Source organism: Centroberyx gerrardi, chromosome 13 (assembly GCF_048128805.1).
Source record: "Centroberyx gerrardi isolate f3 chromosome 13, fCenGer3.hap1.cur.20231027, whole genome shotgun sequence".
NCBI lineage: Eukaryota > Metazoa > Chordata > Actinopteri > Beryciformes > Berycidae > Centroberyx > Centroberyx gerrardi.
This window is the reverse complement of record NC_136009.1, coordinates 7,213,013-7,285,101: the sequence shown is the minus strand read 5'-3', so window position 1 is coordinate 7,285,101 and position 72,089 is coordinate 7,213,013. Positions and strand designations below refer to the sequence as shown.

General features: G+C 41.2%; 3 protein-coding genes across 6 annotated transcripts; all 3 read right to left on the bottom strand.

The window, feature by feature from the left end:
* Nucleotides 1–18,125: 18,125 nt before the first annotated feature.
* urod (uroporphyrinogen decarboxylase) lies at nucleotides 18,126–30,930 on the bottom strand. The gene is made up of 10 exons (XM_078287692.1): nucleotides 30,781–30,930; nucleotides 28,878–28,990; nucleotides 28,092–28,171; nucleotides 26,055–26,117; nucleotides 25,591–25,788; nucleotides 24,760–24,921; nucleotides 22,105–22,239; nucleotides 21,516–21,616; nucleotides 19,933–19,999; nucleotides 18,126–19,496 (listed from the first exon to the last, which is right to left on the bottom strand). Exons 1-10 carry the CDS (start codon nucleotides 30,801–30,803, stop codon nucleotides 19,332–19,334), a joined length of 1,107 nt encoding a protein of 368 aa, XP_078143818.1. The 5' UTR covers nucleotides 30,804–30,930; the 3' UTR covers nucleotides 18,126–19,331.
* Nucleotides 30,931–31,211: 281 nt separating this feature from the next.
* Nucleotides 31,212–50,184, bottom strand: lyn (LYN proto-oncogene, Src family tyrosine kinase). 4 transcript variants are annotated; one of them, XM_071918555.2, is made up of 13 exons: nucleotides 50,023–50,184; nucleotides 44,124–44,260; nucleotides 43,474–43,513; nucleotides 42,293–42,398; nucleotides 41,660–41,758; nucleotides 41,409–41,512; nucleotides 41,095–41,244; nucleotides 40,814–40,966; nucleotides 36,884–37,066; nucleotides 36,672–36,748; nucleotides 35,029–35,182; nucleotides 34,152–34,283; nucleotides 31,212–33,153 (listed from the first exon to the last, which is right to left on the bottom strand). In XM_071918555.2, exons 2-13 carry the CDS (start codon nucleotides 44,253–44,255, stop codon nucleotides 32,951–32,953), a joined length of 1,533 nt encoding a protein of 510 aa, XP_071774656.2. In that variant the 5' UTR covers nucleotides 44,256–44,260; nucleotides 50,023–50,184; the 3' UTR covers nucleotides 31,212–32,950. The 4 variants fall into 4 exon arrangements, with proteins under 4 accessions (XP_071774656.2, XP_071774657.2, XP_078143620.1 ...); XM_071918556.2 differs by having other exon boundaries at nucleotides 42,293–42,395; XM_078287494.1 differs by having other exon boundaries at nucleotides 44,184–44,260.
* A 2,276-nt stretch (nucleotides 50,185–52,460) lies between these two features.
* On the bottom strand, nucleotides 52,461–53,821 carry LOC139926738 (cAMP-dependent protein kinase inhibitor alpha-like). Its single transcript, XM_071918539.2, has 2 exons — nucleotides 53,659–53,821; nucleotides 52,461–52,534 (listed from the first exon to the last, which is right to left on the bottom strand). Exons 1-2 carry the CDS (start codon nucleotides 53,819–53,821, stop codon nucleotides 52,461–52,463), a joined length of 237 nt encoding a protein of 78 aa, XP_071774640.2.
* Nucleotides 53,822–72,089: the final 18,268 nt, after the last annotated feature.

Genomic DNA, 72,089 nt, shown 5'->3' with positions numbered 1-72,089 from the left:
ATGTTATTTGGAGTCGAGGAAAATACGGAAGGCATTCATTTTGTAAACGGATACAAAACCTGACTATGCAGAACCACTTGATGGTCGTGTCACCTCTTAAAGATTCCCCCCTTCCCCCACGCAAACACAGACCTAGAAGGGAGGAACTAAAGAGAGGGGACGGAAACCACTATTTAAGAGGAGGGGGAACAGACGAAGACGAGACGCAAGCATGCTTGTATTCGGACAATGCGCAGTAGCCAGCCTGCATACGCTGCAACATTTAGCGAAAAATTTAGCGAAAAGTTTGTAAACGGTGGAAGATGCCTTTTTTTTTGGACCGATCAATGTACAAAGTTTGTTTTTTGCTTTACTTCTTTCAGTTATTTTTTAAATCAGGACTCAAGCCTTTAGTGTCTTCTCAAAGTCGAGAAAAAGTGTTGCGTCATGTTGCGGCAACGCAAATGACAGAGAACAACAATAAGCAAAAGGTCAGAAAATTGGAAACGGCGACGGCGTGCCACGTGCGAACAAAAGAGACTCGTGTTTGCGTCCCCCGTTCAGTTCGCAAAACCCCCCACTCCACCGCTTTCTCTCAACTTCCCTTTAGCCCACACAGCCGGCCGGGTTCGCCTTTTCTATCCGGTCATTTCTCTTTTCCTCACGTTCTGTCGTCCATCGCCTCTTTCCCTCTCACCTAGGAGGATTTTTAGTTTTTTACGCGATGCATCGGCTTCTGTTTTGTCCGAACTTATCGCACTCCGGTATCATCGGTGCCCTGCAGGAACCTTGTATCTCCCAAAACGACGCACGGAAAAACTGGTTTTCTCCGTGACGTCCATGTATTTTTTTGACGTTTTGCAACGGTGTCGAAGGTTTGGCTCGATCCCAGTGTCGCGAAACGTTTTCCTCGCCTGGGTAGATGAGGTTTGTTAGTTCGGAGTTGCAAGGTTTTCGCAGGATGAGATGAGACAAAATTGGGGTTTTTTCATATACGAGAGGCATTGTTTTACCCGCTGCTTAAGTTGGAAGGTACAGCCGGCTGCCTGGATGCGATGCGTTGTACAGCATTATGTTCAACTGACAGCATTACAGCAACAAACTCCTCCCTCTGACTTCTTTCTCTTTTTCTCTCTCTCTGTTGTATCAACCAGTTCCTCAGTTTTTTCCTTGTTTTTCTTTTAGAAAGAGACAGTAATATTTGCTGGTAGAGATTGTTCACTAGTTCACCTACTGTTTCCCATTCTGTTCTATTTCTCCATTTTTTTTTTATTCTTTCTAACTTAAGGGAAAATTGAAAGTGTTTGTTGCCTCTTTGTGCTACTGATTATAAAAAAAAGGTATTTCCAGTATTTGTTGCCACAGAAGTATGATAGCTCATCATCAACACTTGTTTTTTTTTTTTTTTATTTGTAATTTTTTGTGCGACTTCTTGAGCTACTGTCTATAAAGCGAGAATTTATTACTATTTATGTAACGCTACTACCATTTTATATTGATTTGTGTTGGAATCTCAGTGCTTTTCTATGAATAAAGTGTGAAACACGTTACACCTGCTTCTGTTTTAATACTTACTAGTACTAATACTAATATTAATAATTTCTATACTTGCTTTAATACTTTAATACAGTGGTTTTCAATGTGTAGTATGGCATATCTCCAGAAGGCATATGAGTGAAATGATCTATTAGGTTTATTAGGCCTGCTAATATGTATGCTAACATTTTAACACAATGTATATGTATAGTGGTTGGTATGAGCTAGATTTGCATCATCTCAAAAGCATGGTAGTGCACTAAATACTGGACTGCCCTCTTCAATTCAGACCACAGGTTTTCAATAGGGTTCATGTCCGGAGACTGTGATAGCCATTGCAAAACATTTATTTTGTGTTAACGCAACCATTTCTGTGATGATTTGGATGTATGTTTGGGGTCATTGTCTGGTAGAAAGGTCAAAGTCTCAACCTCCTGGCAGAGGCAACCAGGTTTTGGGCTAAAATATCCAGATACTTAGTGGAATTCATTATGCCATCGATCTTAACAAGAGCCTCTGGACCACTAGCAGCAAAACAGATTGAAAAAGAGCTTGTTGACATGGAGGAGGCATCTAACTGTTGATTTTGAAACTTGATGACCTCACGATTCCACTAAACTGTGCAGCTGTGAATCTGTGATCCTTGGGTTCTTCTTTGCCTCCCTCACCATCTTCCTCACTGTTCATGGGGACAGTATGCATATGCGTCCTCTTCCTGGTGAATTTGCAACTGTTCCAGATTTCTTGTTGATTATTGCTATTGACTGTGCTTAGTGGTATTTCCGTTACCTGATTTGTATAGGTGAACAACTATCAGTCTCCTCTGAGTTGAAAGCTCTTTGGTTTTCCACAAAGTGATGGATGACAAAGGGATTTTACATGTATGCAACCTCATATTTTTACCCCAGTGATACAGGAAATTATGAAAGGCAGCAATACAGTTTCTGGAGACAGATCAATTTAAAAAAAAAAAAAAATAGAATTTCAGACGCCACTTTCTTTGGTTTTATTTTAAATATTCTTTATGGGTTCCAGTAATTTTGAACCCTATGTTTTTGAGATGAATACTATTACTCAAAAAAATTATAATTTTAATTAGAGTGAAAGTAAGTAGTTTCCCCAAAGGTTTGAGCAGAAAAATGTAATCAATATGAGTAGCCTATTGTTTATTTCATACAATCATTTTGCTCATTTTTATGAAGGGTGACAATAATTCTGAAGTTGACTGTATATGTCTATGCAACATGCAATTCCTGTATGATAATTTCTTAATTTTACAATGCATCAATTCACAGTAAATGAAAAAAAAATTGACTGACATGGACTGATTGCAATGCAACACTAAATGTATTTGTTGCAGTGGGATTTCAGTCCCTCTCTGTTTCCTCGGCTGCACAGCAGCAGCAGCAGCAGAGTGTTTTAAACAGCCGGCGGAAGAAGCGTCGGACACTGTTCTTCTTCTCAGGACCTTCAGTAGGGAGGCTCAGAAGAACCAGAGGAGCTTCAGTTGGGACGGTCAGAGGAACCAGAGGAGCTTCAGTAGGCAGGCTCAGAGGAACCAGAGGAGCTTCAGTAGGCAGGCTCAGAGGAACCAGAGGAGCTTCAGTAGGGAGGGTCAGAGGAACCAGAGGAGCTTCAGTAGGGAGGGTCAGAGGAACCAGAGGAGCTTCAGCAGGGAGGGTCAGAGGAACCAGAGGAGCTTCAGTAGGGAGGGTCACAGGAACCAGAGGAGCTTCAGTAGGGAGGCTCAGAGGAACCAGAGGACCTTCAGTAGGGAGGGTCACAGGAACCAGAGGAGCTTCAGCATCGAGGCTCAGAGGAACCAGAGGACCTTCAGTAGGGAGGGTCAGAGGAACCAGAGGAGCTTCAGTAGGGAGGGTCAGAGGAACCAGAGGAGCTTCAGCAGGGAGGGTCAGAGGAACCAGAGGAGCTTCAGTAGGGAGGGTCAGAGGAACCAGAGGAGCTTCAGTAGGGAGGCTCAGAGGAACCAGAGGAGCTTCAGCATCGAGGCTCAGAGGAACCACAGGACCTTCAGCAGGGAGGGTCAGAGGAACCAGAGGAGCTTCAGTAGGGAGGGTCAGAGGAACTACAGGAGCTTCAGTAGGCAGGCTCAGAGGAATCAGAGGAGCTTCAGCAGGGAGGCTCAGAGGAATCAGAGGAGCTTCAGCAGGGAGGGTCAGAGGAACCAGAGGAGCTTCAGCATCGAGGCTCAGAGGAACCACAGGACCTTCAGTAGGGAGGGTCAGAGGAACCAGAGGAGCTTCAGCATCGAGGCTCAGAGGAACCACAGGACCTTCAGTAGGGAGGCTCAGAGGAACCAGAGGAGCTTCAGTAGGGAGGGTCAGAGGAACCAGAGGAGCTTCAGTAGGGAGGCTCAGAGGAACCAGAGGAGCTTCAGTAGGGAGGGTCACAGGAACCAGAGGAGCTGAAGCAACAGCAGAGTCCATTTCTGGGCTTGGTGTTGTGTCCTCCTCCAGGACGGGCTCCTCGCTCAAATCTCCATCAAGGGGGGTGGAGTTCACGGCTCCATCCACTACAGCTGGCTGAGTGGAATCACCTGGTTCCACCTAAAGAGGGAGAGAAGCCATTTGAATTTTAGAAAATAAAAAATGTTTTCTTTTTTACTATACAGTATCTTATCCAGTTACTCGATCATACATCTGCACAGGTCTTCTTACCTCTTTGGTGTTCAGCACGTGTTTCTGGGGCTCGAACATCACACAGATTTCCCCCACTGTGACGTCAACGATCCTGGTCAGCAACTCCGGCCCAAAGCGGTTCAGCTCCTCCACCAGGAGGTCTGGTGTGTATTTCTCCCTGAGCTTCTCCTGGATGGAAAGGACCTTCTCGTCCCGGATGGAGCGGGAGAAGGCGGCCTGACGGTCCATGGAGGTCAGAGAAGCGGAGAGCTTGTCCTGAACGGCCTGTGTGACTCCGACAGCCAGGTCGCTGAGCTGCAGTGGGGGCATGACGGACGAGAGGCTCGCCGGATGAATCCAGAAGCCCTGCAGCACTTTGGGCACAACCAACATCACCACCTCCTGGGGACCCAGGAGGCTGGAGCCGGGCTGCTGCTTCTCCATCAGGCTCCTGATGGCTTTGTCAGCCAGACGGATGATCTGAGGGTCTCTGACAATGAGAGGTGCTCAAAATGAGTTGAAATACACATTTTCTGAAAAGACAAAATTTCCCCACAGGAATCATTCAAGTTTCATCTAATCTTATTAATGTGACTTACTGAAAACAAGGACTGTCTGCCTCTGGTGAGTTGAGCACCATTCGGGCTTCAAACTCAAGAACCAGCATTTTCATGCTGATGTTCACCTCCCACACCTGAAACAAGAAATGGGATGCACCATTCAGATCTGACACATTTACAGGATCAGTCTAGCGTTATGTGATTTACTCCAAACTAAGCATTTTCATGATAATGGTCTTACCAGCGTGAGGAGAGGCTGGACACTTTCATCGAAACCCTCGAGATCAAACCTCCACAATCTTCAAATAGAAAGAAAACAAGGGTCATCTTAACTGTTGCTCTATTTTCTTCTCATAAGTAACAGACTAGCTTAACATGAGCAGAGTTGATGATAGGTTCAGTGGTGGACTGTCTGTATGTGTCTCAGTAAGTCTCACCGCTCCCTGAGAGATTTCTTGCCCCGCTCCACCAGCCAGTCAGTCATGTCCTCAGCTGTCAGCTCAGATGGGATCTGTTTTTGTTGCTGAAGCCTCAGAAACTGCACCATCATTTTTTTCTACAAGACAATAGAAAACATCAGATGTTCTCAGGTATAATCATAGGAGACACTTAACCAGAATTTATCAGGTATTTTATTTTGTGCGGGCCTGAAACAAAAGTGGTTCTTACTTGTACTTGATAGTACTTCATCTCCCAGCAGAGCTGTACAGTGTCTGTGTACACCGGTACATTGAACAATACCTTTGAAGGAAATGCGATAATGTCACTCAAAAGCCTCTTATGCTACATTTTACATTACAGGTCAAAATCTTTACAATTTAACTGCAATAAACAATGCTCACATACTTTGATGGGTCTATAGATGACCCTGTCTCCTTCAATCCAGTCCATGGATGTTTTGTTACTGGATGACAAATCAACAGTGCAGAAAAAACGACACAAACAAACCAACTACCAAACGATCACAACTACAGAATAGATGTAAAAGCACTCAAACACAGTTGATTCTGGCACAAATGACGGTGTTCAGGGAAACTGTTTCTGTGGAAAGGAATGGGCTTATTGTTGAGTCACTGACAGTAGAATTCAGCTTATGACACACAGATCCTGGTTGGTTCTGTTTGGTTCCAGAGATGAGCAGGGAAAATAAATGTCTGGGCAAATATGATGATCAAGATCGATCAAGAAGTTGCCTTTACATTGTTGATTTAATCACACAGGAAAGTCTTTTTGCAAGTCAACACTTGAATAGATGTTAACCTTGTGTTTTGACTTGGTTATTTAGTATTGGGAGTGTTGCGTACATTGCCCCAAAAAACTGCCAGGTGTATTAGCACCTTTAGAACTGTCATACGCACACTGTGTAACATTTTGGTCAACATTGTAGGATTACACAGCCCAAGTAGATGGATAAACACTCTCACATTGTCTACATGGTAGCTTCTAATGCTATGATATTATGCTGCAAGTCTCACTTCAATTCCTGTTGACCGACACGTTGCCCTGTCATCATCTTCTCCAAAATGTTGCTTGTTGTATCACAACCTTTAGGTCCAAGATACACAAGCAACATTTTGAAGCTGTGGAGAAGGGAAGTATTGCTTACAACAGGGATGGGACTGGCAAGTGGGAAAAAATCAGTGTAGAAACCACACTGGCTATAAGGAATAGGAGAATAATGAAAAAATACTTGTATACTTTACATTGCCTCACAACACTTCCCGTGTATCATGGCCTATATTTCCTCCCCCTAACACATTACACTGAGTAGATGTTCTCATTCATTAAAAAGTAACTTTTACTTTGAGTATATTTTAAATGAGCTACTTTTCATTTTAACTGAGTAGGTTATTTACACCAGTGATTTTCCTTCTGCTTAAGTCAAATCTCAGCAGTGTAACAGAACATCTTGAGTAGGATATTTTGGTACTCTGTCCACTCTGCACTCTTGAAGCTGCAGTCAAATGAAGTATTCTTCTTCAAGAGCCTTCAATGTTTATTGTAAAAAAAAATGTGTTCAACTACTCGTTACTAGCTAAGCAAGGCTTCAAACTCGAGCCAATGTAATCCACTTGCACTATAGTCAAACTATGAATCAGCAATTAATGTACCAAGTTGTGAAATCAGCTATATTTGTTTATTTGTTTATTTGTTTATTTGTTAGGATCCCCATTAGCTTTGCCCTAAAGCACAGCTAGTCTTCCTGGGGTCCACATTTAAAAACATACATTAAACATTACAGTCAACACAAATGGCAAACATAAACATAAGACATATATTTAAAAAAGAACAAAACAAAACAAAACCAAACCAAACCAAACCAAAACAAACCAAACCAAACCAAAACAAAAACAAACCAAACCAAACCAAAACAAACCAAAACCAAACCAAACCAAACCAAACCAAAACAAAACAAAACAAAACAAAACAAAACAAAACAAAAAAATAAATAAATAAATTAAAAAAATAAATAAATAAAAAAAAAAACATTAATCTGTATTAGTAAAACTTACACTGATGACTCTCTCAACAGTTACCGGCAAACACTACAAATCTGCATATGCATAGCATCCTACAAATATGATGTTCCTAGGTGTTTCCTTATTTGCTTTTTAAACATTGATTTCTGTGTTAATTTAGTCAGGAACAGTGGTAAAGTATTCCATGTTTTCATTGCTCTATATACTACTGTGCGTTTAAGGAAATTAGTGTTTGCCTTGGGAAGTGAAAACCGGCCTTCTGTTGCCTGTCTGGTGGCATATGTATATGACTCTAAATTGTGTTTTAATTGACTGTACTGATATGATGGAGTTTTTGATTGAAAAACTTTCCATGTTGAGAATAGAAGCGCAGCGATCAGCCTGTCTTCAACTCTTAGCCAGTTGAGACGGAAGTGCATTCTATTGATGTTGGTGCCGTACGGACACTGGAGAGCAAGGCGTGCCGCCTTGTTCTGTACTCTCTATACTCTCTCTACTATATCTCACTGATAGTGGAGAAATCAGGCTTGATGATGATGCATTCTGAAGATGTTTGCCTTTGATGTATTGAGTTCATCTGATCTGATTTCCGCAGGGTAGGCTATAGCTCGGTTCTCACCATTGGCACCAATATAAAAAAAGACAACTTTCTGTCGCCCATAACTCTGTCTGTGATGCAATTTTGTGTTTCAACATAATGTCTAACACAATACAGGTGTTGTCACTGACATATCTTTCTGTTTCTGCTGTCAGACGACTGTGCAAGTGACTGTGATCGAGGGTCACAAAATGCTACCTGGCTAACCAAGGCTAACGCTAATTTCTGTACTGTTAGCATTTTGTGACCCGATCAAAACAGCCTTATTTTGATCTTGACCACCATGCATTTTTCACATTTCCAGTGGGTTTTGAAAGGGTTTCATAAGCACCAAGGGTCATAGAGTTTATTCAACCCATAGAGTAGCATATAATCTTAAATTACAACGTGAAATTCAGCAAAATTGGAGTTACAAGGTTTTCACATGATCACAACAATATGTTTGTGTGTTAGAGAGATGAGTGAGACTATATACAGTATATACAGTCAACTCCAGAAATATTGGCACCCTTCATGAAAATGAAGAATGATGCATCTTCTTGCACAATACGTCTTTGTATTCCTTCAAGCTTGTGTGACAAAATCCTGCATTTTCACCCATACAGCCACCCAGCACCGGCGCCAAACCAACCGTGTAGAGAATGATATAGCTCCATCAATCTTCCACTCATTTGTCTCTAATCAGAATATTTTTCATCCCTCTATCCCTCCTTCACCACTTCATTCTCATTCATTAGAGATTTCTGCAGAGCCATATAACTAGACAATCAGGCCGTCAAGAAGTGCTAAGTGTGCTCGTGAGGCAGTGTGTGTGTGTGTGAGGAAAAGTTTGTGTGTGAGTGTGTTCATTACAGTATGTGTGTGTGTGTGTGTGTGTGAGTAAATCTAGATTGATTGGCTCATGGTAAATGAGCTGATTTATATTAATTATCCAGACAGATAGATGGAGAAGTGATTGCTATATGCTCTCTCTCTTTCTCTCTCTCTCTCACACACACACACACACACGCACACACACACGCACACACACACACACACACACACACACTCATATGGCCTGTGGATGGAATTTGAATTGGATTCTGGGAGTAGCCCCTGATTCAAGCATACATAAGTACACACATGCACACACACACACACACACACACAAACACACTGACACAATTCAGCCAGCTAGCATGGAGCTTTCACCAATTACTCTCATGTCTCCAGTCTACATGTCACTCCGGCTAAATCAACTGTTACACAGGCAAATGCACACACACACACACACACACACACACAACACACAAAACACACACACAGATCCCTTCTCTTGGGTGAATGAACTAAGGCTGTTCCCTGTCCCAAACAAAGCGACGCAGCCCATCTGTGATGAGTTCCCCGCCACACACACACACACTGTGCGCACACAGTTTGTTTGTAGAGACGGCTCCGTGGAGTATTGCGCCTGGTGTTAACACAACCCCGACATGCTGGTCCTGCTAGTGTTAACATGCTGGAACAGATTGGTCCTCTGTGTGTGTGTGTGTGTGTGTGTGTGTGTGTGTGTGTGTGTTTTCTGTGGCTCAGTGTCCTGGGATGTGTGTGTGTGTGTGTGTGTGTGTGTGTGTGTGTGTGCATGTACATTTAGTCACTAAAAGTCACTTCCCAAAGCGTCAGACTTCAGCATATTAGCACAGTAACAGTACAGTATAAGCAGATTAGTTCTTTCCTGAGTGGAAGATTTAGTGGCATTTCCTCTGGACCATTTGCAAACTGAAACGTGAGAATCCATGATATTTAGTTGATTTATCCACTAATCACATTTCAAAGGCTTCACTTCACACTACACAATCGATTGTAGGCATTAAATTGTAGTGAGCGTACTAGGCAGCTCCCAAGTGTGAGTGTGTGTTGTGTGTCAACCTCACTCCCCACAGGCTGAGGAAATAGTAGTGGTGGCAGTACTAGCAGTAGTAGTAGTAGTAGTAGTAATAATAATAGTAGTAGTAGTAGTCTTTAAATATTCTAATACACCAACTTATGGTGATACAGCCACATATGTGTCTTATAGACAGGAGAAACAGCATGAATAACATTCCAGGAGGTTATGGTGGACAGATATTGGACAGTCATCCTTCTAAATACATATGTATATATATTTGGCAGAAACCCAGTCTATGTGACATCAATAATTGGAGGAAAACCTGCGGAAGATGGCGTCCTGGTTTTCTCTTAACGATGAAACCGGTGACATAATTAAAGACAGAAGCAGCTCCCAGGCTGGAGCTGAGAGACTGAGGTCACCTGCAGAGGGACACTGTGATGATGAGATGTCCAAGGAGAAGAAGAAGAAGAGGAGGAGGAGGAAGATAGGAAGGCAAGGCTGAGACTCACTTGGTAATTTCATGTTTTCTTGCTCACATACAAAAATATACGTTCCTATGTGCGGGGACAATGGCGCTAATGAGAAGAAAACCAAGTAACAACAGTAGGCATCCAGGAAGAGATCCAACAGTGGTGAGAAGACAACATCAAGTCCCACCAAAATGACATGGAGAGAGACAGGCTCAGTCAAGCTGCCTAAAAACTAAGAAGGCAACAAAAAATAACAACTAAACCCATTCAACCAGTGATGGATGCAGTCCTCTATCATCCAGTGATGGTTGCTGCACCCTATAAACCAGTGATGGATGCAGTCCTCTATCACCCAGTGATGGTTGCTGCACCCTATCAACCAGTGATGGATGCAGTCCTCTATCACCCAGTGATGGTTGCTGCACCCTATCAACCAGTGGTGGATGCTGCGCTCTATCCACCAGCAATGGATCCTGCACTCTATCAACCAGTAATAGATGCTACGCTCTATCCAGCAGCAATGGATGCTGCACTTTATCATCCAGCAATGAGTGCTGCACTCTATCAGCCACTGATGAATGCTGCATTATCAGCCAATGAGGGATGCTGCCTGCACTCTACAAACCATTGATGGATTCTGTGCTCTATCAACCAGTGTTGGGAGTTTGCTGTCTATTAGCCAATAATGAGTGCAGCACACAATCAACCAGTTTGTATGCTGCGCTCTATCAACCAGCGATAGATTTGTGCTCTATCAGCCAATGATGGATGCTATGCTCTATCAAGCAGTGAGGGATTTTGCATTCTATCATCCAGTGATGCATTGCTCTATCAGTAAGTGATGGATGGTGGAATATTGTGTTCTAATCAGTGATGGATGCTGCGTTTCATCAGACAGCAATGCACGCTGCCCTCTAAGATTTAAATGAGTTAAAAGTACAGACGATCCATTCTTTAAATGTCGATGAGCTTGTCAAAATGTTCTGCGAATAGAGATTGAAATCTTTTAGCTTTGTTCCGGCATTGTGCTTGTGACATGACTGGAGAGATGGGATGTGACATAATACAATACAGATCAACAGTGAAACTGCAGCCTCATCTTTTCATCATCCATTCAGCATGACACAGCTAGCAAGGAGATGAGTTTCTCTTCCTGTTTGTCCTGTTGGACACAAACTCCAGTGGGCAGCCTGTGTTTTCAGACCAGCCAGTCAATCGCTGCATGACCTCCAGTCAATCATTAGATGATTTTGGGGAAAAGAGGGAACAAACTGGGGAAAATATTGTACTCAAGTTCATCAACCATCCAATCGTACTGATCCTTGCATGGTTACAAGCTAAATTGCCATGAATTCAAACATTGCTCAGCAGCCCTCCTCTGTTTTCACATGCTCATTTAGTTTCCATTGTGACTTTTGCATGTGTCACATAGATGTTGAAGGGTTGCATGCGGTAGACCTAGCTTCCTTATTCAAGTCAAGGACAATTTGTGAACAAACTAGTGGGTAGTAATACTTTTAGAATTTGTGAGCTATATGAATTTAATACATAAGGGGATTGATATTGGTGAGTTGGGTTTGAAAGCGTTGTCTATAGAGGGTTTTAGAGGCTTTGCAATTGTGTCATGAAACTCCTAGCAACCTGGTGCCATCATGGAGGTCCAGTGGAGAATTGACTGTGTTGCAATATTGGCTAAATATATAACTACCAGGCTAGAGAAAGAGAAGTACGGAACGTGAATAGTCTGATATGGTAGGTTTGTAGCCAACTTTAGGTTAGTGTGACAGAGGGCACTGTCTTATCTTTAGCCCTAGCCCCTTTGGTACTAGTCTTGATTTGGGGAAAGCTTGAGAAGAGTAATGCTAGCTTCTACTAGATACGTTAGCTAGCGCGCAAATCATGTGTTTACAACAAGACAGTGATGATTAGCTGGCTAGATACTATTATAAACACATGATTGGTTCCCAGTCAAAACCAGCACAGAAATTCTGTTGAGACGTCTGAGTTGTATAATTAGAAATGCAATCTGCCATTCACAGCCATGTTGCCCAAGAGTGACCTCCATTATGGCTGGCAGACAATGCGTTAAGTCACATGAAATCTGACCAATAACACTAAAGCTAATACATGTAGCATTTAGTGTTTCTCAAAATTAAGACCACATTTCCCATAAACGCTGTTGCTTCCAGTCACAAAAAGGATGCTGCTTGGAGTCGCTCTGTTTGTTTTGAAGAGCAAGAGCATGAGCCAATAACAGCCCTTAATAACAGCAATATGCATTCAGACAAGGTAAGCTAGTGAAGTTGAAATGATGCAGTTAGAATAGTGGAACTGGAATAAAGTTGTGTATTACTTGCAAAGTAAAAATTCCTCTTTTCCTCTTTTGTGCCATAAAGCAATTTCCCTTTGTGCTGCAAAGCAATCCAGCAGATTTCTGTCAAAATCCAACATGTTGGCACACAATTTAAAACGCATCGTAGAGGTAGAGGCTGCAAAACTTTTCAGCAACGCCACTTGTTTACGCTAATCATACAAATGTCTCAAAATGAATTTCTCAACATGAACGTAATTTAATTAGCCAGTAACAATAGGTCGGTGTTCCACTTTAAAATAGACTCATTTGTCAGAAATGTTTTCCTTCTGCAGGGATGTGGGGAGAAACGGGGTCCAAATCAACATGCAGGGTGTGGTGGGATAGGAAGTCACCATGAAGGAAGACGGATGGTCACAGCTGTCGGCAGCTGCATTAGTGTAAAGCCTTGAGACTAAAGCCAGAGAGTTGGAGCTGCTCCCTCCACCTCCCTCCATCCCCACTATGGTAATAATACCTATCAATCTCTGTCACTGTGGCCTGTGTGTGTGTGTGTGTGCATGCTTGTGTTTATTCATGCATGTGGTCATTGATAGATAATGTGTGCGTGTGTGTGTTTGTGTCTGTGTGTGTGTGTGTGTGTGGTCACTGATAAAGCGCTGATAGTGTCCATCCATGGCAGATGATGTACAGCCCGCTGTCTCTCCAGGCAGATTGGATTTTCAGGCCTGCTGATTTGGTGAGAGATGGAGCCTGGACCTCCCTCAAACACACACACGCACACACACACACAAACACACACATACACACCTGTTCAATCTATGTGCACAGTATAAGCACATAAAAGCCCAGACACACAAATACACCCATGCGCACACACTGAAATTACTCTGTGTACCCAGAAGCGTGCACATGCACAGACATACACACACACACACACACACACACACACACACATACTATTCTCTTACCAAAGCATTTTAAAGAGACCATGTGGAAATTGATCTACATTTCTAAAGAGCAGAAATTCATTGTTGCCACTTTCTCTCTCTCTCTCCCTCCCTCACACACACACACACACACACACACACACACACACACACACACACACACAGCCTGCCACTTTGTTCCCAGATGGCCCCCCTGACACACAGTTCCAGCCCTTTCAGTCCTACCTGTCGGCAATCAGCAGAGTGATTTTTGTTCATTTGTCTCTCCTATTTACACAGCAGGGGATCCACAACACAGAAGTCCTACCTCACTGCACAAGCCTTTGTGTGTGTATGTGTGTGTGTGTGAGTCTGAGTTCCTGTTATAGTAACAAAAGGAGATGGATGAGAGCCTGCTTGCGTTTGAGCTAGAATCACGTTTTCCCATCATCACATTCTCAGCTGAACCCAGTTGTTTTAGTGTTTTGTATATTTTAAAAGCAGTAATATTGAAGTCTGCTCCCTTCTGCACAATCTATATTTCACATCATTTCATATCTGAAGGTGTAAAAATCTCCCTTTCATCCCCATTTCCCCTTTAAATTTGAAGTGGATTCAACAGGCAAATCAATAAGGGATCACAGCCTTCATCTGGATTCACCTGCTCAGTTTATTTAATGGAAAAAGACATAATATTTTGTATAATATACTGTGTATTTTTGGTAGCTGCCATAGTTCATAATCTACATGGGTTACAGCGACATTCGTGGTTTCATTGGCTTCACTCATGAGCTGCTGCTGCACCTCAATCCCCTCAATCTTTTGTTCTAATCCAGTATTATCTGAAAAAAACAGAACAAAAACATGACAATGTAATTAATGTGATTAAAACTGAAAAACTGTTGATGGCAAATGGACTTGCTGCTGTAGCTGTGGGAAAACGGACTAATGAGGACCAGAGCCTTAAAAAAAGAGACTTTGGTAATTGCAGGTTTAAGTGCAACAGCCATATTAGGGCTTCAATCTGACTCAATGACCTTTACTTAACTAGAGTGTAAGCCCGCTGATTTTCAGCATGTTTGGCACTTCAGCAGGTTGATATTACAGAGAACCTTGTTATTGCAGCCAACACTTCTTAGTTCTAAAGAAATGGCAGCTATAGGTTTATGTTTTTAATTCAATATCAAATCAGTCAGTGTCGCCCACCTCTGCAATGACATTTAATTGTGAATGAATTCTTCATTTGAAGAGCTGAAGTATCCCAGAGTTTCCTCTACCATTGTATAAGTGCAGTGGGTCACTCTGCCTTAAAGGGCCGCTAACCCAGCTAAAAGAATTTCATTAGTGTGGCTTTCAGTGGAGAGTTTTAGTGTCCCATGATGGTCCAAATGCAGTTTCAGAGGCTTTTACACCCTGACAAGAATACAATTATGTGGAAAACACTGAATACTTGTCATTTTTTAGCACAAAAATGGTCAAATTTAAAGATAATGTTGGTTTCAGTGGAGAGTTTTAGTGTCCCATGATGGTCTAAATGCTGTTTCAGAGGCTTTTACACACTGACAGGAATAAGAAACTGGGCAAAACACTGAATACTTGTCATTTTTTTTTGCATGAAAATGGTCCAATTTAAAGATATTAAATATCGGCACAAAATAACAGCTATGAATTCAGTCTAAAACATATGGGTCCAACCCTAGTGGCAGAAACATGGTGTCCATAGTACAACCTGGCCCAGTAACTGTGGTGAGGAGAGAGTCCTTGAAATCATAAACTCCTCCCAATCTGGTCACATGATGTTATGTTTTTTTGCGGATTCCTCAACAAAAACATCAACAACAACAACTGGATTTACTAGGATCTGCTTATCTGACGTGCTTAGCTGCTTCACAGAGAAAAACACCATTTGGGATTAACAGATTTTTTTTTCCCCTCCCCAATTCCTCGTGTAAAACGCTCCCATTATGATTACAGTAATAATGCTGGTGATTTCGTTTTAAGCCAAATTCTGTGTAATAAAATGAGGCTTTATTTTCACCCCCCAATTTTCCAAATTGTTACATTCACATGTAGACAGAAGAAATCGAGGTTTGTGATTGGATGCTGCACAAAAAACAATCCTTTCCAACTCAACTAAAACCAAATCTGCAACCTCAGCTCTCATCTACCATCTCATTGGTGGTTGAGAGGCAACGCTATGGCAACAGTATAGTATGACAAATCCTGATTGGTCAAGATGATGCTTGACTCGAAATGTCCTGAAATGACCTTTAAACAAGAAAGAACAAGACCTACAAGTCCGTTCAAGCAGTTCAAAACTAAAACACAGGTGGAACTTTTGGAATGTCCCAAGAGTTGGCTTTGCTAGAGAACATGGAATACATTTTGGGAAATCCTTGACCTTCCCTTTAAGAACTTTACCTCTAATCTTCCCTCTGCCTGCTCATATAAACTACTGGATCTAACCCAGAAAGCTCTTGGACTTGGTTCAATTAGATTAACTTGGAGGTGAACCTTTCATTATGGGCACGATCATTGAATTTAAGGGATGTCACAGTTTTTTTGACACTGATTTTCTTAACATTGCGGTAAAATCTCAAGTTCACTTCACGGCACAAGAGAGAAGCCCTGCCCAATGGCCCAATGCATGAAGTGGCTCTGCTTCTGCTTCTGCTTTTGCCATGGATCGCTGGTCCTCACCCAGCAACTATCATGAATAAATATACACAAGACAGTAAACTTACACTGAATAATACATAGAGAAGCGTCTCAACCACTGCTTCTGGTGTTGACTAGTATGCAATCACGTTGTCTCCTAGCGGAACCTTTCAAAATGTCCCTTTTTCTATATTCATCCAACAGCGTGAAAGCTCCAGTCAGCCAGAGGTTCAGCCAGGGAATCCAATCAACAGTTCATTCCATTGCCCTGGGTCCCATCGGGGCTTATTACAATCTTAATGTGGGGGCCAACCAGCGATTGGCCCGTGAAGTATTTTTGGGTCCTGATTCTTTGTTTGCGGATCACTTTTAAAGCTGTCTTGCTGCTAAACGGAAAATTGTTGTGAATTGGAAGATAAGAACTCCAACCTGTTTTAGCTTGAGCAGTTGGTTGGAAGAGTTTATAGACTTAATAGGGATGGAAAGAGCTGCCGCCACACTAAGGCACCTTGATCTGGGCCTAGAGGGATTGTGGGATACAATATGGCCATATTTGAACTCCTTACCGGATTATGTGTAATGGTGTATAATATGATGAGCTACAACAAGAAGATTTTCAAGGATCTTTTGTTAAAAAAAACAAAAACCAGCTACATTAAGTATTTATTGATGCCCCCCCACCCCCCCTTCCTCATATTCCTTTGTTTCCTTTTGTGCACATATGTTGTTCTGCGTTTTTTGTATGTCATTTGTGTATGCATTGTGCATGTATGTAATGTATGTGTTTAATGTCCAGTCTGTAAAATAAAAGGAAAAATGATAAAATAAAAAAAAATTAAAAAAACATCGCAACTTCGCACTTTGGCGACCCCAAGTGGCAGCAGGAGTTAACTGTATGAATTTTGTGAAAGTTTGAAGTACTTCATTACCCAGAAATCATGCAAGGTGATGTCAGTCGACTGCACTCCTAATCTAAATCTCTTCTTCATCGGTGAGTCCAGCTTTCTCTGGATGGAGCGCTCACTTGCTTCTGTTTAGTTTTGTATTTCAGTCTAGACCAGTGTCTAGACCTGACTCCAGAATTTGAGCAAATAGAGCACATTTACAGTGTTTCAATCAGGGGGTTTGGGACGCTCTGTTGCAGTCCCACTTTGTGATTTATGCTGATGAAATAAGTCTATTTTTATATAAACATTTTGCCTAGTGCAGCTTCAAAGCATAGACAGGTACAGGCCCTATATCTCTAACCCGTTAATCGTTATGAGCTGAACTTAGATTCCTACATCTAAACTTAAGACTGCAGAGACTGTGTGACTCAGTTGTCTTTTGAATCTCTTCCTAAGACCTATTTCTACAGAAATGTTTCTCTTTCAACTATTGCTTTTCTTTTTTGCCACTGTCCTCTTTTCTTATGTAACCTTGTTCCTTTGTCTTTTGTTTGCCTTGATTTGGAAGCACATTCTCCTCAAAAAGTGCTATACAAATAAAGTTGCTGTATTGTTACTATTAAAGTTATTATTGATTGAGACACCACATGGCCGACTCTATTGTAAGGAGAGTGGTTTACAGAAACTTCTCTGCACATCTTCAGATGGGACACGGTCTCATTTCTGTCCTAGTTCCGGACCAAGTATCTCTGTCCCATTTTCTGGACCAGGCTTCAGCCCCGAACCAGTTCCCGCACTCAGATGTACAGCAGTGCGTATATGATGCGCCATCAAAGCAATTCAATTCAATTCAATGATCATTTACGCTACAAGAAACTAAAAATTAGGAGTGCAAAGTTCAAGGTCTTAGTGCCTTTAGAGTATTTCTGTGACAATAGAATCATGTAAGAGAGAAGTGCTAGAAAAAGAGACAGAATAAGGGAAAGAGAGGGAGATGGATAGATGGAAGGGATTTTACCAGTGTAAAGAAGAATTAAGATCTTTCAGCGATGCCTATTGGCTGAGCTACCAGAGGAGAATATCTCTAAAGAGCAAAAATGTAAGCCAGATTTTCTGGTTGAGTGTCACTCCTATACTGAAAAAAAAAAAATCTAATCCAAACATGGTATATAAAATATGAAACATAAAAACATGATGAGAAATCCACTTTTTATTTGACCTCTTTATTGGAAATACAAAGCAACATAAAGTCCACTAAAAATCCAATCAGTCTTTATTTGACTGGATAGGGAAAAAATAACAAAAACAAAAGCAAAATATACAAACTTGCATGGCTAGCTGTTATGTCATCTGTTAGCTTTTAATATCCAGAAACATCGCCTTTGTCAACTCACACACACACAACCTCTCAGGATGATCACCATGTAATTCCCTTCATAAACCACCTTTTTTTTTTTTTTTTTCTAGTGGTGCATTTGAGCTGATGAAATTACAAAAAAAAACAGATTTGGGGTGAATAACAAATCTAAAAACAGCATAAGGCATCTTCTTGTACTTCGGTGCATTTCTTAGCGGATTTTCAATAGACTAGAATAAGACTAAAACTTTTCGTGCCGATATATATCCAGTGGGGGATTAAACTGGGGGATGTTGGGCTGGTAAACTAGTGTTAAAGTTAAACTCTTTAAGAGCATATTTGATTACACCCAAAATTTAGAAAGTCAAATCATTTCCAAACTGTATTTCTAAAATGTATTGTTGATAACGGGAGCTGTATTTCATAATTTGTCTTTACAAGAGCGATGTCATCCCTTTCCATCCCAAATAAATAATCCCCTCCTGGATAGATTTTACAGATTAACATTTTATAGATTAACAGAAAATCTTTTCTTAGAAAACCAACATCTTGTTTACCCTTAAATACTACACCGGATGAGAAAACAGTGAATTTCTGTAAAATGTTATGTTTTTGTGTCATACATCAGTATCAAGTTGGTGTTTGTGTTTGTTTTTACTCTCTTGCAGATCCTTGCGTGTCTGAATGCTGCCTTCGTTGTTGTTTTTATTTGTTTGGATTGAAGTATGACACGGTCCTATGCAAGAAGAACATATTTCATGACTCTGGGAGCAATAAAAGCCAGTGAAAATGAATTGTGAAATTTTTTTAAATGTGCTCATCAACTGGGAAATCATTGGGAATGGATTCTTCAACAACAGAAAACAGATGCTAGGTTTTGTTATGTTTTGCTGTGCTGCATGTATATGTAAGTGTTGCCCACAACCTTCTTGGCATTGAATTTCACTATGAATAACTTCGGAATAGCATTGTTTCATTACAATATTGCATTATTGTACACATTTATTCGTCACTGTATCGTTTGAATGGGTTTTTTTTGGCTCATACAATGCAAAATTTACTTTTGCTTGATCATCTGGCGGGAGTGTTTGTGCACGGCTTCCACGAAGGCGCCCACGTTCTCCGGGTCCATGTCGGGGTACAGGCCGTGGCCCAGGTTGGCGATGTAGCCCCTCGTCCCGAAACCATCCAACATCTTCTTCACGATCTCTGAAATACGCTCCTGGGGGAGAAAGGAGGGGAGAGGATTCATTTTTCCGCCCCCGTAATACACATCGTCACAGTTTTGTATTGCGATATATTGAATTTCGATATATCTTCCCATCCCTAATAAACCAAGGCTGGGTACAAACAGTGTACATTACAGTGTATTAAGCAGAAATCTATGAATGAAATAGTATGAAAATATATTGCAGCATGTAGGCAGCTTGTGCCAAACATCAGTGTAGAACATAGTGAGACAAAGTAAATGAATGAAAAAAACCTCTTGAGACGAGGTCAGTTCGACTGCTTGAGAACGGTCTCAAAGGTCATGTTACTAGGAAGATAAGATAAACTAAGCATTCCTGATGTTTTCCTTTATTGTTTTTCCCCTCCATGTATGATTAATGTAGTTCTGATTATGTGGAGGCCCAAACCAAAGCGGTAGTGGAGGTTACCTTTGGAGCGTAGAGAGCACAAGGGTCCATGTTTCCCTGCAGGCTAACCTTCCCTCCTGTGCGCTCCCTGAAAACAACACACACACACACACACACACACACACACACACACACACACACACACACACACACACACACACACAGATAATCCTTTAACCAACAGGTTAAGTATTTGATGAGCAGACCAGGAAACACAGATGTTTGCGGACTTAAACCCCGTACCGGATGACAGACTGGGTAGGGAGAGGTCAGTAATGGTTAACCTGCTTCTCGGGAAATGGGACAGCGGTGGAATCGGCGTTAAAGCCCCGGGTCCGGTGGCGTTCGGCGCTCCGGCACACTTAAAGCAATGCGATATTCCCATAATCCTGCTTAGCTCAGCTAAAATGCGAGGCTCCCACCAAATGTAGAAACAAGAGAGTTTTGGCTCTAATCTGCCATCGAGCAGCAGTAGACAGAGAATGGGCTCTCTATGTCCTTATTTTGGCACATGAAGATTGTTTTGTGATCTTGTAACAGTGTTTCCCACCCCCACCCCCACCCCCACCCACACCCAGCCGAACACAAGTTGTATGACTCCGTCCCTCAGATGTGTTTAGCTGCGGTTTAGCGTCGAGCCATTGTTTGCCGTCTGACCATGACACCGGATTTCAAAGAGGCTTTTGAAGGAGGAGATCCACGTATTGATCCGTCTCTATTCATGCTCACATTCCACAGATAGTTCGATGCTTGAATTCTCACACACTGCGACGGGAGGAGCCGGCTTCTGGTTGAGATGCAGCGTTTTAAAAAAAAACGTAGGCAGGGATTTTTAACAGAAACGCAAAGCAGAAACTCTGATGACAAGTGGGGGGGGGGGGTGATCTTGACTTTGACCTTTGACCCTCTGACCTGTCAAGAGAAGCTGATGTGAAAGTTAATATGCAAGTGCGCGTTTCACGAGGAGAATGTAAATGTGTGACAAACTGCAAATTCCACATAAATAAATATATGTATGCCCATATTTAGGCTTGGTGTGTAGTGTTGCACGGTGCCCTGGTACTGAAACAATACTGCGCTGCCTAATTTGCAAAATACCAACATTTTTCCACAACCTGCAATTTATTTTCAAGTGTTAGATGTCATATTTACTATTATTGGCCTGCCTAAAATTTAAAATAACAAACATAAATTCTTGCAAACAAATCTTTACTGACACAGAGATTCATTTTGCCATAAAATCATGTTTGGAAGAGAGGAGGGAAGGTGTGCAACAGCAAAATGTGTCCCTACAGGTAAACAATATCTTCAATTCACCTTCTTAAAAGTACTGTCATTGGCTATTTGACAAAAAAGATACAACAAAGTTTTCAAGTGAAATTATTGCATTTTTTTACCATTTTAAATTCCAGGTCATTTTTAGGTTATTCTAGTTTTTTTTTATTCTAGTTTTTCTTGAGCTGCGTTATTGTTTTAGAACCACAACCACAATTATTGGGCTGGTATTTGTACCAAAGTCAAAATAGCTCAGTGTGGTGGTGGTGCCTCTCTGTGTGTGTGTGTGTGTGTGTGTGTGTGCGTGTGTGTGTGTTTGTGTGTGTTACCGTGCTGATCGTGGGTCAATAGTCCAGTCCAACCCAACCACCTCATAGTGAGACTGAGACAGATCTTCTAGACCGTAGTGGGCGTCCTTCGCAAACACAATCTGGAACACACACACACACACACACACAAAAGGAGAAGTTACAAGTACAGATTGTGAAAGCAACTTTTCCACCCATCAGCATGAGCCATCTTTAGTGAAATGGCACCATCTACTGGTGAGATACCACAGTGATTTAGATTAGAGTAGATGAAACTTTAATGATCCCTCCCGGGAAATTGGGTTGTTGCAGCAGCAGAGAGAAGATAAGAATAGAACGGAGTGCTGAAGCTAATACTAAAGGTAATTATAACAGAAGAACAAACAGAATAATACAACAGATAAATAAAGATAGAGCGTCTTTGTTGACTGATTCGTGTCTTTGAAGCCGATGTGCGAGCGTGCATCATTAGCAGTTCACATTATCAGGCACACAGATGGAAGAACGTGTGCAGAAATATGTGAAGATGTGAAAATGTCCATAGTCAGCTGGTCACATAGTGTGTATGTGTGTTTTTTGTGTAAGCAGGTGTTTTCTCTCCCTCTCTCACCATGGGAACGTCCTGTCCCGCCTCCTTGAGTTTGTCTTTGACCCGGCGTGCGATGTCTCGGAGGTACGGCAGGGAGAAGTCTTTAAACTCGACCGGGCCCAGAGTGCCGGCGTGGGACTCGAACACCTGCAGAGCCTGGACACCCGGCACAGAAAACAAGTGGAGTTTCGTGGTTTAGTTAACCTGCATTTCACCAGGTTAGAGTTTTTCGAAAAGGGAGACATGGCCAAGGTAGCAGCAGCAAATTCAGATGCAGACAGAACAACAATAAACACATAGGACAATCTAAAAGGCAAAGAGAAAGACATAGAGGAACAGAGAGGGGAGAAACTGAGGCACAGGCTTAAAACAGTTGACTTAATACAAGCATTGACAGTTTCCAATAGATTGATCGTCCATAACAACTGGTTTAAACGCATGAGGAGCCATCAGTTCTTTACATTTCACGTCTTTTCACAGGCTTTTCCATACAGAAGGGGCTGAAAACACAAAGGCTTTCTTGCTCTATCTGAATAAGAAGCACTGCTCTAATAGTAGCAATGCTAGTTTTACACATGATGGTTCTTCAGATGGGAAGGAATACCGGCACGCACAGAACATGAACACCAATCATCATCTTAATGCGTTCGGCAGCACCAAAAGCAAAGTACTTGGCCATCATGATAGAAACGCTCAAATCCACAACACAAGATTCTGGAGTCTGTAGGCGATCTGGTTGATTTGAACGACTTGACATATGTTGAAAATGTTGATTCTATGTGGAACTCTATCTGCAAAAGCCTTGGCAAAAATGGCAAAGTACTTTGTTTGTATGATTTTGACCAGAGTTTGTTTGGGAATACAGACTTGTGCGTGCTCCCTCGATTCTGCTTTCTTTGTGGAAAAAAACGCTGCCTCGACCGCATTTTGTGCTGATACCGAAAAGCACGTTTGTTTCCATAAGGACTATTTGCAGTAGCTGCCACAATCAGCAAATAGTATTTAGGTCCAACTCTGAAACACTTAGCAGCAACTCCCACAACACAGTCAAGGTGCTTCATATTACTGACTCTTGACAGATTAATAACTCCCGTCAACTTTTCGACCGCTACTTCCGCTGTTGCTGTCTACATATCATGAAAGCCCGCCTCTTCCCCGTCGTCATTGGTGGCTCACAATAAAGCAGCTGTCGTCACGTGGTCTCCTCGAAAAAGTTGAACTTTTCTCAACTTGAGAAAATGCTCGACTCTGCCTAAAAAGATGCCAGGCACGGTGCTTTTCCACAGCGGCCGACCTTACGTAAAACAAGTACAGATGCTGCCCAGTCCCACGGCGCTGTGGTAGGAAAGTTACAAGTAGGGCATCGCACAGGAGAACCATGGCTGAAGTTTGAATGAAAGGAGAGAAATGCTTACGTGGAGATGGCACATTATTTCTATTAGCCTATATAGCCTATGTATAATACATTACAGCATATTGAAGGGGGCGTAGGGAGTATTTACTTCTGTTATGCATGTAAACAGCTTAATCAAATTATTCTCATTATCAGAGTGAGAGCAATAGTTGCAGTATTTGTTTGCATGTAAACACAGACAATGTATAATTGTTTACCAAAACTGACCATGATAAACCTAGCTCCTGCTATAAAGTTATGTCTGTTGGTTGGATTTTGTCATTTGCCATGGTAACATCAACTAGGCTGTGACACCACATGTGTGCAAAAGTACACAAACAAGACGAACAATGGGTTGACAGTGTGAGGTTGACATTGACCTCAATGGCAAATGCTGTCAATTTGAAACCAACAGTGAAGTTATCAACCTGACAACAACAACCCCCCACCCCCCAGGCATTCATTTACCTCAGAACTAACAATCACACTGACACTGACATTGATACTGACACACAGCTGACATTGATCCTATCGACTGTAATAATACAATCCCCCCCCCCCCCCTCCCATTTACCTTGGAAAATTGAAAGGCTCGCGATTAATGCCTTACCGAAAGGACTCGTGTGTTGTAGCATCTTCAGCAGACCAACTCTAAACTGACAGCTGAATGAACAATTACATGATTCCTCATATGAAAAAGGATTGTGGGAGTTTCAATGAAAATTTAAATGAAAAAGGTTGAAAATTCAAAACTAAGGTTTAATAATTGAACTTTTACTTTGTTCTCATTAATTGCATACAGGTAAAATATCAGCACAATACAATAAACGTACTGTTCACTATATAAGCATACTGTTCACTATATAAGCATACTGTTCACTATATAAGCATACTGTTCACTATATAAGCATACTGCTCACTATATAAGCATACTGTTCACTATTTAAGAATACTGCTCACTATATAAGCATACTGCTCACTATTTAAGCATACTGCTCACTATATAAGCATACTGTTCACTATATAAGCATACTGTTCACTATATAAGCATACTGTTCACTATATAAGCATACTGTTCACTATATAAGCATACTGCTCACTATATAAGCATACTGCTCACTATATATAAACGTACTGCACCATGACACAGATTCTATGTCCTTGGTTTAAGGGAGTGAAGTGTCACATGACTGACCTGACTTTGCCGTCCCTATAAAAAGGCGCTGGCAGTTTGAAAAAAAGTGGAATAGAGCCAACACTGTCATGAAGGGAGGGGTCCTGACCTGTGCTCCGGCCGCCACCTGTCCCAGCAGGTACTCCACTATAACGTCAGTCAGCATCCTCAGCAGCATGTGGCTGGCCTCGGGGTGCCGGTACAGCCAGCGCTTCGCCTTAGAGTGAGTGTTGGAGCCTCCGCCTTCTATCATGTAGGACATCAGCGTCCACTGTGGAGGAGAGCACAGAGGGACGCAGCGAGGAGGTCAGAGAGAGAAAGACAATATATTGATTAGAATTAGGGTTCAACTGATACGGGCCTCTGAACACCTGATAAGGGTATTTTTAGATTTAAGCTGTATGATAGACGATATTTTGTGCTGGTATTCAAAATATCTTTAGATTTGGACATTTTTTCCATGCCAAAAAATTACAAGATATTCCGTGTTTTCCCCAGAATGTTATTCTTGTCAGGGTGGAAAAGCCTCTGAAACCCTCCAGGGTAATAATAATCAAACTAATAATAAAACAAACGCATGCATACTTGGGTGGAATCCAGAGAAAACTGAATTTGAAATTATAGTTTAAAGTTAAATCAAACAAAAATCACATTCAATTTTAAGCCACTGCACATGCGTTAGTTACCATTTACTCAATAAATTCCTCTTTTTGAATTCAACAGCTGAATATGAGTATGACAAATTCAAATATATGCAATTCAAACACAATCTTTGCTGGCACTAATTTCTTTCCAAAAATGCCTCATTAATTTATAACAGAGTGAGAGACGTAAGTGCCTGAACAAAGATGAGATACTGAGCTCACTAAATGAAATACATCCATGTACATCCATGCATGTGTGTGTGTGTGTGTGTGTGCGTGTGTGTGTCGTCTCTCACCGGAGCTCCAGTGAACCCTATGAGCGGCACCTTGCCCTCTATCTTGTGTCTGGTCAGTGTGATGGCCTTGAAGACGTAGCCCAGCTCCTTGCCCACGTCCACCTTGACCCGCAGACGCTGCAGGTCCTCGGGCTCCTTCAGGGGCTCCGGGAACGTGGGACCTTTACCCGCCACCATCTGGACATCCATGCCCAAGGCCTGGATGGAGGAAGATGGATAGAAGGATGGATAACGGATGGATTCTCATTTTCTCACTTTTGAGATAATGCTAGTCGCCTACTATCACTCAACATAGTGTATGCTAAAGTGTTAGCATGAAGCACTGGAGCCAATGATCTACCGGGGACACATGGATGATTTTGGTGTATTCCTTTAAAGCTAAGCCACTTGCATACATACACACCCAAGTATGACAGAAAAAAATGTGTACAGGGTAAATGGGAATGACTTAGCCTTAGCCTTACCTGTGGGATAACCAGGATGTCAGAGAAGATGATGGCAGCATCGAAGGGGAAACGTCTCAGAGGCTGAAGGTGGAGAAAAAAAGACTACATAAGAATGGGGAAGATATGGTACAAGCTAGGCTTAAGGATGTAAGGGAGGATTAACCCATCTATACAGAGTTTACCCACCTTTTTTTTTCTTTGGGACATAAATTCATTAAAATACATTATAGGAAGTGGTATCAGAATGAGATAAGTTACAAGACGATGTGGTCTTTTCGAGAAAATAAAATATAAGTTAATACTAAAACTGAACATGTATTTTTGAAATTGTTACTGCTGGTTGGTTGTCTTGTGGTGATGACCTCGAGTTCACAGCTTACTCATCTTTTTATTTATCACTAATAGACCTGAGCAGAATATAACACCGTTTGAAAATGGCTTAAAATATTTGAAGTATTTCTGGTGGTTTGAGGTACGGTACACACGACTTTTTAAAGAGGTTATTTGCATGTATGAGCTGGCCTAGAGACTGTGGGCTTGGAGGTTAGTAGTCCAGTGTTTCCCACAGAATTCGAATGTACTTGTGGTGCATGGGTTGGCAACAAGGGGGGGGGGGGGGGTTGAGTGCCTTTTTATTCTTGTATTCTCTTATATTGTCAATATATAGGCTAATATCAATAAAGGATCCCACTACCTGGATGGCTGAAAAATTATCTAATGTACTCCATTTTAAATAGTTCCATTTGTCAAACAAATAACCTGTATATATCTAAAGTACTTTGTGTCAAAGATAACATAACTTAAAAATATAAACAGTGCTACACTGTTCTGTTTGTTGCTTTTGTCTACAAGGTGAATAATAGAAATGAGACTCCTTTTACAGAGAAATCAGCTGTTCTGCCCCTCTGCCCTGCTACATCTCTCTGTGCTGTCAGTCTCTCCTGTATCTTTACATCGTTACATTACAGCCTTTGACATTATTATCTGCTCTGTTTTACTGCTCAGCTCCTCTGGTCCAGACTGTCCTGCTCCTCCTCAGGACCAGTCCTTTTCCTTCTTTGAAAATATTTTTCAATATTAATCTGGATTGAGGGAGCAAACATTCAGAATCAGAGTTAAAAAGTTAATATTAACGTTATCAGTCCACTCGGTGGATACTGACTAGCAGCTAGGCTATACAGCGTGCTAATCTCAGAAACTCAGCTGTATTCCGAGTAACGTTAACTGTTAGTTCTTCTTTTCGGGAATTCAGTCGGCCGTCTTCTTGGCATGGAAAAAAAATATCCCTCACGCGTGTACAGTGGGAGGCGAACAGACGGGTCCGGTGAGAGAGCGCGAGAGAGAGAGACCGAGCAACAGAGAGAGAGAGGGGGATCAACAGAGAGAGCAAGCGAGAGAGAGAGAGAGAGAGAGAGAAAGAGAGAGAGCGAGAGAGAGGTCGCGTGGAGCAATTAGGGGCTGAGCGAATCAATGCGCTACACGCAGTTTTATGATTATATAGTTTCATATAAAGTTTTCTGTGTGGGAAACCCTGGAGGGGTAGAGCGAGGGGAGATTGTCCACTAGTTAATCGATCGTGGATGGCATCGTTCTCTCGGACGGATAAAAAAATAAAAATAAAAAATGCTAAAATGGGTCGCCAAATATACTTTGGCGGCCGTTAATACACCTGGGTGGCCCGCCCAAGTAAAGTCTATGTGTGGGAAACACTGTAGTCTCAAAACAAAGTTCAAATGGATTAGGTCAGTGTACGCACACGTCTGTAAAATCAATTTTGGTGTGAAGAAAATTTTCTTCAAAATGTGTGTCCCCTTAGAAAAAGTGTGAAACCCACTTCTGCACCATTGGAGTGACAGACAGAGACACTATGCTGTTCCCTTTTTTTGTTCCCTTTGCCCAAGTAAAACATGCAGTGGTGAATGTGATTGAGCAGGACGGAAAGCACTATTCTGCTAGATATGCTGTACACAGAAACCTGCTAACTCAGTGCTGGGTTGCCAAAAGAAAAAAATAATGTGGACTTTTTTGAGAAATGGTTATAAACCACTGCTGTACCTGTAGCGTGAGCTCACAGCAGGCCTCTGGTGACTGACATGTCTCAAAGAAGTCCTTCCCTGCTCTGGACTCACGAAACTCTGTAGATTAGATTGGATTAAATGAAACGTTCATGATCCCTGGAGGGAAATTTGAGCAGGAAAAAGATTGGATACAGTGGAGAAAAATAGGATACAAATTGGAATAAACATAACCAACAGCCAACAATTCCAACACTAGAACACATTAGGTAAAAATATGAAAAATATTAAATATAAGAAAAAAAATATGAAAAATGCATCAATTGCATGACAGCATATATGCAGGGAGTGAAAAACGATGGAAGTAGAACCTATTAAAACAAACACAATGAAAATGTGGCAAAAAGAATTACGATAAAATAATATGAAAATATATGAAAAATATGAGAAGATTTGCAGTCTGAAAATAAAATATAAAGATTGATTATAAAGAAAAATATAAAGAAAGATTTCTAACAAATGACACAATATGAGAAAATGAGATCGCTTTGTCTTTAGGCCAACATTATAAAATGCCGTTTCTACAATACACCGTTTTAAAATTTCACTGCATACCCTGCAAACCGGTAGCTACATGCTGGAAATTGATCAGTTATTTAGTCTTTAGTCTATTTTTTCCTTTAATCCTGCCATTGTTTCATCATAACAACTTGTGCTTGAAAGCAAAAAATAAAAGAATCCAATAGAGCAAGTCTATCTGGTGAGGGAGAAAAAAAAAGCCTATTGGAGTAAAGAAAAGACAGAAGCTGTAGCTGCAGGATTGTACCTGGCAGGTATCGTCCAGCCTGTCTCATACACCAGACGGGGACATGTTCCGTCTCCTCTCCTCGCGCCGCTCGCAGGAATGTATCGTTCTGCAGCTGGGGGAAGTCTTTGGGACTGGAAGGAAAACAACACAAGGCATAGCAGTGTTTCCTCTACATTCATTCAGCAGCACTGCATCGACACCGATAGAGAAAAAGGGAAATTAAAATACAGTAAAGTACATCTGCAGCCAAATTTTCCTTGACAACACAGCAATAAGGATAGATAAAGTATCCAAAGAAAATCAGTACTAGAACAATGTTCCCAAAAACTAGAACTGGAACCAAAATTTACATTATCTTCAAGCACAACTCCTACATGAACATACAGAAGAAACACTGCATAGTACAATGGGATTGAATGGAGTGTTGTTAATATACCAGCTGTGAACTCGAAGACACAGGAATGTGACGGAATGTTTTCTGGGACACACAACTCATTTGTTATTGGCCGAGACTCCCATTTTGATTTCATTACTCAGATTCAAGTCACTGCACTTTGTTTTGTCCATAGAGCAAATTGGTTTGTCTTCACTATTGTGGATTATGGCGTTTTATCCTTTTCCAGCGAAGCATTTTTAACAGTCCAGCAGACAGCTAGAAAATAGGACATCGGAAGTGACAACTAAGCTTCCAAATTACAACACTAATTATAAAGTGGGTTTTTTTGGGGTTCAAATGGGTTATAAAATGCCCTTCCCTTCTATGAGAACTGGGTCTAGCAGTCTCTATCAGTCCACTAGGTCCAGGGCTACAGTAAGGTAAGCAGGCTCCTCTTATCTGAAATATAGGCGCACCCCTCCCTTTCCCCCACACAATCATATTGGGCATCCAGCAAAAGAGTTGAAAACGCCAGAGTGATTATGAGAGATAACACTCCTCTCCTCTCTTATCATCTGCCAGCAGTGGAACAACGGTTGAATGAAAGGCTGCTGTGGACGCATCAGTAAGACAGGCTGACTGTGAAATTCAGTTCTCACTTAAATGGTTCAGGATGATATTACTTTTTTTTTTAATCTAAATTGTTAGTTGGACTATTAAAAACTGCTTTGCTGGAAAGAGAAAAAAGCTATTCCTCTGTGTTTATAGACTGTAAAGGCAAATTAGACACACAGAAACTATGTGTGTCAAATTCAGTCTAATGCTTCAAGCCAAAAATCAAGTAATGGGTTAAAGAAATGAGTAATTAGTAATTTTCATAATTTGTTTAGGGTGACAGGCTTGGTATTTAATTGGGATAGTTCAGGAAGAGTTAGGATCCACTCTTCAATTGGGCATTCATCCAATACATGGTGTATTAGATGAAGGCAGCACTTCAATAACATCTCAACTTTTAGAATTGGTTCACCTGTTACTCCCACTGTGGAGGTCGGTAGCAAGCAATGCGAAGCAATTCCAACCAAACCAAATTCAGATTTTATTGAAATTAAGTGCTGCTAGATGGAACATCTATATGCCGAAATTACCAGACGACCCAAATGATACAGAAAATGCCTCAACTCATGCTGCACCAGGTACGTAACTTTGGCAATGAGCAGGGCAACATTAAACTGTTAGATTTTTGAATGGAGTTTTGTTACTGGGGTTCTCCATACAAGGAAGAACGGCGCGTATTGGGGCTAATACGTAGCGGTTGGTTGACAGGGTTACGAAATTTGACAGTAAATTAACTTGTGTTCACCAAATATTTAAAACGTCAATGAAGAGAGCATTATAAACGCAGCTCGCGCTCTACCAAGAAGTGTTTCATAAGCATGACACAGGGAAGTTTTATAACGTCATTCTGTTTTGACAGCTAGCAACCGAAATGCTAATCAAGGCTGCTAATGTAATAATATGTAAACTGCTAACAACGGGTCTACTTACAGTATTAAATCGTCCTTGTTCATGATGGAAGAGCTGAGGAGGTGGAGGGGCTTCAGAGATGCTGCTGTCTCTCTTGTTGGAGAAGTCGGTTGCACCCTGCAGCTCCTAAACTGTCATTTGAACTCCCTTGCACAACTCTTTCGACTGCTACACCCCTTTGCTCCAGGGCGCGGCCATCTTGGCAAAACCACGTGACCTGGCTAGGAGGAAACTAGCTGGAACTTCAAAATAAAACCCTAAAAATGCATTGATTACTTGTAATGATCTAGAAATTGAAGCTTATTGTACTGTTGCACTTTATATAGTCGCTCTGGTTAAGAGTGTCAGTTAAATGCCTGAAATGTAAATAATGGACAACACTTTTACTTAACAATTCAGCATATTTTTAATATAATAACATTTATTGCATACAACATTCACACATCCTAACTCATCATCACCAAAAAGTAAAAATATTTAATCATCAAAAGGCAAACAAAAACAGAAATATACAGCTTGAATACTTTTATCACTTTCATAGCAGAAATTTCACCTTATTTTTCAAATTGTGGACTTGACTAATTCTAATGTTTAAAATGCAGTATTAATTACTGGGGACTCCTAAACGTATTTAAGCACCGTTAAGTTATTTTTACTTAAGTACCAAGAGTCATCTAATGCTAAACCTAATGTAACTTATTCAGTGCATAATATACATTTGATTAAAAAATAACATTGGTTGTATTTGAGATGATTAACCATTTACTGAAAGAGAATTAATAAGAAAAAATGCACAAGCAAGGTTAGCTACAGCACTTCAATATGAAGTTGACTTTACAGGCGATCAACCCTTCACTTGTCGATGAAACAAGCAATAGAAACAACAAAAATATAACCTATACAGTATTCACTTATAATTACAGTATGCTTTTGTTAATTACAAAGGGAGACGGGAGTGCCATTGTTAGAGCAGCTTATGAAATGTATCTTAATATTGAAATAAAACATGTATAGCCACAACCCTCTCCAAAACAAAAGAAAATGCCATTACGAGGCAGCTCAAAATGTAAATAGAGTAATGCTGCTTTCACTTCATATGGGGAAAGATAGTAGATGCAAGTTTCCTACTTGAAAATAGTCACCATCATGGAAATAGCTGTAGTCAAGTACAGGGATTGATACATTAATTTCAAATCAAACCACCAAAATAAGTGATTTTTTAGCACATCAAGTCATGTTGTGATCACAGCTCTTAAAATGCGATATCAGGACACAGCTACTTCCTGGATTTTTGGTTTGTGGGTGACATTTCAGTGTTTGGTTTGGTATAAACCATGAACTCAAATGTATCATCACTAACTGAATGTGTGTTCAGTAGTGAAAAAGCTGATCAGGCGCGACCAAAGTCTACAGAAAACGTCACTGTAACAGTTATTTCCATATGATGTGAATGCAGCATCAGCCTTTTCTCCACTTTCCCACATTGCTCACACATACAACCAGTCTCTCCAGACAGAAACCAATCAAGTAGACACCAACGTTCCTATACTCTGTCCTTCCATTCCCAATGAACCAATAGATATTGATTGATTAATTATGAATTATTTATTAATTATTATTATTATTAATTATTAACTATTGGTTCAGTCCCTCAGTACACAAACACATCATGAAATGCAACACACTCAATTCTGTCAATATTCTCCTCTTTTTTGAAATGTCTAGTCACAAGACTCTAGTGTCAAAATGTAAAAAAAAAAAAGAATTGAGACTTTCTCTGAATTAGTTTCTGTAGTAGGAGTTATAGATACTGTCCATCTGTCCCTACCCACTCTGCAAAAAAAAAAAAACTTTCCAAGTATACCAAAATGTATTTGTACACATAGATGACATTCATTCAAAATATACTTTTTTTCTGTTTTTGTATATTTTTGAAGCATATCTCCAAACCTCCTATTCCGAAGTATATGTGAAATGTATTTATTGCATTTATGGAAGTATGGGTAGGACTCTCTAAGTCTCTCTCTCTCTCTGTCTCTCTCTCTCTCTCTCCATCTCCTTCTGTCATAAGTCTCTCTCAGTCTCTTTCTGTCTCCCTCTCTTTAAGTCTCAGTCTCTCTCTCTCTCTCTCTCTCTCCATTTCCTTCTGTCATAAGTCTCTCTCAGTCTCTCTCTCTCTGTCTCTGTCTCTCTAAGGCTGCTGCTGGTACTGTCCCTCTGTGGCGGTGTAGAAGTCGTCCAGGACGCTCTGGATGTAGTCGAAGGTGGGCCGGTCGTCCGGTTTGTTCTTCCAGCAGGTCATCATGATCTCGTAGAGCTCGGCGGGGCAGCTGTCGGGCTGCGGCATCCGGTAGCCGCGCTGCACCGAGGACATCACCTCGCCTTTTGTCATACCTGGGGTAAACACACACAGAGAATATGGAAATATATGATACAGAGAGAGAGAAACAGGAACACACATACACAGATGTAAGGGCATGTTCATGGGGACATGCAAAGTCTAGTAGTAGCAGTAGTGATGGTAGTAGTAGCAGTAGTAGTATTGATAGTAGTAGTAACCCTACTACCTTCGATAGTAAATGTCATAGTTGTGGAAATAGGTGGTGGTAGCCATAGTAGCAGTAGTACTAGTAGTAGTATTAGGAGTAGTAGTAGTGAAGATTAGATCAGATATCAAAGCAATAAGGTGTAAAAAAAAAAAAAAAAGTGGTATTAGTACTAGTAGTAGTAATAAGTGTAGTAATAGTAGTAGTAGTAGTAGGTGTAGTAGTAATAAGCAACAGACTGACATTGCAAAGTAGGATTTATGCAATGAAAGAACTGTTTCCATGCAGTATAGAAAATTAAATTGGCCAGTAGATGGCAATACATGTCTGAGGAATGATTTACAGCATAATAATACTATGATCCCAATAAAATAGCTTATTTTGGTTATTGTAAATGTCAATATTTCAAAGACCATTACTTAAGAGATAAGCAAATAATCAAAGTGTGAAGAAAGTCAGAGAGCACAGGGAAGCATTTATGGACATACTACTACTACTACTACTATTACTGGTACTACTATTGCTGCTATTACTACAATTACTACTACAACTACTGCTTTTATTACTGCTACTACTACAATTATTACTATTACTAATACTACTGCTACTACAACTACTATTACAACTACTACTACTATTACTATTACTACTACAACAACTACTACTACTATTACTATTACTACTACAACAACAACTACTACTGCTACAATTACTACTACTGCTGCTATTACTATTACTAATACCAATAGTAATAATAATAATATCTAACCCTGAATTCATTCAGAAATTGAAATCAAAGTCTGACAGAAGAATCATAATAATGACTCCAGTCCAGTTAATGTTCACCTGGGTAAGGGATTTTCCCGTAGGTGATAATCTCGTAGAGCAGAACTCCAAAGGACCACATGTCTGACTTGATGGTGAAGGAGCCGTAGTTAATGGCCTCTGGGGCGGTCCACTTAATGGGAAACTTGGCTCCTGAGCACAGGAGGAAACACACACGCACACACACACACATATCACAGATAACATGTGGTCACAATTCAAGTACACAAATTTTGCTTTAATTAACTAAATGAGACTATTATTTTAAGTAAGTCCATCTATGTAAGTACTCCATACTCTTTCCCATTCCTTGTACTCATCTACAATCTACTTAACATGTGTTGAAATGTTTATTTTCTACTTTTGTGCTTACATTCTATTTTTCTTATTTCTTATCCTATTACTTTTGCTGCTGCTTCCCCATAAAGATCAATAAAGTTTCATCTTATCTTATCACACAGGGATTCCATACATTGCCAAAGCAGACGGTAATTAATTACATGAATTACATTTACAATAGAACAATAGCAATCAACTCTCTTTCTTCCCCACCAGTATTGTATACTAGACTTGTATCACTGTGAAATGAACTGGTGCGTGGATCTAAGGCAATCAAAGGCATTCTAATGCAAGAAGAGAAGGCCAACCAAAACTATCTGGGTCACTTGTTAAATAATAAAATTACCTTCCCAAATAAGTATTCTGCTGCAAGCACTCAGGAAACACTGTGAAAAGCCCTACAGTGCGAAAAGGGGATTTCTATGTTGATGTGTCACAAATATCCATGAAGTCAGGCAGAAAGACAGGATCGAGTCAGTTGGAATGGGAAAAACTCTTTAGGAAAAAGCTTATATAAGACAAGAATGGGGGGAATACACACACACACACACAACCTTACCCTCTCTGGCAGTGTACTCGTCGTCCTCTATGACCCTTGCCAGTCCAAAATCAGCTATTTTACAGAGCAGGCTCTCTGACACCAGGACATTGGCTGCTCTCAGGTCTCTGTGGATGTAGTTCTTCTTCTCTATGTACGCCATGCCCTCCGCTATCTGCAACAGCACAACATGATACAGTGTATAGTAAGGGCTCTTTGTCAGCTCTAGCCCAGGCTTCATCAAAACATACTACAAGCAGTGTACAGGAAAAATAATTCACAGCACACCATGATGCCTTTTTAAAATGTCAAACATTCCAAACATCACATCATAATACTGTACCTGAATGATATTATGTGCAAAATCATTCATATATTGAGTATATATCTACAGTCTACAATCTGAAACAATACCCATAACATCTAAGAAAGAACATAACAGCAAAGGCCTCTAACTGCATTGCTTCAGTTAAACAGTGGAAAAGCTGTAGAGATGTCTTTAAACAAATCTAAGACTTGTAAATATATGTCGAAGACTTGTGTATTACAAGCCCCTGCTGACTGATTCAGAAATTATATATATATATATGAGCCAAATAAAGGATTAACTAAGGAGAAATTAAAAATCCAAGTAAAAATCAACTTAAATGAAACCTGTTTTTTGCAAACTACTACCTAGCTACAAACTCAAATTCTCCATTACTTCAGGGACACAATGGCAATGAATTAAAAATTCACTAACCCTAACTAAAACACTGTACCAATAACAAACTAGTAGTTATTGACTAATACAGCATTCTTAAATACTTTGGGACCCAAAATAGACTGCAGCAGATTGGAGTTTCAGACGGTTTTACAAACTCTTCTAGAAGGCAGAGCTGCTCTGGAGGCAGAAATAATGGGCGGAGCCAAAGAACCACAGTTTTTCGAAGCGCTAGTTAGCTAACTTGCAAACTTGAATGGCAAAGAAGGAACTCTGGTCAAAATATAAATAAAATATAAATGGCAATGAATGTTTTTTTTCATTCATTCATGACCATGGCATTCATGATGCTGGAAGGTCAGCAGCTACCTAACTAACCTAGATAGCTATAGGCTAATATGGCTAGTTTGAACTTGGAAGGTCAGCTAGGCTAACTAGCTAACCTAGATAACTTTTATTTTTTCAGTTAGTAGCAGCAGAGCGCTAGGCTTCCTAACATTAACTGTCTCCTCTCTTACCTCTTGCCATTTTCACTGGGCTTCAGTTCAGTGTGACGTTACATAGCGTTCTTTAGTAGTGTTAGTAGTGTTCTTTGGCTCCGCCCATTGAGGTTTAACTCAACCAATGAGGTTATTTCTGTCTTCAGAGCAGCTTTGCCTCTGAGAAATGTTTGTAGCCTATAACTAAAACTCCAGTCTGCCCTGTGTGTGTTAGTACCATTGGTCCACACAGGGAACTGAACCCCTGACCTTAGCGATGTGCTCTTCCCACAGAGCCACACAGGACTTTATGCTGGGAACTGAACAATGAAGCCCACAGAGCTTTACTTTTGGTTACTGTTCCTCCTTTCAGTTCACCAATGGAAAAAGTGACAGCATCTGTTTCACAACAGTGTAAAGAGCAAGCTGAGGGAAGCATGCATTTCTTCTGAAATGCATATTGTAGTCAGTGTGGAAATCACCTGCGCTGAGAAATCGATGAGCTTGGGTAGTTGCAGTCTGCATCCTGCCTCGCTCTTCAAGAAGTCTAGTAGGCTCCCTAGATACAAGAAGAGACAAAATGGGATAAAATGTTAGTATCTTTGAATGTATGTGAAACCGCTGACATTTGCACTCCTTGTCAATGGATGCTTGTTCTGGTGAGCTAAATGGCTTAAATGTAAAGGTTCTTCACCATTTGCCATAAATTCGGTGATGATGTAGATGGGCTCTGACTTGGTGACGACAGCGTAGAGCCGCACCAGCCGGTCATGCTGCAACGTCTTCATGAGATTCGCTTCCTCCATGAAGGCCTCAACTGACATGGTGCCCGGCTTCAGTGTCTTCACCGCAACTTTGGTTAAGTTATTGTAGTAGGCTGAAATGGGGGGAGAGAGGTTGGAGAGAGATGGGGAGACAAAGAATATTACTGACCAGTAGAGGTAACTGCTACAGATAGAAGGGAATGAAACTGAATGAGCATCCAAAGTGAATGGAAGTCTATGACCACTGTCCCCCAAAAAGGTTCTTCTTATGGACAAACCAACATATAGAAGCTCTTCACCTATTGGCAAGCTTGAAAAGTGAAAGAGTGTCACCAAAGTGTAAACCCTTGTTCACAATTGACTATTCTGTTACGTTATGGTACGCCGGAAGTCCATCCATTCCTTTGAGAGACAATTTTGACAGAGTGACTTTTCCTTTAATAACATAAAATGTCTTAGAGTAGAAAACCTAATATTTCACTCAAGATTAACCATTCTAAATTTAAAAAAAAAAAAAAAAGTCTGATGATTTGTTGACAATGATAACATTACATAGGTGATCACCTGTTTATGACAGACTGCTTTAAGGAATAATATAGCTTCCCTCCAAAATGTATTTTTAATGTTAAGTAAGTCATGTTGTGCAGGTATTTTCCTCCATATTGCAACAAAATTGTGACATACACACACAGTAGCCTATAGATGTGTGTAACTTGGAAACTTGGAAACTTGGAAATTTTGATTTTGAACAAACAACAAACAACTTTTTGAACAAATTCTAAATTTACCTTGGAAAATGGAAACAGGCATTATCAAATGACCATATATAGTGAGTAAACAGACAATTGCAGTCGATTGAGGGAAAATACTTGTCCAAAGCACTCTTCTGCAATAATATATACAGTATATAAATGTACTGTATATTGGTGGTTATTTTTTTGTCCAACCTATTCCTCCACAGAGTTTGTTGCAACAAAGAACCCAAAGTAAATAATTTATTGGTAACGTGAGAAATACTTGTTTGACAGGTCTATAAGCAGATACCAGGAAGTTAACAGTGCAATTGCTGTTTAAGCTTCAGTGACCACTGAGCAAACACCAACTGTCATACACTTCTCTGGGGAACAAGAGCACAGTCTGCTTACTGGTGCAGTGAAAGTACAGCGTCCTGTTCAGTGCTGAGGCATGTCATTAACAGCAACCTAGAATAATTAGTGTTTTTTGTGATTACGACTAAATAATCTGGGTGTTAATATGGTCAAAGCTGCCTAAATCATAAAGTGAGGCTGCAACAGAGTAGAGTGTCATGTTGCATCCCCTGTAATTTTCTCTCTAAAATTCTTGTATCAAATATGTACGACCACACCCTTCACCCACAGCAAGGGACGAATCGAAACTTAAGAGTGAAATATGAAATAATTCCTAAACAGCAGTGAGCAGCGCTCCGTCCAGAGAAAGCTGGACTCATCAACGTTAGATCTTTTGTCTCTCTCGTCCCTTTGTTATTCTTTTCTGGGTATTAAGTTCAAATTTTTCAAACGGTTATCCCTCGCTGCCATTTGGAACCGCCGATGTATGAAGTTACCAAGTGCAGCTTTATAGGCAATTATTAGATTTGATTATTGCAGATTTGCGGTGACGTCCTCCTGTCAATGTATAAACATGGCAATCAGCATGAAACACTTAAAACGAATTACAAACAGGGATATGCTATAATTTCCGATAAGGAAAACAGAAAGAGGGAGTGAGGGAGGAGGAGGACGGGGAGGAGGACAGAATGGCTATAGGCTGCTGGTGGCACCATTTGGATATTTGCAAAACTGACTGTCTTCTGATAGCAGCTAGAGGGAAGAACTAGGCGGAGAATACAGAACTGGAGGTGTGAGCAGTCCATGCATTTTGGTTTTTGAATGTTTCATGGGTGCTGATAAAGGACCATGTAAAACACAATCAAATACACATTGATATCAGTAAGTTAGTTATAAAGTTTTCACATGATGGCAAGAAGGAAGAGTGAGCACACAGTGTTTTTCCACTGTCTAATGAGTCAAGAGGATCCAATGATGTCAATCCACAAGACCGTCAACTTTCCTTTTTGTCAAATGTCTTCAGTGAAGCAACTGCACCAAACCAATAAAAACGACTACAACTATTAGTGAAATGAAACCATTCCTTAATTTCCCGGGGGACCCTCCTCGATCCCCCTCGAGGACTCCTGGGGGTCCCCGGACCCCACTTTGGGAGCCACTGTTCTAGAGGTCCAGCATGTCCAGCCAGCTGAGTTGTTTACAAATGCAAAACTTGACTAAGCCTTTCATCCCTGCTACGTATGTGAATAGCAGGAAGCGGCTATCTCTGCAAATATTCAAATTGTGCAATGAAGTGCAATGGTTCTTAGTTTCTCTGTTATCCTTCTCCTCCTACCCCCCCACCCCCCACCCCCTCCTGGTATATATGTGTGTGTGTGTGTGTGTGTGTGTGCGTGTGGGTGTGTGATCGCCACCTCCAGCTTCCAATGCAAATCTCCCATCAGACACACTCATATTTCCTCTATAGATGTATCACTGATAACACTGAGAGACAAGTGTTCCTAATCTACCTATTACTGTAAGCGTCCTAGGCCAGAGGGCGCCACATGTTTGAACACACTTTCAGAGGGAAGCAGTCTACTCTGATTAAAAAAAAAAAAAAACATCATCCACATAGAAGTCAACTGAAGCTATCTTCTACATAAGTCATATTCATTTGAACTTCTCTCTACCTGCTCAAATCTGCAGAACTTAATTTAAAATGGCAGAAAGTTTTCAAAATGTAATACAAAATATCAGTGGGGAAATTGGACAAGATGTGCTCTCCCCACTCAACCATCAATCAGCAAGGTACTTAAATGTGCTACATGTAGCACTGTTAAACATCAATGTATCATGGCCTAATTTATTAGAATGAGACTATGGTCGAGACAATTGGTAGCCTCTGTCACGCCAGTGGTATTGTTAGTGCTAGTGGTTCTCAAAGTTAAAACCATATGTCCCATAAACCCTGTTTCTTCCTGTTGCAACAAGGATGTTGCTACTTACTTGGCTAGAGGGTGTCTGCATTTTGTTGAAGTGATACCTACTCTGGTTTACTCACTGTTGACTGTTGCCAGGTTACCGGTACGCTGAGTTGTACCTAACCACAACAATAGCAGACAGTGTCCACAATTTCAAAAGTTCATCAGAGTTTAATCTGTTTTTTATAGCAATATGAGAATCAAACTGAACTCCACCAGGTGCTGGAGTGTATGGCCAGTAATGAATTGTTAAGGGTCAGCACATCGTCAGCATATTGCCAATATTCCGATGAACAATGCTCGCTTCTCCGTGGTGAGACTGAGTCATTTGTGTTGACTAACAAGTGATTTATATCATTGGTCATCATAACAAAAAATCCAAGGCAACTCGCTCATTCATCCAGGCATCCATCCACTGGATTTATATTATTATTTGCACTTTATGGAGCATTGATTGCTATATGTAAATAATGCAGTGTTTAGCTCTACCAGTTTTGTGCTGTAAAGCAATCCAGCAGATTACCCTCCGAAACCGACCCAGTGGTACACAATGTAAAATACAGTGTAGAGGCCGGTAGAGGCTGACAGTCTTCTCAGTCATGGTCTCGTTTGTTTACTGTAATTATACTAATGTCTCAAAATGAAAGTGGTAATCAGTTATTGATGTTAAACTGCTGTGTGTGCACCTTTAACCCCCAACTGCTCCAGTGAAGCTGCTCAGTGGCCAACAGTAGAAGACAAATAAGACAAATCAACCTCCCTGATTAAATAAGGATTAAACATCTCTTTTTCTCTTCTCTGTACTCACCCATCCAGACTTCTCCGAACTGCCCTGCTCCTAGTTTCTTGACCATCTTTATAGACTCTTTGGAAATCTCCCAGGCGTCTTTGTCCCACGGTTTCTGAGCTTTGGGCTTCGCACACGGACGCTCCAGTTTGCGGCACAGGCCATCCGATTGATCTGGAAAGCATACAAACACACACGTTTTGAGTTTTACATTGATACCAGCGATCATTTCAAAGGGGGTAGGTGTCAGGAAGGATATTTAATTTTGGATTCAAACTGTTCCATTACAGTGTCATACTCACGGTGGTAGTGTTTGATCATGCTGCCGATGTCGAGGAAGGTGATTTTAGGGGAGATGTAGTAGCCACCGTTATCCAGAGTCCGGATCTTATAGTGTTTGACTGCATCTGTCCCCTGGGCGTCCACATCTCTGATGGACATGGAGTAACTCCCTGGTGAACAACAAGGAAAAACAGGTTGACTCCTATTAAGGAACAGAAACACTTCAAATGGAGGAGGAACACAGTTTGGACTCCATAGATTGAAAGTGGGAACTGTGTGTGAATGTGTTTCTCTCTCTCTCTCACTGAGATGCTATAATATCTCATTTCCATACCTTTTGATGTCTCACTCTCCCTGATAAGATAAGCCCCTGGTTTGTTTGCTGGTGCCAACAGCTGCCTCTCTGCATCCTTTCTGGTGATGTCCTTGAAAAACCACCTGCAGCACCCAGAATCAGGAAATAATTAGCTCCTTCATAACACTACTTAAACATTAGCTGTAAGGTAATTTGTTGTTATTCATTTTCGTATTGGTAAAACTGAAATCGTCAAGTTAAAAGTCATTTATTCAGATGCAGTCACTCACTCCTCTGTTTCCATGGTGTCGGCCTGGGCGACGTAATTGGACGGGATGAATCCCTCTTTCTTGCTCGTCAGCGACTTGGCCTTCCACCACTCGCCGTGTCTGGGGAATATCACTTTATTTTAACGCAATTATTTTGTTTTTACTTTGATTGAATTTGCTTTGATTTACTCTACTTGCACATGTCTGGGGGACTCAGATCGAAGAGGCAATGATTCATAGTCAACATTATGAAGCAGCAGAGGCGGGCAACGATGCCTTTCGCAGGAATGAGTATTGGCAAATCAATCAATATGGATAACACAGTGGGCTACAGGGAACAAAGGGATCATGAAAAAGATGCTGTTGGGAAAATTTCCCATATTCATTGCATTTAAATGTGAGTAGTTAAACCTTTACACCATGAGAAAAAGTAATTACTTTCTACATGGGTTTTCCACTGTATCTTAGTGTAGCAGCGTCTCCACCTGGTATGCAGTTTAAACAGTACTTTACCTCAGGACACTATTGTCCCACATTATATATTTATTCAACCAAATAGCATCTGTGAGCTTTTATCATTGGTTTCTGCCCCACGTGATGCGGTAGATAAATGATGAATAAGGTTTCCTGAAGTGGAATCGGTCAGACACTCACTCCTCTAAAATCTTCAGTTTTTCTCCCTTCTTGAATCCTAAGTCGTCGGGGTGCATGGCTTCATAGGGGTAAATGCCCACCACAATTTTACCAGCCCCACTTTCTGCTGGAGACAGAAAAAAAGATTATTGACATGTCAGTAAGAACAAAATGAATACAGCTCATTTACCAGTACACAGGATGTCACGTTGAGTGTGTGTGTGGGTATCAAAAGCTCAACATCTGGAATAACTCCCATCTATACCCACTTAAAACAAACTCACTACTGACCGAAGTGCCCACATACCTCATTCACTAGGTGGAAGTAACAAATTACATTTACTCTTGTTAATTGAGTAGTGCTTTTTTGTACTTGTACTTGAGTCGTTTTTGAAGTCATTTTACTTTTATGCTAGTATGTTTTCACTTAAGTAGGCTCTCCATAAGATTTGCATCAGAAATTGGCCTGTTGTGAATTGTATTTGCATCAAACCCCTGCTAAAGCATGTGGAGGTAAGTTAACCTGTAATATTAAATGCTCATATTTACCTATGATAGTGGCTTAGTTAATAATAAATTAACCAAAAAGCCATCCATCCAGCTACAGTGTTACTGTTTTGTGTTAGCCTGGTTGTTGTGTAGCTAGTTTGCTAGCCTTGCTAGCTAGTTGGTTAGCTAGCAGCAAAAAAAACATCAGTGTAGTAGGCTAATGTTATTGAATAATGAGGATGCTATCTTCAGTTTTTTTTTTATTACACATCAAATAATGGCATGAATGAATGTCAGTATTTTATTGTTTATGACCCTTAACATATTCTAGTAGTTAGTAACTTTCCCTCTGACTACATTTCAAATGAGCTGCTTTGTTTCAATACATACCTACTCCAATAATTTTACTTCTACTCAAGTAAAAGTTCAACCAAGTAACAGTATTTCTACTTGACTGGAACATTTGTAACTCTTTCCACTCTTGCTAACTATCTGCAAACAATAGCATCTCAGCAATGTGACAAATAAGAAAAGAGGGTTAAAGCCGTACTGTGTAGTTTTGGTAAGAAAAAGTTACTTGTATAACATTCATTTGTATTCATTTAGAACTTATTTCGAATCTCTACATATCCAAGAATTAACCTTTTGAAGCAAAATCAACCAATGGTAAACCATGAAGATGATTCAGAAAGAAAGAAAGAAAGGTCCCATACCTTCCATCCTTTGAAACACCTGACCAGGCAACAGGTTATTCTACACAGGCAGATCAATAGTTTTATATCAGAAACAGCAAAAAGTGTGCAAAATAATTACAGAAATGTGTGGGTTCATCTTTAGTTTAGGTATTGATTAATCAAATGTCAATTTATCCACTTTCATCTGACATTATTATTCATTTAACTGACATCATCATTGCATGTACCCTACAGAATTTCCATCGGGTTTCATCATCTATTAATTCCCCTATTATAGGCTATTGCAATCATCTGTATCAGATAGGGAAGTGCTGTTTATTAGGAAATCTCTGTATTTCTCCAAATCAAGGGGGAAAGGTTGTATCTGAATACAGAAGGGAAGGCTTCTTCATTGACATGTCACTTTTATAGTGTTCTTCTTGCCTTTGTGCAGGTTAAGGCTGAAACACAACAGAGTTTTTACACTTTTTAATCCATTTTGAATGCATGTGAATTAAGGAGAACTGTAAAAATGCATTTTCCCTTTCATGTGATTCCTTTTTCGATTCACTTTTTCATGATTGATTCATTTTGTGTGATGTTGGACTAAGATCAGCAGCATCCCACTTTGTTGAAAGACCAAAAATCAATCTTGTATCATCTAACAGCCCAGGTGTCTGACTACTTACTATGGCGTTTTTTTTATTGGAGGTGGGGTCTCTGACATAGAGGGTTTGGTCGGTACGTACAGGCTGCTGGCCGATCTTCCCTTCCACACCTCCGCTCAGACCTTCGCTCAGCTTGGACTTCATGCAGCCCATCCTGTCTGCGTGAGGAAGTGAGAAAAAAGCTCAGTGAGTCGTAGTGTTGCACATTCGCTGATGCGCAGCCGCTGAAACAAACAGCAGATAGTCGTCATAGGTGCCAAAGGCCTGTGCTTTTCGACCGTGCAAATGAAAATACCACAAAACCAAAGTGTGCCATTAGGTTGTAGCTTTGAATTGATGTAGCCTATTTCCCATGCTCGTTTTTCACTTCTTATTGGTTTTTCAGTACAAGACAAAGATGAAATACACATATACTCAAATTTGAACTTAACTTAAGGTGTAGATGCTGACAGTTAGATAGATGGTGGCAGTGGTGTACATGTTATTTTCTAAATCCAAGCAGCCACAGATCCATCAAGATCTAATTCCTCTCTACACTCTACTGATGCCATCCATATTAGGGTTAGACCTATACTACCAGTCAAAAGTTTGGACACACACATTTTGTCTTTATTTTTTACTATTTTCCACATTTTCAAATAATAGTAAAAGCATCAAAACTATGAAATAACACAAATGGAATTATGCAGTGACCAAAAAAGTGTTAAACAAATCAAAACTATCTTATATTTTAGATTCTTTAAAGTAGCCGCCCTTTGCCTTGATGGAAAGGCAAAGGCTGTGGAAAGAAATTCATACATAGGATCAACTTCACTATTTATATTTGTCTAAAAAAAACAAATTTCAAGCATTTAAGCATAAGCCTTTAGATCAAAATGGCTTTAAGATAATGAAAAGCATAGAACATTCAAACAGGTGTGTCCAAACTTTTGACTGGTAGTGTATAGATATATATATCAGATGGATATTAGCCAGTAAGTGCTGCCGATCTCCAATGTGATGGAGGTGTGGACTAGATTTTACTCAGCCTGCAATGAAACCTGCTTCATTCTGCCTTAAGGAGCTGTTAACCCACCTAGGACAATTTCATTAGTCTGGCTTTCAGTGGAGAGTTTTAGTGTCCCTGATGGTCTAAATGCTGTTTCAGAGGCTTTCCCAACTTGACAAGAATACATTTCTGGGGGAAACTCTGAATTCTTTTCATTCTGTGTTTTTTTGGCATGAAAATGAAGGAATTAAGATATACAGAATATCGGAACAAAGTATCAACTATCAGGAGATCAGTCGAAAAAATATTGGTTTCCATCATCATCATCTCCCCTCTCCTCTCTCTCCTCTCATCCTATTTCACCTGGTCTTTAAGTTGCATGTATTTCTGTTCTGCTCATAGCAGAACTGATTGGTCATAAAAGGTTGATTGCTGCAGTCCGTTTCCTGTAATATTGTGTTTTGTTGTTGTGGTTTTAGATACAAGTTACAGCTGTTATCTACCAACCAGCAGGAAGCTGACACACACTGACACCTACACACACACACACACACACACACACACACACACACACACACACATAGACTCTCACACATACACAGATTGTCTCAGTTTTATGTCTATCTCTCTCTCTCTTATCTCTATCTCTCTCTGTATCTTTCTCTCTTTCTCTCTCTCACTCTCTCTCTCACACACACGCACACACACACTGCCAAGTGACCACACACTCTGTTAGAAACATCATAGACACTTCCTGTGTTACAACAGGTCACATTGCGCTGGCAGCATAGTCAGGAGGCAATATAGATGTAAAGGAGGAAGGCATAACCACTGTTAGCACACATCTCCCTGTCACTTATATGGTAGGCTTTCAGGAAGATGAGGGACAAAACAATTTACCACACACACACACACACACACACGCAAACACACCCTTGTTGAATGAGTATAGTCATACATGCATAATTTTCAGCACATCTATGAGTTTTCAAATTGTGGTGTTAACAGTAAAGCACCAACACATTTTATGGTGAAAGGTAATAAGGGATGTCTTCAACAAAATATATATATGAATAGATATACACACACACACACACACACACACACACACACACAGACACATTCATATTCTTATTCATTTGCAGAAGGGTTTCATGTGCAGGTAGAAGTCTCTATTGCTATTCCTGGTCATTCTGGATGCTGGTCATCAAAGATTCATATTATTCTCATGATTCTGACAGAGAGAGGAAGAAGGACCCACAGCCAGTTATTTTGTTATTGTCCTGATTTGTTCTAGTTAGACAGAATAGTCAAAATAGATTTTTATCAGAATTCACCTCCGGCAGAAGCTATTGTGTTGTCTTCCTCGAGGAAACTCGACACATTTACGGTTTCCTCAAACTTTGGACCCAATAGAGAATATTTAACCACTTTGCCTGCTGGGAAAAATTCTACTTTACTGACCAATTACAGACTAATGGTGCAGTATTTACTTCCTCCTTGTCTATTTTGTGGTTCTTTTATTAGTGTTGTGTTAGGTTTTGTATTTTATTCGGAATTGATTTTGAGTTTTTTGAGAATTGATTTTATGATTTTTGAGTTTTGTTCCTACTTTAGGTCCATTCAGATCAGTAGGACAAACAGAGCAACCACATCACACTGTAGCAGCTAAACTGCCTGAGACCTGGTAGGCCTCATTCAGCCCTGGATGGTGAAGTACTGTCCAGTGTGTTTTTTCCCTAGTTGTTTCCTGGGTGAGTGAATATTCCCCTCAATTGTAAAGATTTACAGTGTGAGAGACCAGTTGAAAATGTGGCTGTGATATTTCATTTAATTTTATTGCATTGTGCAGAGCTGGTGGTGGGTGATTATGAAAATGTATTGGACCATTTATTCAAATACATAGAGTATGGCTTCAGTGATAAGAGGCCATGATGTACAAGTGTGTTTCTACCAAAACAGAGCAGTGTTGCTCTCTTCCAAATATTTGTTGATTTCTTTTTAAATTTCTGATGGCAGACATTAAAAAACACAGCAGGAGATAATACATAGAAAGATAGATGTAGCTGTATATATACTTAGCAGCCTAAAACTGAAAGACAATAAGCAAAAGAGTATAACTAACCAACAATATGAAAGGCAAAACTGCCACTACCTCGCTTTACAGCCAAGGTGCGTGAACAAGCAACAGGTAGAATGGAAGAACAGGCTCAGCTACTGTTGGAGGCTGATGGATGCTCTAAGTCTTTATTGGTATGTAAAAATCAAGAAAGCCTTTATCAGGGTTACATAACAAACGGACAATGGATCTTAAATACCTCTCCAAAATGGCCACTTCAGTCAGAATGGCCACCTTAGTGCACTTATGGTGCATTCCATTGGAAGTCGGAGGTCGATAGTTCCGAGTTGGAATTGCCGACTTCCGATCTAAATGCGTTCCAGTGCATCTTCTTGGGAAAACATGGACGCAACAGCCTTTGCCCATTAACGTTAACGGTAGCTATTAATGCTCTAGTTATACTAGCAAAGACTTCTATCTCCTAACGAAGCACAAGTCACTGAATTACGTTACAAATGGAAACTACAAAGTTGTTACACCACAAACTACATATCAAGTAAAATCGAGTTTTATTAAGTACAAATTAATGCTGTAACGTCAGCTGTGTTTATGTCGGAGAACTCGGGCGGAAAGAATCTTTCCCGAATTTCCGACTGGGAATTCCGACTTGAACGACCGTTCTGTTGCACTTTTCCATGTTGGAAGTCGTTTTTCTCAGAGTTCCGAGTGCAATGGAATGCACCACCAATCAGAAAATAAGGTGCATGTCAAAGGTCAATGTCTAGGAGTCAGCAGTGACACAATAAAACATTACCATACATCTAAGAATAATAGAGAAAACCTAAAGTCTTACAACCGTTTGTTTTTTAGAACGTCCATCAGCCTCCAAGACTAGCTGAAAGTGACACTTTTATAGAGACCATACCTGAAAGTTTGCTCTTTACACTTCCCCTTGTTTACCATACAATAGCCTTTACTGTTCCCCAGGAAATTCAGTTTGCTATACACTTGTATATGATAGTATATGATACAACAGGGAGATTCAGTTCCTAAGGGCCAGCACAGAAAACACAGTGCAGAGATTCACAGGCATCAGTCCAATCCATCTAAATAATGTCTTTTGAATTGAACTGAGCCCAACTGAATTAGAACTGAGCAGAAAAGTAACAGATACAAAGAGTGCCAGGTTTTGGATGAAACCGTTTCCAGCACCGACAGCTTGTCAGTACTTATTAAGCTTTGTCGCTGATGGCAAAGCAGACAAAGAGCACACCACACAAAAAGAGAACTTGCTCTCAGCGTGCGTTTCCCCCTGTCTAAATAAAGAAGTTTATGAATTGAACTGAAAGTAACTAAACAAAGACTGAGAGCCAACGTGTTCGTGCGTCGTGATGTTCCGTGGTAAAGTAACAGAACAAAGTGAAAGAGTGAGGGAGCGAACAGCGTTCTGTGTAGCAGCGGGGCGGGGCAAACAGCACTGTGTGCAGCAGCGGGGCTCAAAGCAAGCGACTGATAGCCTACGCCTATTTTGAACGGGCACTGCACTAGTCATCATCATCTATCTACTAATTCCAGGAATCTCTGTCTGTGAGTGTGTGTGTGTGTCCTTCGCATATCTCGAGAACCGTTCGTCCGATCGACTTCACACTTGGCGGGTGTATTGCTGGGGACCCAAGGACGTGCAGTGTCGGATTTGGTGCAATTTGGACACGAGACACGTTCACTATTACTAAACTTTGAATAAACAAGCGAACAGCGCTCTGTGCAGCAGCGGGGCTCAAGCGGTACGGGCACACGCGGCTCTCGAGAAAGCTGCAAGCAGCAATCGGCCCGTTCCGGACAGGCACGTTTTGAACGGGCACTGCACTAGTACTATAAAGCAAGGAATCTCTGTCTGTATGTGTGTCCTTCGCATATCTCGAGAACCGTTCGTCCGATCTACTTCACACTTGGCGGGTGTATTGCTGGGGACCCAAGGACATGCAGTGACGGATTTGGTTCAATTTGGACACGCAACACGTTCAATATTAATAAACTTTGAATAAACAAGCGAACAGCGCTCTGTGCAGCAGCGGGGCGAACGGGCACTGCACTAGTATTTTTAACTAGACAGTCAGGAAACTGCTGGAAACTGAGGGTCTGGGCAGATATGCAGCCAACACACACACACACTTCCTCCTCTCGCCTGTCATTTTGCTGGATTGAGCCGAAGAGAGGAGAGAAGAGGAGAGGAGAGCTTCTAGCATGTTTCCCAATGCACATATATCAATGCAGACACTGATATAATACTTTAGCAGCCAAACTCTCTGCAGAATATGAATCCAACTCAGTCACAAAATCGAATTACATTCACTTTTCACATGACATTCCCCCCATGAGCCATAGCATATGGAGTTAAACTGGTGATTTATTCCAATACACAAAACGTAATTTCAATGACGGCATCGTACTTGAAGTTTCATAAAATCACCCACACTGTTACCTTACCATGAAACTGTCTTTTATTTTTAAAGAGAAATCACAAGACATCACTGAAATATATCTGTAATGTGATTATTCTTTAATCTGATTACTTTTCCCACTCACTCCAATGGATACCAGTTACCTTTTTTCCCCCAAATTACTGTAACTCTACTATAACCCTTACAATCGTTTTACATCCCAATCCTGATCAATGGCTGCATTGTCTAGGCTTGCAGACTCCATGGAATGTCAACAAATGCTCACCAAATGAACACCAATGCGTGTGTGTGTGTGTGTCTGTGCGTATGAGTGAACACACCCAAGTCCCATTGCGCTGATATCGCACAATGAACTATTGCACATCTGTGTCTGGCGGCTTCATTCACATTTCTCATGTGTTTTTTGCTTACCTGTCTTATATCCTCAGTTTGGACAATAGTTGATCCACTGTGGCGAAGGTTTTTAGTCCTCAGGTTTCCACTGTGTGTTTTTCATCAGAGTGACTGACTGGCTGACTGACTGACTGACTGACAGGCTGACTGACTGGAGGGACTGACTTGCTTAGTGGCCAACTGGTCGACATGGACTGTTACACTCAGCCACCAGAATGAGGAACTTATAGAAGCCGGTCGGGGATTTTTCTTTCTTACTGAAACTTCCTGGTACAATTGTCTAATGATTATTTGCATAATCAGCAACACACACGCATACACACACACACACACACACACATACACACACTAGCCAGGGATATGCATGGCAGGCAGTAGAATTAGTAGAAGTGGGAGTTTTAGAGCTTTTACTCATACAGGAAAATATTGTTGATCTTGGAACTATAGCAGAGTGGGTTCACTTTGTCATAGGTGGAATTTGACTAGAAAGAAAGAAAGAAAGAAAGAAAGAAAGAAAGAAAGAAAGAAAAGCAACAAATATCTGAAAAATGAACAAATCAAATTGAGGAAGTCTCTCCATACATTTTGGTGCCACATTTTCTTACATATTTTCATCAAATAATTCATTTTTGAAATCTTGATATTGAGACCTATAAGTCCCATTTAAGATATTCCATTAAATATGTTAGAGCCAAGTTTTCATGTGTTAATCATATACTACAGTTTCATAGTTACCACAGTTTCAATACATGTTACAGTTGTCAAGTTGAATATATTCTCCCACAGTGCCGCCTCTTGGATGAGTTGCAGAACTACAATAAAAACAAAACAGTAAACTTGTCATTTAACTGTCATCAATTATTTATTCTACATTAATCAGCACGAGGAATAGAAAAATGGTCATAGACGATCAGACAAACACCTACACATTTTGCAAAATCATGCACCTGTCATATTTCTACATGCTGAATTATGAACAGTTGGGGTTTAAACGGTGTGTTGTTGAAGCAGACGCTGAAATTCACTACAGTCACACGGCAGCGGACATTTTGAAAACTGAATATTATAAAAATGAGCTATATTCCCCTCATTGCAATTCCCCTTATAGGAAGACATTTCAATTAGAAGACAAGAAGAATGAGACACGGAAAAAGCGGCAATATCCAATGATTATACTCGGTGAAAATGGGGAGGAAAACGATGAGATACATATCGTATTAAAAGTGTGTTTTGGCATGCGTGGTGTTCGATGGCAAGTTCAACCCAGTTCAGTCTCGATGGCAGAGAGAGAGAAACCTCACACAAACATGGTACAGTTACTGGAAGAAATCCTTTTTAGCTCCACTCAGTATTGCGTTTCTACATACGATTCGTGATTACGATTCATTAGAAAGGTAAAAAAAAACAAAAAAAAGTATAAACATTTAAAAAGAAAATACGGCTTCATCCTTATTTTTCCTTTTTTTTTTTTTTTTTTTTTTACCATGTTAGAGAACTGACAAAACCCTCGACATTTGTCACTCATACATGCTGGAAAAATAGGATTCCTGGTGAAGCTGTGGAATATTTTCAGTGGTCCAAAACAAAAAGCACTGTAAAACGGACAATATCAGACCCATATCATCCCAGTGCTTTACCATAGCCTTCTACTGTATGGGCCGGTTTCAAATATACAAACTACTAGTGGAGCAATTGATTTCTCTCACCAAACACTTCAACAGCTTCAACACACCACTTTATAGATACAGAACAAATCAAGCGTACGTTTCGATTTTTCGCCCATTATTTAAATATTCTAACTGCTTTTTCGCCCAGGTTCACTACGGTTCCGTAGTCCTACTCTCTCTACAGTATTGTCAATTTAAAGGAAGAACAAACCATTGACTGGCAATAATATAATCCTGCAAAATCTAGATTGCTCCGTCTCTTTCAGCATCACTACCTCTACAAACATGCTACTCCCAATGTGGCCCATTACAACATCGGTACATTGCAGTGGTCTTACGAATGGCTCACACTAGAACAAAACTGAATACCTTACACAAGCTCTCTGGTAGGTGTTATTCTCAACCATTTCTACAGTGATCCCCATTAGGCCAGCCTGTGTAGTTAGTAAATAAGACTAAAAGTAAAAACTTCACTTCCCCTTTCAAAGGGCAACAGAAATTCGTCTTTTTTCGCTTCCCCCGACTCTGAAGTACACACCAGCCTGTTTATTCTAGTGCATAGCAGAGCCACGGACAGACGTCAGAGCGCCGGGTGTTCGGCAGCACAGCACAGCACGGCACGGCGCCCCTACAGTGGATCCGGGGTTCGGTGCCTTGCTCATGGGCACCTCGGCGGCGGTGGCGGGCTACCCTCCGGTCACCAGCTCGCGTCGGAGAAACGTCTCCGCGGCGGCTGCGGCGGGGATCGAACCGGCAACCGCCTGCCCGCCGGCAGGAGCGTTGGGCGGGTTAGCTGTTCCTCTGCTCCGCCTCCCTCTGGGCCGTGGTGGAGGAGCTCTGGCTGTCCTCGGTGTCGTCTCCATCTGCGGACGACAGAAGAAGACATGGAAAATATGACTTATGGACGTCAATATTAAGATGGAAAAACTAAGTCCTGGTCCTAGCCAGGCTCTTGCAGGTGTAGTTGAGGTGGTTGGTTTAGTTATGAGAGGAGCACTGCCTTTTTGAACCAAATATTCAAGACCTCGGTCAGCTTTGTAACTCCCTCTGGAAAGCAAACTGCGCACCAACAGCCACTGTTTGAATTGGTCCCAAAGTTTTGACTGGATTACAATCAGTCCTTCTGAGACTTTTCTGAGGGAGATCTAGCTTGCTGAGCTAATTACACAATGCCGATGTTATATGACTGTTATATGAATGTGTTATGTCATCAATGAATAGAGTCCTTGAAGCAAAGCCAACACAGCACCCGACGAAGAAGAAAAATTAAAAATGTCTAGGGCACAAGAACATATTTGAAGTTTGCAGTTTGGCATGCTACTCCCTGATGAAGGCCACTGAATGTCTGAAACTAGCTATGCAGTCAATTTTTCTTGAAGAGAGCCTTGGAGTTCCTTCTTTTTCAATGAATGCAACAACCCTAAACCAAAGAGCAGCTTCAACAAATTCCTCTACACAGAAACTCAATAGAAGCACTCTCTATCCTCTCTTCTAGCACTAAGAGAAAATGTCATTGAGTTTCAACAGTAGCACTAAACCTTAGAATCTTGAAGCCCTTTCCATACTGCACTTAGCCGATGGTTAACAGCATTTTAGTACCTTTTTAACCCTGGGCTATCTTAACTTTTCACCCTGGCATCTTCTAACCCTCACTTTAGCTCAGAGATACAGTAGTTAGACCCATTCTGGACCACGGTTTGGCTCACCTTGGTGGATTTAACAACATATTGAAGAACTTCATCCTCAGCTAAAGCTAGGGAGTCGGGACACACTAGAAGACTTAAGATGGGGACACACTAGATGACTTTTAGCTTGATTATAGCCCCAATTGGACCCTCGTGACTGATTTTCAAGATCGGACACAGTCCGCACTACTTTGGGACGTTCTCGAAGGACAGTCAGCATTGCTGATCTTTTAGAGTGTGTGAGCGTTAAAGACTTTAATTTCTCGCCTCCTGATCTAGCTTCGGACCAGTCAGTACTTTACCTCCCCCTCCAGCGTTGATGTGTAGCTGGGACAGGGACAGGGTGAGGGGCAGCTCGCGTCCCTCGGGGTCGGTGGGGCTCTGCAGGATGTCGTGCATGGCGTTCCTTCGTCCCGTCCTGCCAGAGGCGATGAAGTCTGCGTACGTGGCCTCGACGTCAGCCATCGCTCGCGCATCGTTCACACAGCAGCGCCTACCAGGAGAGGAGAGAGAGACGAACAGCTGTAGCTTCAACTAAATACACACCTCTACAGGTTCTGCTCTATTCGGCCAGTTGTTAGCGTATGTGTAAATATGTTTGATAGTTATGATTCTCAGGACAGCGTTTCTTCTATTGAAGCCAGTGGTGCAGTGGTAACTAAAAAGAAGGGAAAACTGTCAGTTATCAATATAAGGCAAACAACCACCAATATAAACAAAAATAAGTTATGTTTTCAGAAAAAGCATTAATTTATATCATACTCATTAAATTACCCTATCCTCATATAACTTCATATGGTTTATTATGATATATACTAAAAATGATGGTAAACTGTGGCTAAACTGCACAACATCCCTAGTTACAAGAGGATTTGATTGTTAAATGTGGATTGAATCTGCTAGAACTCCAAAAGTCTTCTAGTCCTTGTCCAGTTTTAATATTTCCAGACAACAGCAACAGCAGCTACTAAATGAGGAGGAACAGAATTGATGGTCAGTAGTGGTTTGGGCCCTTTGAACCATTTGAATCAGTTGAATCACACTGCTACAGTGGAGCTGCTCAGTGGCCAAGTGGAGAAGACTGTGGTTTTTCCAGGCTGCTGAACAGTAACACCAACCAATTCAAAGCTTTGAAACAATCAAAGATTAAAGCCTGCTATGTCGAGGATTCCAGAGAGTGTATGATGTGACAGTTTTTAAATTCCTAGAAGCTAAAGATGACCAACAGAGTTTTTGGACACTAAGTTACAATATTGGCGCTACTGAGCAAATGACACCGTATTAATACTGGAGAAGCTTTGGATCGGTTGATTAAAGTTAGAGAATGCATTTCGCACTGATGCGGATGCAGCATTCGTATTACTCGACAGGTAAGTTAGCTTCCTAGCTAGTCTAGCTATCTTACTCGTGTGGCTATCTTATCAACTCTAGTACTAGTTGTGGTGTGCTTATGAATGAATGGATAGCTGGTATTGTTACCTGAAACGCCTGCAATTTAGGCCGTCAATCAAATGAAGGGGCGGAGCTTCCTCTCCAAGCTCTCTCTCGCTGCACTGAGATCGGGATGTAAACATTGTAGCCTTGTAGACATTAAAAATTAAGACTTTCTGAATGTCTTAGAAGCTAATGAATTTATTCAGCATAGTCATTGTGGTTGAACAACATACTCTCTGTCTGAGTGAAAATTATATATGTAAACATAACTCCATTGGTCATCTTTAAATGTATGTTACAGCATTTTCACAATGTAGGATCAAGCTTGTTTTGAAGTAATCTGAGCAAATTTGACATACTACAACACACACACACACACACACACACATATGCAAAATGGACCCTTTAGAGGACACAGGAATAACCAATTACTCTACAACATTTGACCCATTACCCTAATGAGGTTTTATAAGCCCAGGGCAGCCCAGGGCTGGGGTGGGAAACCTGGATAGACTAATATTAGAATATTTTTTCAGTGTGAAAAGAGCTTGAATCCTCCATTTTTTCTACTCAAACATATTGATCACTAAGATACTGTCACACTTTCAAAACGTTGTTTTTAAAAACGAATAGCCATTGGCTGAATTTTAGCAGTGAGGGAAAAATGCTCAGTTAATTATCAGTTTTGAAGGCCACATAACTTTCAGTTTAATCGTCATTTTAAATACAAATACTGATTTGTCTCATTTTTGACCCCCACAAATAACAATACTTATTATGAACACTGGATTACTTAACTATCCCGTGCTTGTATAATTCCGATTATACAAGCGGATCTCCTCAGCGTCAAAAGTCAAAGGTAGCCTCCCCCTGATGTAGGCCCACTACAAGCCAAGCATCATAGCCTACATTAGGGACCACAAGTCAAATCGGATTTCCATTATAATTCATGATGTTGTGTGTTTTTATTTTGGCCACGTCCCGTTCCAGCATCATTCTGTCATTGCCTTACCTTTAGTGACAGCTCTTCCAGTATTGCAACCCGAAGCTAAGCTACATTTCCAAGGGAGTGACTTCACCTACAAAGCGGCGCGACGGGCCCAGCATCACGTCAAACGATCCGAAACACCCAAACCGAACAGCGTCCTGCATGCAGATCCCCACAGGGACCCAGATTACATAAACACCCGCGGACACGCCTCAGCGCTTGGGCATCATTTAAAGAATATAACACCGCACACACATCGATAGGATGCTTTTAAAAGCCCCAGTCTCTTTTCCATGGCCGTCGCATCTTCCTCCTTCGCGACCAATGAGCGGCCAGCGAGCCCGCATCTGAGCGCTGATTGGACAGGAGACACAAAAGGATGCGAGGAGAGCGCTCTGGGCAGCACCAGCGCTACTAGGAGGGATGCTGCCTTCAAGGATACCTCGGAAACTCCACTTTCCCATATCGGAGGTCATAAATAGGAGTTGTTGGGGCATTGAACGGCTTTTTTGGTGAGAAACAATAGAAAAATGGACCCCATAATACAATTATTTTTTGGTGGCTGTTGTATTACATCTAGAAATAATGCAGTATAGAGCTAATATATGCATAATAAGATGGAGAAAAAATATGCATCAGGCATGTAAATTACATTTTAGTTCATTTATTGGCCAGAAGTTGTATATGTTTAAAAAGTAAAGCTAAAGGTGCAATAAGTAAGATTTTTACCATCCCATATAAACATACAACAATTCTAATTATTTAATTACTTCCCTAATTTCCTCTACCCTGCCTAGCAACCCTCCCCTCAGAAGTCCACAACACAGCATTATAATAAAAGTAATATAATAATTAAATACATTTTACCATCAATAATGACTTCCATTCTCCATCTCAGCAACTTAGGTAATAGAAAATCCCCACATATTTACCCCTTTGTTGGGTTGTTCATGTGTGCTCAACTCTCAATTTCGATTTTTTTCCCACAGCACTTGAAGGCAGCAATAAACTAGGATAAACTACGTCCTTCATGTGTGTCAATGTTTACAATTTTACGACTTAACATGACACTGCATAATTTTATTTCTCATAATAAACCATGTTCCACAGCATGCAGAGCTAAACCGTGTCGTTTCCCATAGAACTGTTTCTTTGCAGACTGGAATGGCCTCTGAAATAGCAGTTACAACCTACCATGTTACACTGTAACAGGGATGCAGTGGAGAGTAAACCCACCAAAACACAGTTTACTTTTTATTTGGAGAATAGAGCTAAGCATTTCAGACTGCAAATCTTTATAAAGTAAATTCATAGCATCCATCATAGTAAGTAGTATCAAACTAAGAAAAGTTGTAAGATGTTATGGTCATTTAAGGGAAAAAGAGCACATTATATTTTCTGAAAATATAATTGAGTTTTGTCTATATTGGTGGTTATTTGCCATATGATGATCATGGACTGGAGGTCATAGTTCACCCACCTTTCATTTACCACTACATCACTGTCTGACTAGCCTACCTATCAATGAAAACCCATGTAAATTAAATGATAGCATGAGCCAAGATGCTCTGTGACACAGATAGTGTGTTAGAGTGGTCTTCCATGATGTGAAATTACTCTTTATGATTGGAAATGACTCTGATAATGAGGTAATGCCAGGTTGCTGTGCAGTACTCTTTCAAACCATAAGATGGTGCTGCTGTAACCATGAATGAATGGGCCAAATAATCATTACTATGGTTAACCATTAAAGTCTATGGGCCGACAAATTTGAAAGTGTACTCTTACAATTACTATTACACGGGTTCAATAAACAAATACCGTACTCCTGGGTATACGATTAGACTATAAAAGTACAATAAGTACAACAACTCACACCCAATTACATCTTAATCTCTCAATTAGCAGAAGATCAAATATAAGGCAGAATCACAATGCAGCTCACTATCTGCACAGTATATACTTCAAATAAATGTCTATTATAGTGTCAAATCTCTCTAAACTTTTGAAATTCTACACATTCACAGGTGTATCAGGACCTGAATCCATCCCTTCTAACCCAACGTAATTATTGATAAAGACAAATAACACCATATCATTACCCTACATGTTTTTAAGACTTTCCAATAACCCAACTACTGCTTCTACTGCTGCTAGTTTTATTTGTGTGAGGATGGGATCTCACAGGACTAAAAACTTCTCTCTTCTCTGAGACATTAATGTAGTGCTTTATTGATCCCATAGTGGAAATCTCTTTTTATTTTCTCCCCCTCCAGGGAAGTCAGCTACAGAATAGAAACCTGGAGCTGGTGTAGGGATTCAGTGTCTCTGCTCAAGGACACTTCAGCAGGGCAGATGCTTACTGACACGGAGGCTTTGAACCCGTGTTCTTCAGCTGAAGCACGGGTGTCTCTAACCACAAGGCCACCCTGCTGCACCAAGCACCATGCCAGAGCAGCGTGTCATCGCCTTTGGTGGAACAGCATCCCGCATTCTTCGCCTCTTCTCAGCCTCCTTTGGATTAGCTCCATCTGTACCGGAAAGATAAAAGAGGAAAATAGGATGATAGTCATATTATTTTCTCCCTTTTCAGTTCTCTTTGTATGTCTTCTCGTTTTGCTTTTACAGCTGTTACAGCTAACCCTTTGTCAAGCTGCGGGGTTCCTTACCTATACGATGAGAGAAATCTCTGTTTCCTAGCCAATGATAGCTTAAAAGAATAATGTATGGTAGATGTTGAGACAAAAGGATCCACTGCAGTGGTAAGGTGTTGTGGTGTGGTCTGACCCTGCTCTGCTATGGGAACAATATTTATAGAATTTAAAGGTCTTTTATGGTGTTTTATTTTCTGTCTTGTGGTCCATTCAAAGCTGTGTGTGTGGTGTCATGTACCAAAAACACTCTCAATCCATTTTTACGCGTTCATTTTCCAGCATCTCTCTGAGCCTTACCAAGAACAGGCTGTTTCTGTCGCTGTGTCTTTAAGGCTCATTAATATTAACGACCCTCTGTTCTGATTGGCTAACCGTTTCAAGAGTGAAACGAGAGACGCCGCGGCCCGGCAGCTACAGGTAGGGAAAACTCTCCGGTAATAAACAAAGACAACCGCTCAACCGCTTTGAAAAAAAACCCTCTGTTAGTCTATTATTTCTTACAAAAATGATTATGAGTGAACCTTTGTGACGCCACAAAGTTACGGAAGTCCAAGTCGCTTTTCTAATATGGATTATGTGGATTTAGTTGGTGACCGTGCGTTTTGATACTTTCACCATGTTTAGATAGCACATCCAACTCCTTTATAATCACAGAGGCAAGGGGAATCCTGTTTTACACCATATGGGACCTTTAAAAATATCCAATATTGCCACAAAATATCAGCTATCAGCAGGTTCAATACAAAAATATTGGTGTCAGTATTGACCTTCACAAATATCAGTCAAGCACTAACAGTGACCAATATAGGCATCTTACACTGTGTTGCTGTGGAAACCTCTTCTAATTCCTCGTACTTGCGGTGGCAAGGGGCTTCAGCAGCATCCATTGGGGAAGTTTTTTGAAAAGCAGTCGGAGTCTGCTTTGACAGCCTGATTAGCGGCAAACTGTGTGTTCAGATCAGATCGCTCCCACCGGCTTTAGAAGCCGCACGGTGCTACTTGGCTGTCAGAAATCTGCGGCGGTGACAGGAGCCATGGCGGCGCAGCTCGGTTATGCGAAGGCTCCCTGAATCGCTGTGGCATTCTCGTAACCGAGGTTCGTGACTCGTTTACCTCGCCTCCGTACCCTTCTTTGTAGGTTTTTCCGCACCTCCTTTTCTTTCTGTACCTGCTGGCTTCACCATAAGATGCTCGACACAATCAAGCGGCCGGGTTTGACCCATTTCTGTTGGTCGTCGGTATCATGGCGAGCTAATTTTAATAGCAAATTTGGGGCCCAAGACAGGGAATTGGACATTGGGGAAGAAGCCTAGAAGGGTGGACAACTTGTGCATCAAAGGTCGGACCTCAGTGCCCATTCTGTCTATCAGAGACTGATGGAAGGAGATGTATGAGGTCGTTACTGAGGATCATCTTGATGTCGGCCTTCTGGACTCTTGACTCTATTGACGTCACTACTGGCTTTCTCTACAGACTGTCTACAGTTATCTTTAACATAGGATAAAGAAATGATACAACCGTCAACTATTAGTCATCAATATCATATATATTGAGACTGAAGACGAATTACTCATACCTGGCTCCTTTTGAAGTAGCAGTGATAGTTTCCACAGTCTGGTTTTAGGTTGTTTCCTAGTTCCTACGCTTACCTTTGCAACTGGATGGATGGTTTGTGGCAGTTTAGAGTGGATCGATAGAACCTGCAGTCTACAGTATCTTCAATAAACTTTACAGTCATCACTTTCCAGCTGACAAAGAATCTCTCTGCCCGGAGCAATCTTCCTATCTCTTTGATTTTTAGATGAAGGTCAGCCTTCAGAGCTGGGAATTTCTTTAGAAGCTGCTTCTACAGGGAAGGACATGCGGGTTAAACCTCAGTGGAGGCGATGTCATGTTTTATCCACTACAGAAAATGTTGTTAGCTCTATCCTGAAGCTGCATATGCTTTAAGCAGTAAGGAGTTTTAGTGATGCAAACATTTCTTGGAGGCGGAGCTGCTCTGGAGGCAGAAATAATCTCATTGGTTGAGTTAAACCTTGATGGGCGGAGCCAAAGAACCACAGTTTTTCATCATACTACTACTACTACTACTACTTCTACTACTACTAGCCATTTCAGGTAGCCCACTAATACGTCTTTGACTGCATTGTGACATATTCAATAATTGTATTCATGCTGAATTTGTTAAATGCATCCTCGAATAGCTAAAAAAAATCAAAAAGTGATTAGGTACTAGAGAGGGAGATGGTGGACAGAAAACCAGAAGGCAGTGATAAATCAGATCACAGACCACAGATCAGCTAAGGAATGAAATCAAATCATAACTGACTTTACTAGCTTGATTCCAACCTCCTCAACTAACTAATAGACAGATGGATAAATGGATGGATGGAGGATGGGGACAATGTGCATGTGTATTGCATGAGGCGGTCTAATCTTTAGCCTTTCATTCTCTAATCTCTTCTTCAAGGTCACTAATGAATGAGCAGAGAGAGAAAGAAAAGACAGAGAGAGAGAAGCAGGCAGTGAGAGAGAAGGTGGTAGGGCAGGCAGATAGATAGATAGATACAGTAAATAGAAAGATACATACAGTAGATAGAGGTAGAGAGAGATGGCAAATGCATTGATAAGCTCTTAGGGTCTAGACTTTACTGATTTAATCTACCGCCTCCCCTCTCTGTCTCTCCCTCTCTCTCTCTGGGGAGGCCTCAATGTCTGGGAGGTTGCCAGATCAGCTGAGGATTACCGTCTTGTATGTATGTGTGTGTGTGTGTGGGGGCGGGTGGGTGTGTATGGGTGGGTGTGTGTTGGACCTCCAGCCCACATGATGTCACCCAGCGCCAGTGTGGTGGGCGAGTGTTGTGTTTGTTTTCAAACCAGACAAAGCACAGTGTAGAGAACAACTTTCACCTCACCTTTACTCACTGCACTGCTTCATTACCACTCACTTCTGTTAATGCAGTTAATTACACGTGGGTTGATTTTACTCTTTTATGCTTTTGTGTTAACATAGGTTTAAATAAGCATGCGTTTCCCCCCCTGCAGCATGCTACTTCACATTCATATACACACATGCGTATCTGCCCAGTATAGCCACAGTCTCCTGCTGATGGTCACTGAGCTGCTCCACTGGAGCAGTCAAGTGCCTTGCTTAAGGGGACTTCAATTTTTAGATTAGATCAGATGAAACTTTAATGATCCCGGTGGAGATGTCAAGTCATTGCAGCAGCAGAGGATAGGCAATAGATAAGAATAGCACAAATGGAGAGCACTGGAGATAATGCAAGAAATAGTTTCACTAAAAGAGCATGTTGAGGATAATATGACAAATGTGTGAATATACACTGACAGATTCATAAGGTAAAATGCAGTGTATAGAGTTACGCTTTACAGCATATACTCAGGGTGTGCAAAATGTGTATTGTTGGCTCTCCACAAATATTAGCTTTACAGAATGGATGTGCAAATGTGTATCGCCAGCTGGTCACATTATCACATATCCAGAAGGAAGAGCACATGTATGGAAATGTGTCCAGGCGTGCAAGTGCACATTGTTAGCGATTCCCATCATCAAATTTAGATTTACAGATTTAAACAGCATAAGAACAGAAATGTGTCCAAAAATATGTACATATGCTTATATACAGCGATATTTAAGATTCTGTATCATCAAAGTGCCACTGCTTCTCCTGTTAAAGTATGACATTTTGGCTCTGATCTGTAGATAATCTGAACATCCAAAGACATTTCATTTGTGCAGTGAAGCAAGCAGTGCATGCAAGAACAATGTGTGCAGGATTTAGTTTGCCATTGATGCCATTGACTGTGGCATTTGGAAATAGCTTACAGTTGACTGAACAAAGGAATGTTACAAAGAGACACAGAGGAACAGGGAGAGAGGGAGAGAGAGAGAGAGAGAGAGGGAAGGAGAAGGGAGAGACAAATATAGAGATAGAGAATAGAGAGGGTAGAGCTATAGATAGAGAGACAGAGAGAGAGAGCTAAACCAGTTCAGCTGGGTTAGAAAGTGTATTAATCTCTTTTTATATCCCTAACTCCCTGTAATAAACTCTTGGCCCTGAGTTTGCATATGTGTGTGTGGTGTACGTATACACACATGCATGAGCCCATACACGTGTGTGTTTGTGTGTTGGTTTATGCATGCAAATCAAATTCTATAATGGAGGGATGCATCCAAAACAGCCCAGGCCAGGAATAGATGGTGGAACTTTGTGGAGACTTGATGCATGATTATGTCTAAGTAAATAAGTAAGTTATACATCAGTTATACATATACAGTATATATAGTTATACAGTGCAGTGAGTAAGGAGACCCACCTTCAACCAGAGGATCTGAGTTGGAGCCTGTGTTGGCATGCATCACCCTGCTGAAGTGTCCTTGAGGAAGACATTAAATCCCTAGCGGCTCCAGCGCTGCTGTTCTGTAGCTGAACCCTGACCTCTGACCTCCCTGAACATTCCTATGACAGCTCTTTTCAGCATTCCTACTTTGTATTTCACTGTGCACATTTGAAGCATTGCTCATTTTTATGAGAACAGTATCAAAATTCGATGGTCGTAGCTGTACCAAAGGAGATTACAATGATATACCAGGTATGTCCAAGTTGCCTCTCTATCAGTTGGAATGCTGCCTTCAAGTGCAGTCAGAAATATCAGAATTTTGACTTGAACGCATGTGAATGACTCAACAAAATGGTAAATATGACTGGGTCCGAATTTTTTATAATACCTCAATTGCCAATTTCTGTGTAAATAATTAGTATTTTTTGCATGTTTCTATTGTCAGTCTTTGGTTGATGTTTTGGTTTTGGGTTCATTTTTGTTTTTAATAAATGAATTAAAGTATTAATTACACGCTTGATGCACATCTCCTCTTTAATTCTACCGCTGCAATACAAAGTAGCTCTGCGCTATTTGATTTCTGCAGTAAAACAATCACCGCCAAAAAAGTCTTACTTCTGTTACAGGGTGCAGTTTGTTCTGACCAAAAGCCCTTGAATGTGCAACAAGTTGTTTACGACTTCTGAAAAAGTTTACAAGGGCCCTTGAAGGCAGCATAATTCTATGTAGGAGATTGGGGTAAGTAATCACATTTCTGATGGTGCCTATTTCTGTATGAGGGGTGATTAATGCCACAGACAAGGAGAAGAAGGAGGAGCATCAGGAGAAGTGTCATTCGACAATGTTGTCAATGGATTTAATGCTTACGCTGACTTGCAGTGGTTATGATGGTGTATGGTAACAATACAGGGGATTTTCCTTATGTCTGACATTATGTTGAGGCAGAGCACTTTGGATAACTGTGTGGGTCACTACCACCACCATCAGAAAAACATGAAGACTCTAACAAGTGACAATGCTGTTACTATTAAGCAATTAATTTACTTAATTTCCCTTTTTTTCAAAATAAACACAACTCGATCACCTGAATTCATCCTATATTCCTGCTTTACCTGCTTTAAGTTTGGCGATTTTGGACCTATATATAATTTGTCTCTTACAAACCTTTAGTACTTCGATCCAAAGAGAATGTCGGTTCCAGAGTCAGCTGTGGGTTTAAAAGGCAAGCTCCTGTTGCTAGCCTCTTGTTGCCAGCAAACGAGGTATGCCAAAATATCACCAAAAAAGCCATGTGTATATGTTCCAAAGGGGAGTTGAGAGTAGACAGAAAAGTTTCGAAGTACATAAATTAAAATGAGCTCTTATTTCATGACACAATTCTGCCATTATGCACACTTTGACTAATCAGGAAATCACTGAACTATTTTTCTCTGCCGCAGCACAGACTGCTGTGGGGTGAAAGTGTGTTACTGGTGGAGTGATCTAGTTTTGCGGAAGGTCAGGTCAGATTGTAAACAATTGCACATGGAGCCGGGTAGAGTTTGGTAGAAGACTATCCACTGAATGGAAATGGTGCGGTGCTGCTGCTTTCCGGGCTGTAGATATAAATACATCGGTTGGTCACCATATTGTTTTCACACACTGGCTTTTTGGAGATATTTTGACTAACCCTAACCCCATTTGGACTCATTGTTAGCAGCAAGAGGCAACGGCAGCTCTCCGTTTCTACCGACAGTTAACTCTGGAGCCAATATTGTCTGCGGGTCCAAGTACGACAGGTATGTAAGAGGCAAATAATATATATAGGTCCAAAATCGCCAAACTTATCCTTTAAGTATCTGTTTTCTCTTAACTCACTAGGTAACCAATTTTATGGTTAGCCTGATTCATATCTAAATTAATCTACCTTCTTTTTCCCTATCACTTGCTTTCCAAACCTAATCACAGCTATGTACATCTATTTTCACAGTGACACTTAAGGTAATTGTCTAATTTTATTTCCCTTTCTTTCGCGGTAGCCTAGTTGGGAACATTGGCCAAATCCGGACACACACTCTTTGATGGTCTTGTAGCACAAAGTTTTCAAAAAGTTCTTTGCCAAAATAATGTCAATTTATACATATTTGGGAGGCTAAATATAAAATTTTAAAAATATACATGAGGGCATTGACAATGATAAAACTGATGCTGACCTGAACTGAGTAGAGTCAGTTTGGCCAAGCATTGCAAAAATATGTGCACTATCACCCATTTTTGGACACCTAAAAGAAATAACTTAGATGTTATGGTGAAAACAATATTCAACTTAAAACCCTAACCCTAGTTTGCTAGTGTTTCTCCAAATTAAGACCACATTTCCCATAAACCCTGTTGCTGCCAGTCGCAAAGAGGATGTTGCTACTTGCTCTGTTTGTATTGGAAGAACAGCGCCCTCTGCCAAATCCAACCTGGTGGCACAATGTAAAAATGCAGTGTAGAGGTCAGTAGAGGCTGCCAATCTTCTCGCCAATGGTCTTGTTTGTTTACAGTAATTATACTAATGTCTCAAAGCTATTGTGGTAAGGATTTATTGATGTTAAAATGATATGCATAGCACCTTTAAAAAAGACATGATTAAGAGAAATATTAATGAAAGGGTTAGTGTTAGTTATATGAATTATTGATTGTGTATTTTTGGTAGAATTATAGCCGAACACTGTGCGGATTTAGCCACCATAACGACGCTTCTCCTTTTCCAGCTGCTGTGTCTCTGTGGCATGAATCACCCCCCATACAGCAAACCCTCCCATCACCGGTGGGTGTCGCTGCTGACACTGGTACCCAAGCTGTCTGTCTGTCAGTCCGTCTCGCAGGGATGGGGGGATGTTGTATTGTGAACTAGAGGAGGGAGAGAGAGAGAGAGAGAGCGAGGGAAGGAAAGGAGAGGCGAGAGAGAGAGAGAGAGAGAGAGAGAGAGAGAAAGCACCTCTGCCGCTTTCCCTGCCTTCTCCTGTGCGCAGTGCTCCGGCCCGGCCGCTCCTTCCTCGTTTCCTCCCTACAGCTGTCTGTCTCCTCTCGGATGCTGGCTGCCTTTCTTGTTGTTTTTTTTAAATTCCCCACCGTGCAGGACAAAATATTCTGGAGGTGGAATGACTGACTACCTGTTTTACATGGTCTGAATTTCGGGAAATTCGCACGGTCGGAAAGGAGGGGAGTCAAGAGGAAAAAGAGGCTCTCCATCCCCCGGGGGAATTGATTTTACAGTAAGCAGGCGCAATGTCATTCCACTTCGCTCTTTTCTGCTTGTCTTACCCCTCTCTCATCTGTGCAAATGTATAGAAAAACTGGCAGAATTTGACAGCCCTGCTGGGAATATGGCTGGCTGTCAGCCGCGTTGTAATTGTATTCCAAGTGCGTTGTGTCTCTGCCAGATGTTTTATTTGATTTATTTAGCTTTATTCAAAGGAGGGCTGTGGATTGTGCTTTTCTTTTTTTTATTATTATGATGCGCTAAAAGGGCTGTGGTGCGCTTGCATTGATTGTGGCACTGAAAATGGAACCCCCCACCCCCCCATCCCCATTTCAGCCAGATTCGCCATCCATCCAAAGGCCGGGATGTATGGGGAGGTTGGAGGGGGGGGGGAAGGGGGGGAGTGGGTTGATGCGAAAATCGTATTACTTTTACAGATTGACCTAAATTTCAGCGATATTTATAAGATTATGGTGACCGACAGCGGCTCGTCGCGAGAGGCTGCGCCGTCTTTGTGCTCTCTTTGCCGGGCGACGCGCGGACGAGCGGACGGTGTCGGCGCGATCAAAATATTTATTCCTCTCTCAGCCCATCAGGGGTTTTTGTTGCATGTGAATGAATGAAGAGCACCTTGCTGTCTGCACTTCACAGCCGGGCCCGTGGACTGCCAGTGCGCTGAACTGGTCCATGTTGATCACTAAAGAAAAAAAAAAAAAAAAAAGAAAAGCTCATAGTCTGTTTCAGATCAGCTCGAGGCTATTTTTCCTCCCTGTGCAGAGTGATTAACCTCATTCATCACATTGCCACGATTGCTGTGTGTGTTTTCAACGGCGAGCGCGGCTGTTGCAGGAGAGTGTGCATCATGATGTTGTTTGCTCATGTTAATTGTCTTTGGATTTCTGCTCTGTGACCTGGCAGAAATTGGGGCCTGCTCACGCCTGCTGAATTAGCCCTAATAGCCATATCTCCAGTCACTGTGGGTTGCATGGTAGTTAATGACTGACGCCTCATTTGAAGTTAATTCCTGGCTTTTCTCTTCAGGGCCACAGATTGCTCCCAAGATGGAGTAGCTACCCGGCCCTAATAATAAGTTTAATGTGATGGACATGGGGCGAGGCCTCTGATTAGGCCTGCAGATAGGTTTAGTTCTGACAGCAAAGACTATATCAGGCCACTTATGTCATACTGTCTATCATCTGTTTGTATGTATGTTGTATTTCATCATCACAGTAGCTTCCACTAGTCTTTGGGAGGAAAAACACAAAAAAGGCTCGGATGACATGGCAGGGTCAAAGTGAGTGGCTCATCCTTGTTAGTGGTGGTGATGTGTTCACATTGAATGAGGTGGATAGTGGAGATAGTCGAGGCATTATTTTGTCTCTGTTTTGACCTTTGTCTCCCGTGGGCGAGCCGTGCGATCTGCCATTAGGCCAAAGGAGAATCCCATAGCTCCCAATTAACACCGGATCCAATAAAAAAGAAGACGGGGCAGTCGTCAAATGGTAGAAATTGATCGCTGGTATGATTCAGAGCTGTTGTTATGGAGGCCCAACAGAGGAAGATCAGCACACAAGGACTGAATTTGTCTCCTAGAGTAATTGTGTGTCAGAGCGCTGCTGGTCCTTGGTCAGACAATTCACTTTTTACATGCGAAGAACTGCTAGCACCACTGATCCAAAGGAGATATCAATGCTTTTTAGGTTTCAGAAGGAAGGAATACACCAACTTTTTTGGCATATAAGCCTTCGTTTGGGTAGCAGGTTCAACTCTTTGGTCTTCTACGGTGCATACTAACACTTCGGCACACACATCAAGTGTTTACCGGCTGGTACGAGCTAGATTCGCAACATCTCCGAGGCGACGTGGAGCGCTAAACACCGAACACACAGGTGAAGCTGGCGCCACTGTTCTCGTCACACAACATTTAGTTGATCAAAGAGCTTATCTTCCCCGAAACGTCGCCGCCGTGCTCCTGTAGCACGCTGTACGGCGTAGCACTCACTGCAAGCCAGAGGTATACAGAGTATGTTCATCGCCCCACTCTGGGGTATAACAGAGTATCCCCATCCCTCAGCCTAATTACCACTGATTCATGCTGGATGGTGGGGTGGCCCCTATAGCCGCGTCCCTGGTGAGAAGGCTGGAAAGCGATGCGCTCCCTCCACAGCTCGGCGTTAAAGAGTGCGTTATCATCCTCCCTCCAACGGCTCGCCTCTTCTGCTGCGGCCTCAACAGGCCTCATTAAGTTTTTATATTAGGAAGATGATGCATGTGATGTGGACAAACTTTTAATAACCTCTCACAGAGACAGATGCGAGGCATAAATTACCACTTTCTGCAGAAGTCCTAGACTCAAAATGAAAGTGTTTTTTTTTATTCTCCACAAAAACAAATATGGCAGTCATGCTTTTTGGGGTTATCTTTCAGCCTGAGCTAGTCTAACATTGTCCTCAATTTGAATGGGAACTAATGACATGTCAATCAGAGTCACCTGGCTATAATATATAGTTCACATTAGGGCACATAGTAGAAGTAGTAGTTTATTGGGAAATATTGATGATAATGCTACTAGTACTACTAGTAATAATACCATTAATACTTTAATATCTTCTATTTAATATGTTAAGATATGATCATTTACATGGCCCTACTACTACTACTACTACTACTACTGCTACTACTACTGCTACTGGTACTACTACTACTACTACTGCTACTGCTATTACTACTACTACTACTACTACTAATACTGCTACTACTACTGCTACTGGTACTACTACTACTACTACTGCTACTGCTACTACTACTACTACTACTACTAATACTGCTACTACTACTACTACTACTACTACTGCTACTACTACTACTACTATTACTAATACTGCTACTACTACTACTACTACTACTACTACTACTAATACTGCTACTACTACTACTAATACTGCTACTACTACTACTACTACTACTACTGCTACTCCTACTACTACAACTAATGATTATAATAATAGTGATATAGTGTAACTTTGCAGCAGTTTTCTTAACAAAGTTGAAGTATTGCACTGTCATTACCAGTGTACACAATATATAACTGAGAACCACAAGTAAAACAGGGTAGGTAAAAAAAAAGTGCATTTTATTTTTACTTCTCATTCATATTCTTATTTTATTTTTACAATACAACCACAATCCCATGTGAGGTAAAGCAAGAACCTGTGGCTCTTTTGAGACCAGGAAATCATTTGTTCTCTGGTCTTGACCAGTCCGTCTGACGCTTTCTAAATGCTTTGTGTCAAAACCATTTCACTACCTGTTTGAATCGGCCATCCGTTGTCCTAACCTGATAATCTATGTTGATAAGCTTGTTCAGAGAGAGAAAGAGAGAGAGAGAGAGAGGGAGAGAGACAAAGAGAGAGAGAGATTCCGTGTTGCCAGGTCATTATATTCCAATCATGGCAGCGTCTGATTCATATCACAGCTTGCCTCTGCCCTCCTCTTTCTCCTCTCAGCGAGTAGATGGGGAAGATAGGTAGCGTGGTCAACAACCTATTTATTCCTTGAACCGCTCGGAGCAGACAACACAGTAGGGGAGGGGAGGAGAAGGACAAGCCACTGACATCACCGGACGCGTTTACATGCACGGCGGTAACTGTCGGCCACACTCCGGTTAAGGTCTTCTTCGGGGTTAAACTGTTTACACGAACCTTTGATAACCTGTGATTGAGTCTCCCTGTTGTCATGAATACACCCGTTAACAGAATATTCCAGTGCACCTGGGGCGTCCCGTTCCACACGTTCAACAGCGTGAAAATGTTCATCCGCCATGTTTTTTGTTGACATGCAAATGTCCCCATAACCGAGTCAGTTTTATTCGAGTCCCAAGTCAGTCTCAAGTCTTGAGGCACAAGTCTCAAGTCAAGTCCCAAGTCTAAATGTAGATTACCAAGTCAAGTCCATGTCATTACTGTAATGTCAAGTCTCAAGTCTAAATGTAGATTACCAAGTCAAGTCCATGTCATTACTGTAATGTCAAGTCTCAAGTCTAAATGTAGAACAGCCAAGTCAAGTCAGAACAAATCAAGAGTCCAGTATCAATTTAATATCTTAAAGAAAACTAAATATCTAGGACTTTTCAATGCAATATGGTTTTAATAGGATAAAAACTTGATAAGAGCATCATGAGTTTGATTTCTATAATCAGTTTCAACTTCAATAAATTCAATCATTCCATACAAATTCAGAAAACAGAATTTAAATTCAGTCGTCTGCTGGAACAAATCTCATCACTTTCAATCTAAGTCATTTACACAAACACAAGATCTCAAGTCAAGACTTCAGAAACCTTTTCAAGTCATCAAAGTACAAGTCAGAGTCAAGTCCCAAGTCACCAGAACCCAAGTCAAGTCTCAAGTCTTCTCTTCATGCATCAAGTCAAGTCTCAAGCAATTAAAACTGTGACTCGAGTCTGACTTGAGTCCTAGTCAAGTGACTCGAGTCCCCACCTCTGGTATATATAGTACATAGTCTAGTATATGTATAGTATATATTTTTTTTTTATTTACCCACATTGTATGTATGTAAATGCCGACTGTGCAGGTCCAAAACAGAGGTGACAAAATGACCAACAGCCATTCCGTCTCCCTGAAACCAGCACTCTCCGATCCCACCTGTTCAATAATGGATGACGGTAAATAACAGCCGCACTTTGCTCCCCTTTCTTAGGCACTGGAGTGGTTTCCCTCTCCTTTCCTCTACCCTAAGAGGACAGAGGAGAAGAGTGGTAGTGGTGGAGAGGGTAATGGTTGTTTGTCGGGCACGTCATTTTGTCACTTGAGTCTTGTTCATTCCGCACGGCGTTTCGAGTGCGCACTTTACGGCCGAAAAATGCCCCTCGCAAAAAATCATCTTGCACCCATATTTATGACGCCTTCCATTTGGTTGTCCATTAAAGGGCCACTTGAGTGAAAATGCAACCAAATATATGTCCCGCGGCACCTCTGAGTGCCCAATTGAATTATTTTAGTCACTGGAAAATGGGTGTTTTCTTTTGGCCGTATTGAAGGACTGACATTCAACATGTGATACTGATGATGTCATGGCAGTGGGTGGGGTTTGGCTGAACAGAACAGGGTTGTCCTCTGTATCACAAGGTATAAAACTATATATTGTCATTGTCGGGTAAAAACCTCATAACTCCAGTTTTGGGGATTTTCATGTTTTGACTTAAAATGAAGGAACACAGGGTTCCTCTATGGCCACTGGGTCTATGAAACCCTTTCAAAACCCCACTGGATAAACTGAAAAATGCATGGTTGTCAAGCTGAAAACAAGGCTGTTTTTCTTAGTTCATGCCATTTCCAGACAGTAGAGAGGTAGACATGACATGACAAGCTGCTGATATACAATGCAAATCATTTTCTTCCTCAAATCATCAAAACCTAAGAATCAAAATTATTTGTAATCCCATTATAGACAAAATCAGGATTATCATTTTACTCGTTCAGCCTTCAAATACATGGAACCTGCCTCAACCTGCCGAGCCAAAAGAACACCGCATTTTCTTATTTCTCACTGCAATCAAATCACCAAATGAATGAATAATAAATGACAAAAAAAAACATCTTTCATCTCTGCCTCAGCCCAAGTCCAGACCGAGGTTGTGGTGGTAATTTCGGTGAGTGCCACGCGGACCCACCATCTTCTCCGTGTCTGGCGATGCTCGAGCCCCCGTGCGTCCTCCTGCACCGAAGGGAGACAATAATACTCTTCCTAATCCACCTCTCACTGCGCCGCTCGCCCAATCAATGCCCTGTGGAGTGGGACGTTGCCAAGTTGCGGTTGCCAAGTTGTGGTTGCCGCGGCAACGGGGACTCTGGTTCCTCCGTGATGTCAGCCAGGTGCGGTCTGGCGGTTTCGGCTTTAACGACACACGACCCCTTGTTAGGGATAACAAGCGAGACTCAGCGCTGTCGTGGTATTGGTCATTTTTGTGTATGAGGCGAGGTCAGGAAGGAGCGACTCCCAATTAGCTCTGAGTGCGTGGAAGTGTGTATGAGGTGTATGAGTGGG

What these genes read in the sequence shown, in the direction of transcription:
- urod (XM_078287692.1), bottom strand. Translation starts at nt 30,803, where the DNA reads ATGAACAAGGACGATTTAATACT. An exon ending in CGGGACAGGACGTTCCCATG is followed by an intron (nt 21,617 to 22,104) that starts GTGAGAGAGGGA and finishes TGTGTGTTCCAG; the next exon opens with ATTGTGTTTGCGAAGGACGC. An exon ending in ATTGACCCACGATCAGCACG is followed by an intron (nt 20,000 to 21,515) that starts GTAACACACACA and finishes TGTTGTTTTCAG; the next exon opens with GGAGCGCACAGGAGGGAAGG.
- lyn (XM_071918555.2), bottom strand. Translation starts at nt 44,255, where the DNA reads ATGGGCTGCATGAAGTCCAAGCTGAGCGAAGGTCTGAGCGGAGGTGTG. An exon ending in CACCGAATTTATGGCAAATG is followed by an intron (nt 36,749 to 36,883) that starts GTGAAGAACCTT and finishes TCTTGTATCTAG; the next exon opens with GGAGCCTACTAGACTTCTTG. An exon ending in CGGGAAAATCCCTTACCCAG is followed by an intron (nt 33,154 to 34,151) that starts GTGAACATTAAC and finishes TGTTTACCCCAG; the next exon opens with GTATGACAAAAGGCGAGGTG.
- LOC139926738 (XM_071918539.2), bottom strand. Translation starts at nt 53,821, where the DNA reads ATGGCTGACGTCGAGGCCACGTACGCAGACTTCATCGCCTCTGGCAGG. An exon ending in CATCAACGCTGGAGGGGGAG is followed by an intron (nt 52,535 to 53,658) that starts GTAAAGTACTGA and finishes TGTCGTCCGCAG; the next exon opens with ATGGAGACGACACCGAGGAC.